Source organism: Hoplias malabaricus, chromosome 6 (genome assembly GCF_029633855.1).
Source record: "Hoplias malabaricus isolate fHopMal1 chromosome 6, fHopMal1.hap1, whole genome shotgun sequence".
NCBI lineage: Eukaryota > Metazoa > Chordata > Actinopteri > Characiformes > Erythrinidae > Hoplias > Hoplias malabaricus.
In genome coordinates this window covers 43106119-43178207 of record NC_089805.1, presented here as the reverse complement: position 1 = coordinate 43178207, position 72089 = coordinate 43106119, and the positions used below count along the sequence as shown (strand labels likewise).

At 38.7% G+C, this 72089-nt stretch overlaps 3 protein-coding genes across 3 annotated transcripts; all 3 read right to left on the bottom strand.

Annotated features, from left to right (window-relative positions):
• Positions 1-344: 344 nt before the first annotated feature.
• Positions 345-13646, bottom strand: LOC136700222 (CD209 antigen-like protein C). Its single transcript, XM_066675506.1, has 7 exons — positions 13619-13646; positions 12726-12863; positions 12114-12203; positions 9864-9935; positions 6571-6728; positions 6276-6388; positions 345-1361 (listed from the first exon to the last, which is right to left on the bottom strand). Exons 1-7 carry the CDS (start codon positions 13644-13646, stop codon positions 1208-1210), a joined length of 753 nt encoding a protein of 250 aa, XP_066531603.1. The 3' UTR covers positions 345-1207.
• A 7912-nt stretch (positions 13647-21558) lies between these two features.
• Positions 21559-25117, bottom strand: LOC136700221 (CD209 antigen-like protein C). Its single transcript, XM_066675505.1, has 6 exons — positions 24970-25117; positions 24505-24594; positions 23994-24065; positions 23583-23737; positions 22726-22838; positions 21559-21724 (listed from the first exon to the last, which is right to left on the bottom strand). The coding sequence occupies exons 1-6, from the start codon at positions 25115-25117 to the stop codon at positions 21559-21561; spliced, it is 744 nt and encodes a 247-aa protein (XP_066531602.1).
• Positions 25118-47341: 22224 nt separating this feature from the next.
• LOC136700220 (CD209 antigen-like protein C) lies at positions 47342-57062 on the bottom strand. The gene is made up of 6 exons (XM_066675504.1): positions 57044-57062; positions 56327-56416; positions 54414-54485; positions 49504-49661; positions 49206-49318; positions 47342-47755 (listed from the first exon to the last, which is right to left on the bottom strand). Exons 1-6 carry the CDS (start codon positions 57060-57062, stop codon positions 47602-47604), a joined length of 606 nt encoding a protein of 201 aa, XP_066531601.1. The 3' UTR covers positions 47342-47601.
• Between the last annotated feature and the right edge of the window lie 15027 nt (positions 57063-72089).

Sequence of the window (72089 nt, the reverse complement as noted above, 5' to 3'; positions counted from 1 at the left end):
GCATCTGTTCCTTTTTACTTTTACTTCATTGTTCCCTTTTATTTCCTTCATTTCCATTTTTCTATTACTGTAGTTTAAAAATTTAGAACAGAGAAACTTTATCCAACACCATCATCAACACAATACTGCATACACTAATGAGTCTAATAGGTGCAACCCTTTTAGCAACAGACAGCTCAAACAACCAACCAGCACTCAAATTTATGGAAAATCTCACCTTCTAAAAAACCGTCTGAATGCAGGAACCGTCAGAAGCTGAAAGGCCACAACTGTAGTAGGATATGTGTTTTTATGAATCACAAAATAAAGCCATAATTATTTGTTTATTGGGTGTTTAAAACAGAGACATTTAAACATCCTCTGTTCTAATCTCGGTTTTGTGACATCATAATATCTCAGACTGATGAATGACCTTTATTTCCATTTGTGGACTGTACAGTCAGTCAAAACATGCCGTCTTTTACTGTACAAAAAAAAAAAAAAACAGTTTCCCGTACATTTAAACACACTCCAGACCCCAAGGAAACACACTTGTTAATCATACAAATATTCATTAGAGACATAGTCCAGATGTCACAGCTGTATTTTAATAAACATTTGAAAAACTGGTCAACAATAACATGCCACCCTCTAGTGGCAGAGGTCTGGCAAGTGCCTCAACTTCAGAACCTCTCCCACTTTGAACCTAAAGGACTGTACACAGAAAGGCTTAAAAATCTTTATGAATATATTACATATTATAAATTCTTGCATTATTTTTGTTAGAATACATTTCAAACATGTCTTTTCATCTGCATCATTTTTACAGGAACATTGTGTCCAAAAGTGTGTAAACAACAGCATTCAGCCATGAGAGCAGTAGTGAGGTCAGGTTCTGAGTGGACGGTTGATTGATGGATCTGTTGGGTGATTAACTATGGATCACAAATATCACTCCAGCTCACCCTCAATGTACTGAATGGGGTTCCATCTGTTCAGGGAATAGTTCCACAGTCCAGTGCAGAGGTGCTTTATATTTGCACAGCCCTTGCTTGGCATGTGCAACTGTTCCAAAGCATTCATTTCTATTGTTCAGTGGTGTTTTTAAATATTATTCAGTGGTTTGATTATAGCTGTGAAGCTTTACATAGCTGAATTCACGGGGTGTCTACAAACTTTCGGACACATCGCAGAATGAGCTCAATGGTTTTATTTAAGGAAGAGTATTTTATTTCTCACAGATGTATTTTTTCCTTTGACGGCAGGGTGCATCGCACCATGCTGCATATTCACTTAACAGCAAAGCACAGTTCTCTCCTGAAGGATCCTCCAGTCTAAAGTTGTCAGGTTCATCAATGTCGTTCGGTCTCTTAAGCCAGAATCTACACAAATTAGAAAACAACAATATCACTCACTAATGCTGAGTACAGAACAGAGAATGGAGCAGTGTGTTTACTGTGAGTGAGTGAGTGCATGTAAGAGTGAGAGTGATTAGAGGGGCAAGAGTGTGTAAATGAGTGAGCCAATAGGTAGATGACTGATAAGAAGCTTTTAATTGAACTACAACTGCTCATTGTTTTACACTCACTGTACCCCCGACATCATAGAGTTGTGAGAGAAGATGAAATGAGGATTAATTCTGCAATACATTCATTGTCTGTAACCCTTATCCAGTTGAGGGTCACAGTGGGTCCGGAGTCTACCCAAAATCATTGGGCACAAAGCAGGAACACACCCTGGACGGGGCGTCAGTCCTTCTCAGGGCAACACACTTACACGTGTTTTTGGACCGTGGGAGGAAACCCACGCGCGGACACAGGGAGAACACACCAAACTCCTCACAAAAAGTCACCCGGAGTGGGACGTGAACCCACAACCTCCAGGTCCCTGGAGCTGTGTGACTATATATGTGATATATGGTTTGAGCTGGCGGCATGCGCATCAACACACGTGCAGCGGCCGCTCCGGGACCAAGCGGGTTTTTGTTTGTTTAAAAAACTTTTTTTTTTTTTCATTTTATTTATAATATATGGACGCAGGAACACCTGCAGTACGTATATATCACCGCCAGACACTGCTTCAATATAGCAAACAGGAAATATACAGTATCAGTGATGACCTCCAGGAGACGCTGTGGAACCTTATTAAGCCTCGACGTTTTCTGATGCCAGCGGCCCTGGAAGGAGATGACGCAAGCGGTGTGAGAGCAGACAGAAGCACGGCAAGCAAGGGGGGATCCATGCTAGGCTAAGAGCTAACCCGAGCTGGCAGGCTATCCCTTCTCCCTTTCTCTCTAATGTCTGCTCGCTGGATAATAAACTGGACTATATCAAACTTCAGCAAGCTACACGGAGAGAATACAGACTGCTGTGTTTTTGTTTTTACAGAGACATGGCTCAGCGACAGTATTCCCAATGCTGCCATTCAGCTAGATGGGCTAGCCGCATTTCGAGCCGACAGAGAGCCAGCGCTATGCGGCAAGACTCGCGGTGGTGGATTATGTGTCTATATCAACACTGAATGGTGTAAGAACTCTGTGCTGGTCTCTGCTTATTGTTCATCGTTAGTGGAGTTTGTGGCTGTGAGATGTAGACCTTTTTATTTACCTCGAGAATTCTCTGTTATTTACATAATCACAATCTATATTCCTCCCGATGCAAACACAAAACAAGCGCTGTGGGAGCGCTACTCTTCAGGACTGTTTCGAGTGCATTGACTGGGACATGTTCAGAGAGGCTGCAACTTACAGCAACACAATCAACCTGGAGGAGTACGCATCATCAGTGACCAGCTACATAGAGAAGTGCATCGATGATGTGACCATCTCCAAGACCATCACCATCCGCTCCAACCAGAAGCCGTGGATGAATGCAGAGGTGCGTGCGCTGCTGAAGGCTAGAGACGTTGCTTTTAAATCAGGCGATAAGGCGGCCCTGAGAACAGCGAGGACCAAATGCTCCAGAGCTATCAGAGAGGCAAAGCGTGCACACGGCCAGATCATTCATAGCCACTTCCAGAGCAGTAGAGACACTCGGAGCATGTGGCAGGGCATCCAGAGCATCACCAGCTACAAGACTACACCACCTGCTTGTGGTGACGGAGATGCTTCCCTACCAGACGTGCTGAACCATTTCTACACACGGTTTGAGGCACAGAACAACGTAACGGCGTTCTCCCAGCGACCAGGTTCTTTTACTGCAGCCAACGTGAGGAAAACTCTATGCAGAGTTGACCCGCGGAAAGCTGCTGGACCAGACAACATTCCTGGCAGAGTGCTCAGAGAATGTGCAGACCAGCTTGCTGATGTCTTCACTGATGTCTTCAACATCTCTCTTAGCAGCGCCGTTGTTCCAACATGCTTCAAGAACACCACCATAATCCCGGTGCCTAAGAATTCTTCTGTGTCCTGCCTCAATGACTATCGTCCAGTTGCACTCACACCTGCCATCACATAGTGCTTCAAGAGGCTCGTCATGAGGCACATCAAAACCGTACTTACCCCCACACTGGACCCTCTACAGTTCGCGTATCGTCCTAACCGTTCAACGGACGATGCCATATCCACTACGCTCCACCTGGCACTCACCCACCTGGACAAGAAAGACACATATGCCCAAATGCTGTTCATAGATTTCAGCTCAGCATTCAACATCATCATTCCTCAGCACCTGATCGGGAAGCTGAATATACTGGGCCTCAACACTTCTCTCTGCAACTGGATCCTGGACTTCCTGACTGGGAGACCTCAGTCAGTCCGGATCGGTAGGAACACCTCCAGCACCATCACACTGAACACTGGAGCCCCCCAGGGCTACGTGCTCAGTCCACTGCTGTTCACACTGCTGAGCCATGACTGTGCAGCGATGCACAGCTCAAATCATATCATCAAGACACGACTGCGGTGGGTCTCATCAGGAAGAACGACGAGTCAGCATACAGAGAGGAGGTGCAGCGGCTGACTGACTGGTGTGAAGTCAACAACCTGTCTCTGAACGTGGACAAAACCAAAGAGATGGTTGTAGACTTACCGCTGAACATCGACAACTCTGCTGTGTTCACCTAGCGGATGATCTCACCTGGTCCACTAATACCAGTAACATCAAAAAGAAAGCCCAGCAACGCCTCTACTTTCTGCGAAGGCTGAAGAAGGCTCATCACCCCCCTCCAATCCTCACCACTTTCTACAGAGGAGTCATCGAGAGCATCATGACCAGCTGCATTACTGTCTGGTTTGGAAACTGCACTGTGGCAGTTCGCAAGTCCCTCCAGCGGATCGTGAGGACAGCTGAGAAGATTATCGGTGTGTCTCTTCCGTCCATCACAGACATCTACACCACTCGCTGCACCCACAAAGCACTCAGCCTTGTGGGAGATCACACACACCCTTCACACACACTCTTCAACCTACTGCCATCTGGAAAAAGGTATCGAAGCATTCGAGCCCTCACATCCAGACTCCGTAACAGCTACTTCCCACATGCTGTCAGACTCCTGAACACCTAGAGACTGAGACTGGACTGAAGGAGCACACACACACACACACACACACACACACACACTTCTTCACGCAAACACTGGTCTGTTGGACTGAAAATGAGTGTACTGTCTACACATATCCTGTTTATATCATGGTTACATCCAGTTACCGTTTACAGCACAAATACACTTTAAATTGCAGTGTCTCTCTCCCACACCCCCTCCGTACTTATGGTTTTGCATTGTATTGGATTGCACTGTATGGACAGTATGTATCGACACCCTGAATATCGCCCTGAATTTTTAATAGGCACTAAAAATTTCCCAATGATGTAGTTGTTGCATGAAATGTGCAAATGGAGTGTTTTAACAATTAGTTTACGAAAGATTACAACATTAAATATGTAACGTAAGATTGCTTCTGCTGACTTGAACCATCCATTATTCCAATGTCAGTGATTATAGCATCACCACAAACCAGATGGAGATAAGGACCACACAGAGGAAAAGACACAGACAAACCTTTTACTTGCTGTATGTCTGCGGGTTTTTTGTTTTAAATTAAAACGTGGTAAATAAGTGCATGGTAAAATATAATATAAATAAACTGTATGCCTTGAACAGAAGTATGCAGACTTAGCAGCTGAGGTGAGGGAATGTGGATGGCAGGCACAGGTAAGACTAATGGGAATAAGTCAATAGGCCAAGTCTGCCACATCCCTGCTTGTGCAGTTCGGGATCAGGGGCTGAAAACTCTAGTCAGTGGTTGTGGATAAGAAGAGTACAGAGTAGCTGTGGAAACATACAGTAAATGTGTTATAGGTATGAGGAGGACAAGACAGGTGAGTCAGGTGCTGCGTCGTGTTATTGAGGCTGTAGGTGATATATTACATAAAGTTCACATGGAACTGGTGGCACTGATCATGCATTAACGGTGCTAGTGGGGCTAGGTATAGCCTTAGTTACCAGTGAGGCCAGTGTGGATTTACAGTTGTTGAAGAATGGCTGAGCCTTCTGGAGTTGTTGTGGGCTTAATTCAGCAAAACACTGACTAGAAAAGATGCCTAACTGATGACCCCTGTGAAGTGCTAGTGATGCAGTGACTTTGGGTACACAAGGGCTGGGTTCAGTGAGTAAGTGTTGGTGTAGCTGGTTGCTGAATGAATCATAGACAGCAACCCCAATGGTTTGGGTTAGGACTTAAATAGCCAAAGGTAGATGATGCAGGAATGTTGTGACTGCAGGTTGGAAGAGAATGGGACGGGCCTTATGTGAAGCTGTAATGGACTGGCATAGGATATTTTACATCTTACTTTATGTATGATTATTATTGTGTGTGAAATATAAATGTGATTAAAATATGTCCTGACCGGATGTGATATTGTAATGTACTGGTTTTAATAGCAGACTTCTACACATGCAAACTAAGTTTATTTTGCTCTTTCCTCTGTCCAATCTGAATACACAGGGTTTATGTTAGTCATTAAGATTAGGGCTGCCATGATATTAGTGTTAGAATATTGATCTGAACTGATATATTAATATTTCTTCACTTCCTTCTAAATGTATCAGAAATCACAGGATATATTTCATACTGAGAACTGTACAAGTTTAAAAACCTGTTATAAAAAAGTACATGCATTTTTAAATATTTCTCTGATAACTGTGCTAAGGATTTAATTTGAGACTTTTTTCATCACCGTAAAACAGGTAAACACACAGCACTCCAGTCTGCAGATATTCATTTACTGGGATGTGAAATACTAATCCGTATGCTTTATGGAAATGATATGAGAGGTGTGTGACAACACAGTTCTTACGATACTCCAGTCTCAGCGAGGGACTGGTTGTTCACCCACATCCACTGTCCCTCCGTCTCCAAATCATTCAGCCCAATCCAGCGTGAGTCTCCAGACTTTGAAGACAGAAAATCCTAAGGTGTAAAGAAGCACAGAGAGGCATCATTTCAGGTTTTTACTACACTCCACTGTGCTGGAGTCCTCTGACATGCTCTGGGTGCAGTGATTTATATTTTAATGTTCTATAAACAAGCTTCTACAGGACAAGACACATGTATTAATATATATATATATATAAGTCAGGACCCAGACTCACCTGCTCCTCATTGCTGGTGATTATAACCAGATGTCCTCCTTTCTTAGTGCAATCATCCCGACTCATCTCCCAGTTCAGTATATTATTGGAGAAGTAGTAAGACTTTACCCCAAATGACAGCCATCTTTCTTCTAACTGTGCACATTCCTGACAAGTTTCTGGTGAAATGATTTTAACAACAAAATATTAACCATCAAAGTATATTGATGGTTGTCCGATAAAAGGTGTCCGATTATGGTTTTTTAAACAATGTACTTCAATTAATCATATCTGTCCATGATGTTAATCACAACATTTAGTTTATTCATATGTAACCCTACAGTGTGCAGGATAAATGGTGCAGGACTTGAACACATGACCTCCAGGTCCCTGGAGCTGTGTGACTATGACACTAGTTGCTCTGCCACAATACTGCCCTTTATTCATTTATTTTTTTTAATTACAAGAAAAGAAAGAGTTAAAAGGAAAGCGAGAGAAACCCTTAGAGGCAAGCTCAATGGGAAAGGACTGAGGGAGAACCTAAAGGCAAAGAGAAGGGGGACCCAGGAGAAAACTCAAGGGGCTTTACCAGATAGACCTCTGTAGCACTCTGAAAGAGAAACCCAAGACTGAGCATTGTTGTTAGTTTCCTTTAAAAAGGAGTGGCTCAGGTGGAGCTGATTGCCTCAAATTAAGGAATAGTGTTTCTATGTCTCCCTCTAGTGGTTGCGTGGTTTAGCAGGCAACCTTACTCCAGCCCCAGCCCCAGCCCCAGCCCGAGCCTTTTACACATCTGCCTCTTAAAATGACATTTGATAAGGAAGGGTAACACTGATAAGGAAGATAACCTCAGCCTCTTCTAGTGAAACATTTAAGGTGGAAATGGAAAGTCAAATATGAAAATTGTAAACTTTGGAAGCTTTTTCACTTTTTTGCCTTTCACTAGCATATATTTTAGTGAATTGATGCCCACTTTTCTGTGTAAATAGGTTGCTTATGATACATTCTTTTTCTCTCCATTGTTCAGACTGTAGTACCCATTTTAAATGCTTGCTGTCCTTATTATAGATTTCTCCTTAAATACTGTGGCACATGATGGGTGAGTCACATGCCAGGTTTTAAACTCTGCTTTTTAAGGAAGTACAGGTGCTGGGCATAAAATTAGAATATCATGAAAAAGTTGATTAATTTCAATAATTCCATTCAGAAAGTGAAACTTGTATATTATACCCATTCATTACACACAGACTGACATATTTCAAGTTTTTATTTCTTGTCATGCCCTGGTCCTGTCATGTCTGTGTTCCCCACCATGTGCTGTTGCACATGGTTCTGTTCATTTTGGTTCTTGTGTCCCCATCTGTGTCTCATTTTTAATCCTGCCTTCTCATTATCGGTCTCCGGTGTCTTAGTGTGTATATAAGTCCCTTTGTGTCTGTGCTTGTTTGTTGGACATTTGTTTTGCTCACTCCAGTCTGTCTGTCTTGTTTGTTGCTTGATCATCCCATTCCTCGGTTCGTCTAGTTTTCTAATTGTCTGTCACAAGTCTGTTTGTCTCGTCTGTTCCTCACTTTGATTTGCTTCCCTTTGAATGTTAGTCTGGTCTGTCTGTTCCTTCCTTGTGCTTCATGTACTTGTTTGGTTTAGCTCTCTCTGTTTAGGTCTCTTTTCAGGTCCCTCTGTCTAGGTTTGTCTGTTTAGTTCTCCTTGTCCCGGTCTCTGTTTAGCTCTCGCTATATGGTAACTTTGTCCAAGTCTCTCTCTCTGTCTTTCTTTGTTTAAGTATCTTGTTGTGTCTGTCTGTTTGTCTTTTGTTATCAATAAAATCTTTTGTGTTATTACATGTGTGTCTGCCTACTTCAGTCCTGACACTGCTTTTAAATTGATGATTATAACTGACAACTAATGAAAACCCCAAATTCAGTATCTCAGAAAATTTGTATATTACTTAAGACCAATAGAAAAAATGCTTTTTAGAAATGCTAGCCAACGTAAAAGTATCAACATGAAAAGTGTTAACATGTACAACACTCAATACTAAGTTGGGGCTCCTTTTGCCTGAATTACTGCAGCAATGCAGCGTGGCATGGAGCGGAGCAGTCTTTGGCACTGCTCAGGTGTTATGAGAACCCAGGTTGCTCTGATAGTGGCCCTCAGCTCTTCTGCATTGTTGGGTCTAGTGTATTGCATCTTTGTCCTCACAATACCTCATAGGTTTTCTATGAGGTTAAGGTCAGGGGGGTTGCTGGCCAATTAAGAACAGGGAGACCATGATCCTTAAACCAGGTACTGGTAGCTTTGGCACTGTGTGCAGGTGCCAAGGCCAGCTGGAAAATGAAATCTGCATCTCCATAAAGTTGGTCAGCAGCAGGAAGCATGAAGTGCTCTAAAACTTCCTGGTAGACGGCTGCGTTGACCTTGGACCTCAGAAAACACAGTGGACCAACACCAGCAGATGACTTGGCACCCCAAACCATCACTTACTGTGGAAACTTTACACTGGACCTCATGCAATGTGGGTTCTGTGCCTCTCCTCTCTTCCTCCAGACTCTGGGATGTTGATTTCCAAAGGAAACGCAAAATTTACTTTCATCAGAGAACATAGTGAGACGCTTCTGACACTGTCTCTTGTTCAAGAGTGGCTTGACAAAAGGAATGCGATGCTGAAACCCATCTCTGGCATACGTCTGTGTGTTGGTGGTTCTTGAAGCACTGATCCCAGCTGCAGTCCAGTCTTTGTGAATCTCCCCCACATTTTTGAATGGGTTTTGTTTCACAATCCTCTCCAGGTTATCCCTATTGCTTGTACACATTTCTACCACATTTTTTCCTTCCCTTCTCCTCTCTATTAATGTGCTTGGACACAGAGCTCTGTGAACAGCCAGCCTCTTTACAATGATCTTTTGTGTCTTGCCCTGCTTGTGTAAGGAGCCAGTTGTCGTCTTTTGGACAACTGTCAAGTCAGCAGTCTTCCCCATGATGGTGTAGCCTACAGAACTAGACTGAGAGACAATTTAAAGGCCTTTGCAGGTTTTTTGAGTTAATGAACTGATTAGAGTGTGGCACCAGGTGTCTTCAATATTGAACCTTTTTACAATATTATAATTTTCTGAGATACTGAACTTGGGGTTTTCATAAGTTGCCAGATATAATCACACACAACACACAAAAATGAATATAAACAACAGACATATGAATGTCTCTTTTTACCCCCAAATGGTCCCACAGACCAGGGAGCACAGTGATGCCACAATACAGTGTCAACTGAAATATGTTTGAATTGTTTAAAGTGGAGGCGTGTTTGTGCATCTCACCATTGCACTGAGAAAGAAGTCCCTCCACCCTGCGGTGATCAGCCTTCAGCTCTTCATACTTCCTTTCTGTTTCTAATGAAAAAAAGACCTTCAATGTTTCTTTTTCCTGGAAATAAAGCGTCAGCAGGTATTTACTGTTCCTGGATCTATTTTCTCATTTTGAGGTTTTGAAATAATGACTAGTTTCCCAAGCTGTTGATTTATAATCTGAAAATAGTACCATTTGTAAGGGTTCTGATTCTATGTTTTGATATGAATATTTACTTTTAATTTACTTATAATTCATTATAATTCCTTTATCTTACTTCTTAATTCTATAATTCAATAATAAAAAATTCAAAAAAGTGTATCCCAGTATCCTAGATTTTACACATTTATATAGCATCAAAAGACTCAGTGTGAAGATGTGGTGCAGTTACAGCGTCCTGAGCAGAGAAAGAAGCCACACTTTGCTCTGTTTTGCTGTTCTCAAGACCTTGTTCTCACTTATGGGAGAACAGATAGTCCCACCCTCAGGAAACTTGGACCCTCCCTAATTAGTTTTTCCTTCCCCAGTGAGATGGACACTGTCCACAAAACTTTCTCTGAGCAAGATGGTGGAGTCCACTACCAAACATTCAGGACAACACAACAATTCACATGTTCCTCCACTGAAATAAACAACATGTTTAGCCAAAAAACCTCTAAGAAAGAGTGAGAATCAACACCACACTCATTCATTCTTTCATTATCTGTAACCGCTTATCCAATTCAGGTTCGGGGTGGGTCCAGAGCATTGGGCGCAAGGCAGGAATACACACTGGAGGGGGCGTCAGTCCTTCCCAGGGCAACACAGACACACATTCACACACTTTTTGAGTCACCAATCCACCTACCAACGTGTGCTTGTGGACTGTGGGAGGAAACCGGAGCACCCGGAGGAAACCCATGCAGACACAGGGAGAACACACCCGGACAGTCACCCAGAGCGGGAATCGAACCCACAACCTCCAGGCCCCTGGAGCTATGTGACTGCGACAATACCTGTTGCGCCACCCCTCAACACCAGACTGACATTTCCAATATGGAGAATACTAAGTTCTGCTGAAAGGTTCCAAGGGTACTCTAAACTCACAGTTAACCTCCTCAAAGTGCTCTGCTGGGTCAGTGAGTTTAGTTCTTTATTTACTTACACAATATTCCCTGTATAACACTATATCAGTTACACTATATAAGTTGGAGCAGGAAATTCAAAACAGAAGCTAACTATTACAAAGAGGGACAGCCTGAGTTCACTGCCACTCTGCTCGCCTCGGCTCACACAGTCACTTTTTCATGACATATTTTAGTCTTATGTTTTAAAAAAATGTAGTAATTTTTTTAGACATTACTATTTATACATTTCAACTGAAATACATGTGAATCGTTCATGAGATATATTTGTGTAGGTTTGTAATTATAAAACATATGTAATAATACATTTTATTTATAAAGCACTTCTCAAAAGCCCAAAGCATTGACAAAATTAGCACACAGAACAAAGAACATCAAAGGACAAACAGAGCAATACAAAGAGCATAAAAAAACAAACAAACAAAAATAAAAACAAAATTGAAACCAACAAAAATGGGTCCCAAGATTGACAATCATTATAAATAACAGCAGCTTTAGCATGTCTGTATTTGGAAATGGACCACAGGGTCAACAAAGCAGCAGAGTCCACAGGTCGAGAGTCACAGTCAGTGGATATTAAGGACATTGTCAGAAAACCACTAAACAGTGAAAAACAACTGCATTTAGAAACAAGTTATTGAGCCCTGAAATGCTCTAACTTCATTGGCCTTTGGTGTGTTCTCAGCACAAGAACATATTTTTTACTAATTTAGGAACACTAGGTAAGATTTGGGTTTCTTTTTTTTTGTACTCCTGGGGCTCCCCCTTGTACAATTAAGTTTACAGCACTGCACTAAAATACCAATACCAATAGCATTATATCCTATACCATTGTGAACGTTTATACTTGTGCGTTACCATCTGCATCGCTTTGCAATTACACCGCCAAACCTCTAGAGCTGAATTTCAAACATCATCTTCAACCCAATCCTATGTAGTACACAACTTCTGGAGAGGTGCCCATCAGACTACAGCATAGCTTCACTCTCACTACTTTCACATCCCTGTGCACAAAATTCTGTCCATGTTTAATACCCTATTAAACCCATGAACAAACAGGAAAACATAAAACAGGAAGTAAAGACTCTTCAGACGTACCTTTGGCATTGTGTTCCTGCTCTGAGAATCTTTTTGCAACTCTGGAAATATCCTTCTTCAGTGCTTCCAACGAAACTCCTTTATTGAAATCTGTTCATTAAAGAAAAAAACACCAGAGGAAAATCACACAATGAGACAAAACATGGGATTAACAGTGCTGTGAAAAAAAAATTTGTTCAACCCCCACCAAAATATTATTAATTTTGAATGCTAATTTTCCCCTGCTGGACCATTATGTGATGAGAGGAATTAGAATTAGAAAGCTTGAATCAGTGCTGGTTAATTAAGTACCCAAGAGTGAATGATGTGGTGTGTGGAACTGCAAAATCCACTCCATCCATCCATCCATTCATCCATCCATCCATCCATTATTTATTTATTTATTTATTTATTTGTTAGTTTGTTTGTTTTTTACTTTTGACTTTTTGTTACATAGACTTTTAGAGGTTTATTTTTCTGTTTTGTTTAGTTCTTCTAAAGTTCTTTCTTTACATCTTAATTTTTCACTTGTAGTATTCAGGGTTTTTTTTTTTTAACAGACAGTGCTGCGAATATTTAAAACACAGAAGAGAGAGTGTTAGAGCGTTAGAGGGTGAAACTCTGAATACTCACACAGGACCCCCACAGCACAGAGACCCACCAAAGCACAGAGCAGAAGGAGAGAGAGCACAGGTACGACACACTTCAGAAGGCCCCTAGAGCAAAGAGAACTCCTCTCTCTCACTGACCAGTAAGTGTGGTCCCCACCATCTGAGAAAAATCACACTGTCACTTCAAACTCCCAAAAATTATATGAACCCTTTGTTCTAGAGGAAATTTAAAAGAAAACTGCTTCTTTATCTTTTAAATTCTAATCAAAAACTGATAAAGTTAATGACATATCAGAATTAAAAAGTAGAAAATATATTTAACAGAAAATGACACAAGTCTTAGTTTTCTGGTTTTGTTTCTTCCTTTTTCTTTTCTATCTGTACATCTGCATTGTCAGCATGCTACAGGATGTAATTTACTTCCTTTAGATAATGATAAACCATGATCAGATGATCAGATAAATGATCATATATATTTTTATCATTTTCAAAAAGATGGAATATTTTGTAAAATTCAACAAAAAAAAAAACACAATCTGATTCACCCAAACTTTCATTTAACAGACAAAAACACAAATAATTTTGTTTATTACATATTAACACTTTTACAAATTGATGCCTGCAAGACACTTAAAACAAACAAACAATAAAATACTGGAACAGAATTCATGTATCATTCGCTCTTTTATATTCAATTGTGAACCCAAAAGCAGAAAATGAAAAACCATTTTCTTATTGTTTTATTTGTTTATGAATCCAAACAAACAAATAACTGTTTGTGTATAAGCTTTTGATTTTATGCTCCAGTCAAAAACACAAAATGAGAAAAACATTTGTTAAAATTAATTTAATTCTTTAAATGAGTGAGAATGTTTAATATATTTTAAGTTAGAATCACTCAATCCAGTTAATTACTTTGAACATTAGGGTTTAGAGTGACCATGGCAGTTTCTCAAAAAATGCTTGATGTTCACACAGACAGCAGTGATTCCTGAATCTTTTCATTACATTCTGAATGGTAGATGATGAAAAATCTTTTCACTGAACAAGACCTGTTACCTGTTCAACTTTTAATATTAAAACTTTCCTCAATAGTGTTATTTGTATAATCTTTTTAGTTTAAATTACTTCTGTCCAAACATTTTTTGAGTATGTTGCAGGCATCACATGCTTTTGTTTTTATATTTACCAAATACAACTATTTTTGTCAGTGAAAACACTGAAAACTTTTCTTCGTATGTTGTTCACTTAAATAAAAGTTTTTGATTGTATTGCATTTTTTAAGAAACTGTCCCAAGTTTTCTGTAAATGTAGCTTGTACAACATACAGTCACAGTCCAATTTAAAACATATATCTCCATTTTTTTCCATTTTTAGTTTACTATGTCAGTTAAACACAGCAACTGATCTTTACATTTTGTGAAAATTTCATGATGAATGGTCCAATAGAAATGCTTCAAAATATTTTGGAGTAAAATCTTTTTACCTTGACTTCCACTGAAAGTTAAGAAGGTTTATACCTCCTCCCATAAAGTTGCTGTTTTTAATTGGACAGCGATGATATACACTAATGCACAGCTAATCATAAACATTCAAATAATTCAAATTGCTAAACCACACAAATCTAAATCAGAGGGGATAGACTATAGCTCAGTCACATCTCAGTTTCAGCCAAACCATGGAACAGCCCGGAGCATCTAAACTGAATTTGGGACCTGGAAGATGCAAGATGAAATGTATCTTCTCCAAATCCTGAGAAGTGTGAAATTACTAAAGTTTCAGATGCAATTCATTAATTTTGACAAACAACCAGCATAATTTACCCTTAAATTTAAAGTCAGGATCATACCCACACCAGGGTTTTTGAACTGAGGTTTCACATATTCTGACTGTACACAAAGATATTTTAGTCAGCTGTCAAATGACATGGAAGGATGAAAAGGTTTTCAAAGAGATAATCCCAAAACCAACAAGTAAGGAGACTCTACCTGAGGAACTATGACATCCATCAGTTCTGGGAGTGTGGGGTGGCTGAAAAACAGCATTTCCATGGATGTGCTCCATTTAATCAGCTCCACCTCACACCACAACCTCAAAGCAATTCATATCAGGAAACTGTGAGGCACATACATTTATACAGATACAGACAGGAAACGTGCTACTGTAGAACCTGAATTCATGCATTGATGAATTTTACCTAATTCAGCTTTTGAAGAACTTATAATACATTCATAACAGTAAAATATTTTACTTTAATGTGAGCAATATTATCATTATAAATTTGATTTTCAGTGCAAACACTGAGTCAATGGGCAAGACTCCTAATACTGCAATTAGCTGCAACTGTAATGTGATTAAACTGCATACCAGCCTCGATAAAAGTGTCTGTCATATACAATGATTTTGTGGTTGTATTATCTGTATAAAAATTTGCTACATTCCTATATTTCATGGCCTAGAATCATTTAAACTTCCTGAGCACTGGGCTGTGGAGCAGAGGAACTGTGGGGTATGTGTGTGAGCCCAGATATGGACTGGTACTCTGTCCTGGGTGAAACCCTACTGCCTGATGCAGTCCTCCAGTTGGACGGTCGCTCCTGGTTGAGAGTACGCTGTGTGCATTTGGCTGCCACTTTTCACCAATGTGTATGTGGGTTGATTGAATAAATAAATAAACTGTTGTTTGGATCGTTGAAGCTCGGCTCAGTACCTCTGGGATCATGTGAATGGTGTTTTTATCCAGAAGTAATTATCCAACACCAGCATAGGACCTCACTAATGATTGGTCTAAGAAACTGGTCTCTTCACAGAACTGTTCCAATATGTAGTGTAAATTATTATTATTATTATTATTATTATTATTATTATTATTATTATTATTATTATTACCTATGTATCTAAGTATTTAGCAAGATTACACAAAACTCATTTTTTTATGAGTTCTCCATGTACTTTTTTATATTTGCACTTTTTTAAAAGGATTATTTCTGCCTTTATTTTATTTTTCTGTTGGTGAAGTTAAACAACTTCAGTGAGTGAAAACACTTCTTCAGAACTTCACACGTACACATGCCACACGCACAGAAGCTGAATAAGCAGGGTAACCACATAACATGTCTTTACAGATCCAATTTCCTCCTGAGCTGGTTTGAAAGGACTTGTATCATTAAGTTACAGTTGAAATCTAAATTATTTAAGGAACATATACTATATTTTAACATCTGTATTTCTCTAGAAATAAAGGTATGTTTTTGTTGCATAATGAAAATTTCATACTCTGTTTACAATATAATCACCTGCAAAATCTATAAATTGGCCAGCATATTATTGTCATTTTTAGGGTAAATTAATTTTGATATTTTGTATTAATTTACTAAACCCTTGTTAATTCCAATTACATTTAGTGTTTTCTACTTGACAGTAAATATTGAATTTAGGGTAACTCCATGCAGCTGCTAAGGTAATATACTCTTTCTCAGTTGTTTTACCATAGTTTCTAGACAATTTAAGTGTGTAATTCCGTAATTCATCCACAGCAATGAATATATAATCAGTAGTTTTACAAATTTTTCCTTGAATATTAATGGGCAATGTGTGAATGACATGGATGACAGGAGCTGATTGATGGGTTGATGTCAGTGATAAATCATAGTTATGGATCAGAAATTGACCTCCAGAGATTAGGTAATGCAAATGTAAAATGTGCATAAAAATGCATATTAAAAAAAAAAACACACACATAAAAAATATGCACATAAAAATGCATGTTATAAAAAGTCCATAAAAGCAGAGTACAGACTTTATCATATTATGTACAAATCAGTTATGAAATGATTCTAATGTATGTTTTTAAAGTCCAGAAACTCCATAATCCTTCATTTGTAATTTATTGAATGTATAATATTTGTATGTAGTTGGAAATCTAAATCTTATATGCTTGAACTTAAACACACATTATTTTTTTCCCATAAATGGTTATGGTTCAAAATCTATCATCTGTTCAGAATGTCATAATGTTTGTGTCTCTGTTAATAATAATAATAATAATAATAATAAGAAGAAGAAGAAACTAAATGTTACATCTGCTATTTACATAAAATTAACTGTTCACTAGGACAACAAAAACGATATCACTCCCAATTTAAAAAATGTAAAAGTGACCTGCCAATATTGCAGCATATAATTACACACCCCTATTGCAACTTAGGTGTATTTGAAAAAATAAATTACAAATATTCAGCAATAAAGCATATATAACAATTGTAAAATGTAGCTTATTAAAATTCAATTCGGCACGGTGGCGCAGCAGGTAGTGTCGCAGTCACACAGCTCCAGGGACCTGGAGGTTGTGGGTTTGATTCCCGCTCTGGGTGACTGTCTGTGAGGAGTTGGTGTGTTCTCCCTGTGTCTGCGTGGGTTTCCTCTGGGTGACTGTCTGTGTGGTGTGTTCTCCCTGGGTCTGCGTGGGTTTCCTCTGGGTGCTCCGATTCCCTCCCACAGTCCAAAAACACACGTTGGTAGGTGGATTGACGACTCTAAAGTGTCAATGAGTGAATGTGTGTGTGTCTGTGTTGCCCTGTGAAGGACTGGCACCCCCTGCAGGGTGTATTCCTGGGGTTACAGATAATGAATGAATCTAATTAATTTGAAAAAAAATCTGAAACTGAAAGTTCAAATCTTGAGTTTGAACTTTGAAATATTTTCAGTTTAAATAGAAATTTTGATTCAATTATTTATTTTTTTTAGAATAAATAAATTATTTTCATTTTTCACTTCGCTATATATTTTGATATTTGAAGTCTTAATTTTTTCAATTGCAGATTTTATGTCTTAAGATTCAGATCTTATTTTATTTTAGTTTCGTATTTTTTTTTTCAGTCACAGATTGACTTTTTTGTCACTTTCGGATCCTTGGTTTTCAGTTTCAGACTTCTGGCCCTTTTTTGTGTGGGAGGTGGGACATCAGCAGATAGGGGCGTGGTCTAATGAGGAGGAGCTTCCTCAGTGTCGACTATGAGAAATATCACTGAATACTGAGCCCTTTTAGACAACATTTGGTACCTATCGCATTAAAAGACCTATAAACTCTGACAGAGTGTGTAGTTCCACAGCCTCACTTTAGTTTCCCAGCACTTTGCTGGCGATGGTGTCCGCTCTGTCAGGACAAATCTGCAGTGAGCCGGTAACGAGTCTGAATAAGCTCTGAATAAGGATTCTTAATCTGATGTTCCGTTTCACCTTAAATTGTGGTATATTTTAAACTGGTCTTCTGTTTGCAAACATAGTGCATATACAGACACCAGCTTCTGGCAGAATTCCACAGCATTCTTAGCCCCTTTTAATGAGCCATGTCCTCCAATTTACTAATAATATTAACGGCTTTCTGAGCTGTAACCTTGGTCTTCAAATACTGCCAAAGGTTTCCTATTAAATGCTGCAGTAGCAACTACTGCATTACTTAATGGGGAAGCAAATATTTTACAATAACACTTTAGCTTCTTGGCTAACTCGCCATTCAGTATTCATATTTTAAAAAGTATATAAGCATGTAGTAGGATGGAGGCCATTTATGGTAAGGGGTGAATACTGTTTTGGGTGTGTGTTTCTGTGGACAGGTAAAACACACAGGCTTCAGTATAAAATTGTGTTAACAGCAGAGAAATATGTATTACAGTCAACCATAGAGGTAATGATGTAATTAATGTAGGTATTAAATAGTACAGGCCCAGGAATGAGCTGAACACATTGCTATCTATCAGAGATTAAATTACTGAACCAGTCTGTGGTGTTCTAACTAAAATAATTTTTTAAGAGAATGATCAATTGAAGATAAACAGGGGTTTGTTATATCAGCAAATCCAGTGTGAGTCTCACTGATATATCCACTATATTTCCACTACAATTCCAGTGTGCTGTGTTCTATTAGAAAGTCTGTCCACACCATGGCCATCTACATAACACTGCAGGAGTTACTTTTACTCCGGACTAGGCTCCTCTCTCTTTTAACGGGGTGAGACCCAAAATTAAATGCCACAAGAATGTCTTAAAACATTTTTAAATTATGACAAACTTCACAGTTTGTAGCATAAACAATTGTTCACAGTGGGGACAGCTGCATTTTAGTTCTGAAAGGTGGGTGGTCCCAAAAACTTTGTGAACACACTTCATTTGATAATAATGTTATAACTGGCTAAGATCAGAGTAATTTATTACACCATGGATTAGACATTAACAAACACACCCAAAAAATAATGAACTAAATGTGATTTCCCTGCTAAACTTTGACTTAATTTCTGATAGTTTTGAAAAGCTGGGAATCAACATTTCCATGAAGAGACACATTTTAATCAGCTCAACCACACACTGTCTGAAAGAAACTCAAATCAGGAAACTTGAACAATCTTATTTATAGATACAGACAGGAAATATGCTGCTGTAGACCCCAACCTTTACCCACAAATTTCAACATCAGCAGAGTTCAATCATTTGCATAATGCAATAGTTAAGTTAAAAGTATTTTCCTTCATCTACTACTACTACTACTACTAGTACTTATTATTATTATTATTATTATTATTATTAAAACATAAGTAATATCTTACTCAGGCTATAGATTAAACAAATAAAAAACTCATTTTTGTTTTTTACTATAAATATATGCAACACTGCTACTTACACTTAAAAGTTATTTTTCTGCTCATTATATTTGATTTTATTGAGTTGCCCTATTTGGCTGCTGCGCTCAGCACTTATACCTTCCATTTGTGTGTTCATGTATTCTTCTTAACAGGTGCATGTGTATGTTCCTGTAAATGTGTGTTAAAGGTCAGGTTGGGATGTCTGTTACTGTGAATTGTCTGTTGTCTGATTGTGTGCACTGTGAGCTACAAAGAAACCAAAGACAAATATCTTTTATGTCCAAACACACTTGAACAGTAATACCTGATGCTGATTCTTACCAAAATGGCAGATTTATCCATTAAAAACACACAATAGACTTTAAAAATGTCTTGGAAGTCACTCAAATCTCATAAATGCTGGGTTTTAAAATGCTGTTGAACTGGCAGCTTCTGTGTTACAGTGCCACTGTCTTTGAGAGATGGAGATACTTCAGTAAACCAGACTGAACCTGCAGGTAATGTCCAGTATGTTTTACAATGTAGTGTATATATATATATATATATAAAATGGTTGTTCACCCTCAAATAAATTTTAATGGAGAAAATTAGATCAGTGTGGCTCGTGGCTCAAACATGGAGGGATTAAGAGACTAGGAGAGACGAAAGAGGAGCTGTGTGGGTGAGAGAGAGAAAGTAAGTTGTGATTATATTTAATACATATTTCCGATTAATAAAATTAAATCTATCTTCTGAACTCAGAAGTAGGGAAGCTGTGTCACTAAATAAAACAACTAATGCGTGTGAATTATGGGAGGGAGTTGTGGCCAAACTTGGTAAAACAATAAATTAGGGTAAAATACCCACCTATGTTTATATATCTTGAGGTCCTAGGTAGGATCTTTCCATGAGTCACTCTCTGTGAAGGGTCAGTTTTGTTCTACCTCCGTCTGTATGAATGACTTGGGTGAGTCTATAAACTATGACTGGGTGAGTGTGTGATGCCCTGTGATGGACTGGTGCTTTTTCCAGGTTGTGTTTCTGTCTTGTGCCCAGTGATTCTCTGTGGGCTCTAGAACCACTGTGACCTTCATGAGGATGAAGCAGTGGCAGATTATGAATAATGATGTAATGTGTGTGAGTGTATGTTTTGATTATGCTGTCAATAAGCTCTTTCAGTCCAATAATAGTACTGTAGTGAATCTGTTTTGTTTATTACTGAGGAGAGAATGCTGAAGTACTAAATGTCTATAACCAATAAAACTGCATTTGATTAATATCATTGAACCAGCAGGAAGTATCCAGTGTGTGTTTCTATTAGTATTACACAACATTACCGATGTGGTATAGGGGGAAAAAAAGCTACATAAATCATGCATAACAGCAGTACTTCAGAAAGTGTTTATTCAGTTCCTGGCTATTGTTGCATCTCCTGGTTTTGTGTGTAATCTGTCAGTGTGAACCCTAAGTGAACCAGAACTAAAATAACACTGAATACTTTTTTTTTGTTTTTATGACAGTTTTAAGTCAAACATATACTAATTATAATGAATAAATAAAATATGTCCTGTGTGAGTGTGAATTTGACCCTGAACAGATGGCGATGTCTAATGTCTGACACTTGGTGCAGAAACAGCATACACACACTTGCTGTTTCCTAACTACAGCTAAAACATAGGCTGAGAGCAAACACCGAATACAACACTGAACACACTGTCAACCCATGGAACATTTACTAAATTACTAATAAACTGCATATAACATGGACAGACACCTGTGTCTGACATAAAATACAAATTTATTAATATACACATTCAGAAATAGTTACATTTGGGATATTGGAGCATTTGTAAATAGTTGCATGATGCTGGAACTGATGATTCAAATATGGTTATTAAGCTCCATGTACGTTTTTATTGATAAGAAAACAGCACACATTTGAATTTTTCTTTTTTAAATGGGACACCTAAGCTCAGCATTATTAGATATATACTTATAGACAGATAGAGCTTGACTTATGTCTCAGAGGAAGCTTATGCTACTCTTCACCTTCCCAGCTTGGTATCATCATGTCACTGGGAGATAACTAGCTGAAAGTGGAATTGGCTGTGACTAAGGTCTGAGAAACCCACTGGGCAAAATATATTAATATAATATATCAATATATTTATATAAAATATAAATATTTATATCTGACTTTTTTACTTTGATACAGCACCAATGAACAGCAGGTGCTGTCTAAATAGACCTAGGTTTTTTTTCACAGATATATTTTTTTGGAATACGACAGGAACCATCCAACCATAAGTTTGAGGTACCAAGTTCAGCACAGTTCTCTCCTGAAGGGTCATGTATTTTCCAGTTATCAGGCTCACTCTGCTGCCCAGTCCTCTGGAACCAGAACCTGTGGAGGTAAAAAGTTTTTTGTTCTGTTTGAAACACCTCTATCTGAATTAAGCATTGCATTACACCAGGGGTGCCCAACTCCAGTCCTGGAGGGCCAGTATCTAGCAAATTTTGGTCATACGTCTGCTCACACACACCTGAGTCAACTCATCTGTTAATAGCCAGGTTTAAGGGGTGTGTTTTAGCAGAGCAATCACCAAATCACCTTTGCTGGATAACGGCCCTCCAGGACTGGAGTTGGGCACCCCTGCATTACACAAATTAGAATTTGATGCCTTCAACTATCACCAAAAATAAATAAATAACTCTGTTAAATATACTTAGCGTTCAATCCGTCAGATGGCACTGCATGAGAAACTGTTACGCTAATGGAATAACTATAGCTTCATGTTCTCAGAAGTACTTCAGAAATCTCTCTTGAAACTTGAAAGTGTTACACAAAGACAAATCCATGTTCTCAAGACCTATACTTATCTCAGATGGTCAAAACAAATGTGTGCTGTGGTCATAGCAGTCTTTTTTTTGTCACAGACTAAATGGACAAACCAGACTGATACATGCATTAGGTGATAAACCCAACATCTTTCATGGTATTGGGATGCATCAGTGGATGTTATGGGATATTTTTTAAATGCTGGTATATATTTTAGAGACGTGTATGCTGAACTAAAGGCAATGTATTTTCCCAGGAAGTCCATGGTTATTTCAGCAAGACAATATCAGGCCTTATTCAGACAAAACTGACCAAAGACTGTTAAAATGCTGAAGTCTGGTTTCAAGTATTTACTGGTCTCGTGTGTGTGTACACAGTACTGTGCAGATGTCTTAGGCGCGTAATTTATATATATATATATATGTATGTGTGTGTGTGTGTGTGTGTGTGTGTGTGTGCCTAAGACATCTGCACAGTACTGTATACACACACACACAATGTAAGTACTAGGTGTAGTTCTGACAGTGAAAATACAAAGCACATTTCTTAAAAAATAAATTTCTTACGTTACTCCCGTCTCGTTGAGGGACCGGTTGTTCACCCACATCCACTCTCCCTCCTTCTCCAAATCATTCAGCCCAATCCAGTATTTCTCTACACTTTGTGAAGTTACAAAATCCTGATTCAGAATGATGGAGAAGATTTAAGGACATTAATAAGTAGCTTCATCTGTATCTGTGTATCAACAAATAACCACATCCCAGTCCGAGGAGGAGCGAGCAGGAGCTGCTAACCTTACAATACATTCATGCCAGAAAATTTTCCTAAATATTTAGCATGTAAGTAAGATTTATTTATAGAGTTCATTTAATATATAAGATGTGACACAAATAATATAGCCAAGATAGGACAGAGGAAGAAACCCAACTGGCAATTGCAAGTTTCCCTCTCAAACTGGGATCTTGGGTTCAAGTTTGATCTGGGTGGAGATATCCATTTTCTCCCTGTATCTGCATGGATTTTCTCCGGGGGCTACTACTAAAAACTGTCCTGGTGTGTGTGAATGAGTGCGAGACTGAATGTCTGTATGTGTTTATGCCCAGATATGGATGGTCTCTCTTTCCTTGGTTAACCCCTTAGTGTCCGATTCAGTCTTCCAAGTGTGTGTGTGTGTAGAATGAATGTTAAATGGAATGACGTTCTGTGAAGTTCTGTCAGTACAACGTTCTTGGTGGTCTAGAAAGGTACTATATAAATATTAATTGAAAACAAAATGTGCTGAAACAAATAGGTGACACACTAAAGCAGAACATCAGCAAAAAAGAGGAAAAAAAGTAGATTTAATATTTTTGAGGCCTAATGCTGCATGGTAAGTTTCTTCATTTCTAAATAAATATTTAACAGAAGACTTTTTCAGACTCACCTGTTCCTCTTTGCTGGTGATTATAACCAGATGTCCTCCTTTTTCAGTGCAGTCATCACGACTGTTTGTCCAGTTCAGTTTATCAGTGGAGAAGTAGTAACACTTTACTCCAAACATTGTCCAGCTGTCTCCACACAGCACACATTTCTTACACACTTACAACAGGAAGAGGAAAAACAAAAGACCTGTGACATTTTATTCTGGTGTTTTTGCTCCCTATTTTGCATTGCACCCCCCAAGCATTTGGCAATTGTTCATATCTGCCATGCCAGCTAACAGATAGGAAGCTTTTTGAGCTCTGTGGAACTACAGATGTTTCAATGTGTCACACATTTCTAAAATATATGCAGTTTTGTTTGTGGTCAGAAGTGTAACATTGCTACACCAGGCTTAAAAGGAAACTCTTCTTACCACTGCACTGAGAGACCATTTCATGAGCCTTGAGATACTTGAGCCTCAGCTTCTCATTCTTCCTTTGTGTTTCTAAAGCAAATAGAAATGGAGTTCTTTATTTGATCTTATCTTGATTTTAAATTTTATTTTTTTCCACTTGAACCAGACCCAAATGGGACTGTAACACTTCAGGAAGAAACAGATTTAGATAAAAAAAATTACTACAAAAATCAGTATAAATTTAAACTAATGTAAGGAGACCTGATGAATATTAGCAGCACATTTTCTGGTCACATAAAGCTAAGATGAGTGAGATGGGGTTCAGCAAACATCACACCAAAGATGAAGAAGTAAAGTATGTTATGAATTGCAGAAAATCAATTTCTCAACATGGGAAACATTTGGGAGGTGGTGTGATATTTCAGGGCTGTACAAATTGAAATTAACCAGTGATGTAGTTGCCCACAACAAAGCAATACATACTTTATTTAATTTTTGAACCACAAGATTGAAAATGCATCAGCCGTACCACTGAAGTTGTGTTCCTGCACTGAGAGTCTCTCTAGAGCTCTGGAATAATCCTCACTTAGTGCTTCATAAGAGATGCCTTTATTCAAATCTGTTCAATAAAGAGAAAACACCAGAGGGATATTCACACAATGAGGAATAAACATTAGTGTATTAGTGTAAGATGTTCTATTACGACATGTCCAGAGCGGTTTAACTGTGTAATCTTGATAGACTGTTAGCTGAAGAGCTGAAACATAAAACTCAGTGGGACAAGAGCTGCTGATTTCTTGTGATAGAGGAAATCAGAAAGTGCAAATACATCTTTCACACAGTAATTTGCCCTGTTCTGTGAGGATTGTAGGGTGTGGTTTCGTCACTTGAGTGTGTTCTGTGACCAAAGTGGTCCGCTGAGTCTTGGTTTCTATTTAAAAGACTGATGAGGATCAATGAACTGTGTTAGAAACTGAAGCTGAGTGATACTCACACAAGACCCCCACAGCACAGAGACCCCCCACAGCACAGAACAGTAGGAGAGACACAGCAGCCAGAGCACACTTCAGATTTTCTGTAGAGAAAGGAGTCCTCCCTCTCGCTGTGTCAGTGTGGTCCCCAGCATCTGAGAACAATGACATGGTCACTTCAAACTCACACCAGACTCACGTGGACACTGCTCTACAGACTGGAGGGAATTTCCAGACTGTTTTTCATTTACAAACCAATTTTCAGAATATTGTAAAATACATTGAAAACATGTGTCTGCAGTGTGTTATACTGAATTATTAAGAACAAATGGACACACAAAAATCCAATGTTCTATCTGACAAACTTGATTTTATATTTTGCACTGCATTAATTTGCACATTCAGATGCACATTATGCACTTTGATCCACATCTGTACACCGTACACACAGCTCACTTTTTATACATTTTTTATACTTTTTATACATTATTTTGTTCTTTTTGTCTTTGTTGTACAGTTTTAGCTTTCATTCCTTTTAATTTAATATTATTTATTTTGAGAATGTCTATATCCATCCATCCATTATCCACCGCTTATCCGGGTCTGGGTCGTGGAGGAAGCAGCCGGAGCAAAGAAACCCAGACCTCCCTCTCCCCAGCCACTGCCTCCAGCTCCTCCGGGGTTATACCGAGGCATTCCCAGACCAGTTGAGACATGTAGTGTTTTTGGTCTGCCCCGGGGCCTCCTCCCATTGGACATGCCCGGAACACCTCACCTCCGAACCAGATGCCTGAACCACCTCAACTGGCTCCTCTCAACGTGTAGGGGCAGCGGCTCCACTCCGAGTCTCTCCTGGATGTCCGAGCTCCTAACCCTGTCTCTACGGGAGAGTCCAGACACCCTGCGGAGAAAACTCATTTCAGCCGCTTGTACCCGCGATCTTGTTCTTTCGGTCACTACCCAAAGCTCGTGACCATAGGTGAGGGTTGGGACGTAGATTGAACGGTAAATCGGGAGCTTTGCTTTTCTGCTCAGCTCTCTCTTTACCACAACGAACTGGTACAGAGCCCGCATTACTGCTGATGCTGCACCGATCCGCCTATCAATCTCACGCTCCATCTTTCCCTCACTCGTGAACAAGACCCTGAGGTATTTAAACTCCTCCACTTGAGGCAGGATCTGACTTCCAACCTGGAGAGAGCACTCCACCCTTTTCCGACTGAGTACCATGGACTCGGACTTGGAGGTGCTGATCCTCATCTCTACCGCTTCACACTCGGCTGCAAACTGGTCCAGCAAGAGCTGGAGGTTCTGGCTCAATGAAGCCAAAAAGACCACATCATCCGCAAAAAGCAGACATGGAATCCTGAGACCACCAAATCGGACACCTTTCGCCACTTGGCTACGCTGAGAAATTCTGTCCATAAAAGTTATGAACAGAACCGGTGACAACGGTGTCGTTGCCATGACGTGTTAATCTTATATCTAATCTAACTATAATACTTGAAAGAATAAGTTCAAATAAAAGTTTCTAGTTCTTTTAAAAAAATACTTGAAAGATGAAGACAACTTTATTGGAAGATCAGCAGGTTCTTTATTTGGAGAGCAATCACAGAAGGCCTCCTGCAGAATCACTCACAAAGACACACGGAAAACCACAGTTTACATACACTTTTTGGGGTGCGGTCATCTCGCCCCTCCTGTAAGTTTGCATTCCATAAGACCCCAATTAAAATGGTACCCTTATCTCCTTAAGGATGCAGTATATCATAGGAGCCCAATTAAAAAGGTATCCTTATCTTCTAAGGATGTCGTATATCATACTGTACCAGACAATCTCATGCTACACCATTCTCCTTTTTTCTACAGAGTTCAGGCCTGAGTTATAAACTCAAGTATCCCTTTGACCATTTCAATACTTTTTGCCATAAAACTCATTTGTTTAAAATAATTCTCATGTCTCTACATTATTTGTTTATTACAGTCACATGTTTCTATATTCTTACTTCTGGGGAAATGTCCCATGCCTGATCTATGAATAAGTGGATTCATATATTTTTCATATGCTCACTTTTTTTCTAATTCTTCATCAACGGGCAGCCCTGACGGAGTCCAACTCCGACTGGAAACCAGTCGGACTTACTGCCATTCATACGAACCAGACTCCTGCTCTGTTTACACAGGGACTGGATGGCTCGTAGCAAAGAGCCGAGTACCCCATACGCCCAAGGACCCCCCACAGAATACCCTGAGGGACATGGTCGAAAGCCTTCTCCAGATCCACAAAACACATGTAGACTGGTTGAACAAACTCCCATGCACCCTCCAGGATCTTAGTGAGGGTAATGAGCTGGTCCTGTGTTCCACGACCAGGGCAGAATCTGCACTGTTCCTCCTGGATCCGGGGTTCAGCTATCAGTCGGACTCTCTTCTCCAGTACCCCCACATAGACCTTACAGGGAAGGCTGAGGAGTGTGATCCCCCTATAGTTGGAATACACCCTCAGATCCCCCTTTTAAAAAGGGGAACCACCACCCAAGTCTGCCAGTTCAGAGGCACTGCCCCCAATGTCCACATGATGTTGCAAAGACGTGTCAGCTAGGACAGCTCCACAACATCCAGAGCCTTGAGGAACCCGGGGCGAACTTCATTCACCCCCGGGACCCTACCGCCAAGGAGTTTCCCTACCACCTCAGCCCCAGTGATAGACGAGCCCCCCCCCCCCCCCCCCCCTCCCTCCGGGGTCCCCACACTCTGCTTCCTCTGCGGAAGACATGCTGGTGGGATTGAGAAGATCCCCGAAGTATTCCTTCCACCGCCTAATGACGTCCCCAGTCGTCATATACAGTGTTGGTGGAAAACCGCTTTCCCCTCCTGAGTTGCCTGATGGTTTGCCAGAAACTTCTCGGAGCCAACTGAAAGTCTTTTTCCATGTTCTCACCGAACTCCTCCCACACCTGAGTTTTTGCATCAGCGACAGCCGAATCCGCGAGCCACTTGGCTCCACGGTACCTGTCAGCTGCCTCCGGAGTCCCCCAAGCCAACCAGGCTTGATAGGACTCTTTCTTCAGCAGCCCCCCTCACCCGGGGTGTCCACCACCGAGTGTGAGGATTGCCACCCCGACAGGCACCGACAACCTTGCAGCCACAGCTCCGTTCAGCCACCTCAACAATGGAGGTCCGGAACATGGCCAACTTGGATTCAATGTCACCAGCCTCCCCCAGGATGCAGTCAAAGCTCTGTCAGTTGTGGGAGTTGAAGATCTTTCTGACAGGTTTCTCTGCCAAACATTCCCAGCAAAGCCTCAGCACACGCTTGGGCCTGCCAGGTCTGTCCGGCATCCTCCCCCACCATTTGATCCAACTCACCACAAGGTGATGATGAATTGACAGCTCAGTGCCTCTCTTAACCTGAGTGGCCAGAACATGTGGCCTCAGGTCCAATGGTACCACTATAAAGTCGATCATCGAAATGCGGCCTAGGGTATCCTGATGCAAGGTGTACTTGTGGGCACCCTTATGCTCGAACATGGTGTTCATAATAGACAAACTGTGATGGGCACAGAAATCCAATAACTGAACACCACTCTGGTTCGGATCAGCTGGGCTGTTCCTCCCAATCACTCCCCTCCAGGTCTCACTGTCATTACCCACGTGAGTGTTGAAGTCCCCCAGCAGAACAATGGAGTCCCCAGAATGAGTGTTCACCAGCACCCCCTCTAGGCATGGTACTCTGAACTGCTGTTTGGTGCATAAGCACAAACAACAGTCAGAGCCCTTTCCCGAACCTGAAGGCGCAGGGAAATTACCCTCTTGTCCACTGGGGTAAACCCCAACGTACAGGCGCTAAGCCGGGGGGCTATGAGTAAACCCACTCCTGCCTTATGCCTCTCACCCTGGGCAACTCCAGAGTGAAAGAGCATCCAGCCCCTCTCAAGGAGATTGGTTCCAGAGCCCATACAGTGTGTCGAGGTGAGCCCAACTATATCTAGTCTCTCAACCTCTCAAACTCGCGCACCAGATCAGGCTTTTTTCCCACCAGAGAGGTTACGTTCCATGTTCCAAAATCCAGTTTCAGTAACCGAGGATCAGAATGCCAGGGCCCCAGACCCCGGCTGCCACCCGATCCACAATGCACCAGACCCGGATTACTACCTCTCCCACAGGTGGTGGGCCCATGGGAGAAGAATGTCTATATAATATCTTTTAATTTGTTTCCTTTATCCTTAACTTTTATTTTGTTAAACCTGTCGGACAGTCGTCAAAGCATTCTACTGCAAGTTGTACTGTGTATAACTATGTATGTGACAAATAAACTTTGATTTGATTTGACAATCCGTTCTCAAAAAAAAGTAAGAGTTGGGCACTTGATTTAGCAACACACATTTAAGTCACATACAAATAGACACCAGACTCAACTTTTGACTTCCAACTCAACTCATTAAAAAAAAAAAGAAAATAGAAAAGTGTCTTTCCATCACCATCTAGGTGCGGTGCGTGGCACTTGATTCTCTCACTTTGTTGAACACACACACACACACACACACTCCTTCTTGTTTCTACATTCACTCTGCGTTCTCTCTGCTCCTCAGCTCCACTGACCATACAATAGCACTTTGTAGTTCTACGATTACAGAATGTAGTTCATCTGTTGTTGTGCATACTTTGTTTATTCCCTTTCATCCTGTTGTTCAATGGTCAGGACCCCCACAGGGCAGGTATGACACTTGTAGATCTACAAAGTGCTCTTGTATGGTCAGTGGAGCTGAGACAGTGGACAGTGAGTGTAGAAATAAGATGGTGCTTATAGTGTTACAAGTGATGTGTGTGTGTGTGTGTGTGTGTGTATACAGGTGCTGGTCATAAATTTAGAATATCATAAAAAAAGTTGATTTATTCCAGTAATTCCATTCAAAAAGTGTATATTATACTCATTCATTACACACAGACTGATATATTTCAAATGTTTATTTCTTATAGTTTGATGATTATAACTGACAACTAATGAAAACCCCAAATTCAGTGTCTCAGAAAATTAGAATATTGTGAAATGGTTAAATATTGAAGACACCTGGTGCCGCACTCTAATCAGCTAATTAACTCAAAACACCTACAAAGGCCTTTAAATGGTCTCTCAGTCTAGTTCTGTAGGCTACACCATCATGGGGAAGACTGCTGACTTGACAGTTGTCTAAAAAACGACCGTTGACACCTTACACAAGCAGGGCAAGACACATAAGGTCATTGTAAAGAGGCTGGCTGTTCACAGAGCTCTGTGTCCAAGCACATTAATAGAGCGGTGAAGGGAAGGAAAAGGTGTGGTAGAAAAAAAGTGCACAAACAATAGGGATAACTGCACCCTGGAGAGGATTGTGAAACAAAACCCATTCAAAAATATGGGTGAGATTGAAAAAGACTAGACTGCAGTTGGAGTCAGTGCTTCAAGAACCACCACCACACAGACGTATGTAAGACATGTGTTTCAGCTGTCGCATTTCTTATGTCAAGCGACTCTTGAACAAGAGACGTCAGAAGTGTCTCGCTTCCATAAAGGACTGGACTGCCACTGAGTGGTCCAAAGTTATGTTCTCTAATCAAAGTAAATTTTACGTTTCCTTTGGAAATGAAGGTCTCAGCGTCTGAAGAGAGGAGAGGCACAGAATCCACGTTGCTTGAGGTCCAGTGTAAAGTTTCCACATTCAGTGATGGTTAGGGGTGCCATGTCATCTGCTGGTGTTGGTCCACTGTGTTTTATGAGGTCCAAGGTCAACGCAGCTGTCCTTTAGCTTCCTACTGCTGACCAACTTTATGGAGATGCAGATTTCATTTTCCAACAGGATTTGGCACCTGTACACAGTGCCAAAGCTACCAGTACCTGGTTTATGGACCATGGTATCCCTGTTCTTAATTTGCCAGCAAACTCACCTGACCTTAACCCCATAGAAAATCTATGGGATATTGTGAAGAGAAAGATGCAATACACCAGACCCAACAATGCAGAAGAGCTGAAGGCCACTATCAGAAGCACTCTGGGGTCTCATAACACCTGAGCAGTGCCACAGACTGATCCACTCCATGCCATGCCACATTGCTGCAGTAATTCAGGCAAAAGGAGCCCCAACTAAGTATTGAGTGCCGTACATGCTCATACTTTTCAGTTGGCCAGCGTTTCTAAAAATATATATATTTTTTGTATTGGTCTTAAGGAATATTCTAATTTTCTGAGATACTGAATTTGAGGTTTTCATTAGTTGTCAGTTATAATCATCAAATTAAAAGAAATAAACACTTGAAATATATCAGTCTGTGTGTAATGAATAAGTATAATATACAAATTTCAATTTTTGAATGGAATTACTTTACTGGATTTGACTGTCCAACTAAAAACATGTATCTCCATTCTTGTGGATTTTTAGTTTACTACATTATTTAAACAATGCACCTGTCCGTCACACTGTAGCAAAACTTTGTAATGCTTCATAATTATTTGGAATAAAATCTTTTTACACTGACTGTGAGCTGAAAGTTAAGAAGGTTTCCTTCTGTAAAGGAGATCTATGTTTTTAATTGGACAACATATATATGTATTATATGTAACATATAATATTAAAACACTGACAACATTGGAAATGTTTTCTTTGTGCTTTTAAAATGTTTTTTTTTTTTGTGCAATTTAAAAAAAGCTTCAGGAGGATTAACACATCAACGTTTTTTGTTATTATTACATTTTACAAAACATCCCAACTGTCCTGGTAATGAGGTTGTGAAATGTAAAAAAAAAGACATTTCCAAACAAAACCAACAAACAAGCAACAAAAGAGACTCTACCTGCTAATGTGCAATATTCATCATTTCTTGGAGTTTGAGAGAGGTGAAAATCAACATTTTCATAAATGTTCTCCATTCAATCAGCTCCACCACACACCACCAACACCACCTGAAAGAAACTCATATCAGGAAATGTGAAGGTGCCTTTCTTATACAGACAGGAAATGTGACACCACATATGTGATAAAACCCAGGTAGGAAATCTATTTTATTCTATTGTAAAATGTCTGCTGTATATATATTTTCCTAATTCTTAATAAGCTAAAGCAATGAGAAAAGACAACTTTATAGGAATATAAGCCACATCTGCAGCAGATACATTAAGCACAGGAAGCACCCTATAGTTCAAGGTAATGCTGGAGGCAGGCATCACCACAGAATCAACTTAAACAAATAACACATAATCAAAAATTATATCCTGGTTATTTTGGAAAGGGGTGGTCTACTAGGGATGGGCAGTATCACATTTTTAATAATATAAATCCGTCTCAAAATATTATCATGGTATAGAGTATTACCCTGGGGTTGAAATAGGGGGAGCACTGTTGGGCTGTGTGAGCCTCATATCTGTGTGTGTGGGTTGAATGAAAGGTTTTCGGTGTTGTGCAGTTCAGCTCAACACAGCTCTATAGTGCACACTGACACATGTTGACAATAAAAAGACTCTGAGAGAGAAAAGTTAGAAAATAATATTTAAATTTGTACATATAATATGTAAATTAGTCAATATTTAAAATGTCTCTACACTGTTTAGAAGCACAGTTTGCCAGCTAAGGGTCATTTGTGCTTTAGCACACCACAGCAAATGATTTTCCAAGGAACTGCTCATATCACACACATTTAGAGATAAAGCCTTATAGCTGTGAGCACAAAGATGAGTGAAGGATCATTGGAGTATTTTTGGCTGTTCTTCTTTTTTTTTAACACAGACTTGGCGCTAAACTCAACTGCCGTGTGCTACTCGGCTATTTTAAATATTTTTTCTGAAGAGTAAAAAGAGTGACGAGGCAGGCATGAAGTGAATGCATACATATTGGCAAGTCACAGATAGCTGTCTGCAAAATGTGAGCACTAAGTCAAGATTATGACCTTGAAAAGATTTGTTCATCCTCTCACTGGATATCTGTCTTGACTTTGGGGAGTAGTGAATGTGTCGCCCTGTGAAGGAATGGCGCCCCCTCCAGGGTATGATCCCGCATTGCGCCCAGTGATTCAGTGGGAATGGATTGTTAAATTGAGGGAAAGGATTGTTAAATTGAGGGAACTGATTACTAAATTGAGGGAACGGATTACTAATTTGAGGGAACGGATTACTAAATTGAGGGAACGGATTGTTAAATTGAGGGAACAGATTATTACATTGAGGAAACAGATTACTAAATTGAGGGAACTGATTATTACATTGAGGGAACTCATTATTAAATTAACTCAAACCCACAACCTCCAGGTCCCTGAAGCTGTGACAGAGACACTACCTGCTGCACCACAGTGCTGCCCCTATTTCTTTCCTACATTTTTAAAAATTATTTCTGTATATTACAAAAACGTTTCCCACATTTGTGAATTTAAATTACATTTTATTATTGTTGTTGTTATTTTAAATTTGAACATTCCGATACATTTGTGGATTTGACGTGTATGTAGTTACTCAAACGTAGTTACAAATTCCATTACATCTGTGTGTATTGTTTTACAAGCTCAAGATTTTTGGACCATTTTTTGACTCCTTAAATATCATCTGCATATTTTAGGAGATAAATATTTTCCTAACTACAGAAAATTTCATTTATATAAACTGAAAAATAGAACAGGGGATAGAACACATCCTTGTGGAAACCCTGTATTTAAAACCTTCAACAACCACATGTTGCTGTCTGTTGTGCAAAATGTTCTTAATCCATAAAATCGCTGTTGGCCAGATCTGTATATTTCCAAGATGACTAAGGAGGGTTGATGTGCTTATTGTTTTAAAAGCAGATGTTAAATCCAAGTTTAGTCCAATTCCAAGCTTCAGTGTAAAACAATGTGTTAAAGCACACAGCTCTTTATTACAATTAAAATATAATGAACCCATCCTAGTTTAAAAATACAAAGGTGATCAAAGTTGTGCATGGTCATATCTGATTGTAACATGAGCACAGGCATATTTTACTGATCATTCAGATCTTCATGTTTGGTGATTCTCTACGATCAAACCTATACCTGATGCAAGTAAATAAAAATGTAACTTTAAACAAATGTAGCTCTGCGATTTAATCTGTCTGCCATGTCATAGGGGTGAGATGGTTAATATAATAAAATGTTTTCTTCTCTTTATAACTGCAGTGATTTTTTCCATGTCTGTGTTTAGCTTTCCAATGATGCGCACTAACTGTGAAGTTATGACTGATCGGGATCTCAAGGTTCCGCTGGTGAGGAGAACAGGAGTTGGAACGAGTTCTGCACGAAACATCATTTTGGGCAGAAATGAGTTTCCCTCAGGTTCCAGAATATCCTAAATAACTGACACATGCTCAAAACAAAGTACTGCTGTCGCAAACTGGAGCATTCATGTGATTGACAGCCCTAATTTCTTTCACTCTAAGCTATCAAAGAAAGATCTCATTGTGGAACTAGAGAAAGGTGTGAAGTCATCTTTTCCAGGGCTTCATGCCTTCCTTCTGGTTTTCACAATGGATACTTTCACTGAGCAAGAAGAAGACATTGTGACACTGTTTACACAGTGTTGAGGAAGCCCTGAGACACACAGTTGTTCTCTTTACACATGGAGACGAGCTGAGTGGCTCCAAAATTAAAGACCAGATTTAAAAAACAGAAGACTGTCAAAATTAGTTGAGGAATGTGGTGGTAGGTATCACGTTCTTAACAATAAAGATCCAGCAAACAGACTTCAGGTTACTCAGCTACTAGAGAAAATAGACAGCATGGTGGATGCTAATGGAAACAGCTGCTAAACACTACAGATGTTTCACTATGCTCAATCAAACATATCACGTTTCAAAAAGCAATAGTGAGCCTTTATTCACAAAAGACATTTCTTTGTGTAATCAGTGCAGTTGGTATAATCATTGGTGGAATTCAGGTAAAGAACAACAGGTCTATAGACTTTTGCACATTTAGTTATGGATTCCTGGTAGGATTTTCATCATCAGTAGTAGGAGCTGTCACAGGGAAAGCTTTAAAACACGGGCTGCAGCATCAAACCACCGTGAAAATTCTGAAAAAGGTTTTGCTGCTGGTGTGGCCATGGGAAAGTGAACAGTTCCAGGGCAAATCCTGTTTTCAATGTTTGCAGGAATAGCTGGAATTATTGGGGTCATTGTCACCACTCACAGTCTGCGTTAAGACCAGAGTACTCTATACTCATCCAGGATAGAGTCACACTAAGGCTTGTAATGCGTGTATATAAGCAATAAAGCCAGTCATATATGAATATTGTCTGAAAGTTGTTATACAAAACTCAATAAGACAGTAATCAGTCATTTTCATCTTCAAAAACTTTTTCAAAGTTTATTAATGTGAGTATTTATAATTTCTACATTTTGTTTCTTGGAAGTAAAGTTCACCTGAATTGAAGAATTACCTCCCTTCGTCTGGACAAATATCCCTGTGATTGTTTCATTATATTAAATGTGCCACTTTTTATAATTTTCTGTTACGTGTAGTCACTGAATGAACCTGTTTATGCTTCATATAGTGGGTCTCACACATGGAGGCAGCAGTGTTTAAAATGTTTAGTTCAGAATTTCTGACATGTCCAGGCCACCAGGTGTCTCTATAACAAGAATTTTATAGAGGTTCAGTAAAGAACGTGACTGTTTGCTCCTTTAAATTCATTTTGAAACCTTTATTTTTCCACATATTCCACATTTTCTTTTGTACTGAACAATTGTATAATATAGATAAAAAAGATTTATGCAATGTACCCAGGCTCACAGCTTTGTTATTCCAAGGCTTGTGTAATGCCCAGCTCTGCCCCTAAGTCTGTATTCACCTGCAGTGTATCTTCAACCCTTCCACTGAGACAGGTGCTTCTTATCCTGTTGTTTCTTGCATCTTGTAGTCCTGACTTTCCTCACCTTTAGCACCTTTAGTCCACAAGGTCTTGCTGTTGTCACTCAATAGCCTTTTGACACAAAAGTTAAATATTAGCAACAGTACAACAAGTTTATTAGATACACTCCTTAGAATCCTGGAGTCCTTGTATGGTTAAACGACCCCACCACAGCTAGACATAAGCTTGCCCCTAACTGGAAAGGTCCATTTGAGTTTCTGGAGTGCCTTGGTTCTGATGATGGCGGTACTGGAATGACATACAAGATCCATTATCTCTTGAACAAGTCTTATAACTCTCAAATTGTCCATTACAATCAGCTGAAACCTTACCTCTCTTCTGATCCTTCTAAAGGGTGTGACGCAGCACCATGTGGTTTACCCAAGCAAACTCAACTCCCACCCTTGAACACATTATCAGGTGCCCTGCTCTTCACACATTCAAATTCATCAGGACCCTTGATGTATCTGTTGATAGTCAGGCTCCTTCATCTTCAGAGACTTGTACTCCCCAAGTTCAAGCACTTCAATCCCAAGTTTTAGCTGCTGACTCCTGTGACCTTCTGGTAGTCACTTAGTCACCTGCCTCCCCTCTAGATACTATGAGCCAAAGTTCATATTCTTCAACTCGCCCATCAAGTGAAGTGGTCCAGTTACTTAATAATAATAATATTTTATTTATATAGCGCTTTTCAGGATACTCAAAGACACTTCACAAACAAAGCAATACAAGGTACAATCAATTTATAAAATAAATGATAAGCATATGAAGGAATAAATGTGGAGGAGAGTGGAAACCAAAGAGCAGGAATACAAACACTACATATAAAAATAAAATAAACAAATAATAACATGACTATTTAAAACCAGATCTGAAGAGGTGGGTTTTGAGAAGTGACATAAAATGGACAGATCAGAACAGTCTCTTATGGGTTTAGGAAGAGAGTTCCATAGGGAGGGTGCAGCTGTGGAGAAGGCTCTATCACCCCAGGTCTGGTGTCTAGTCCTAATGGGAATGGACAAAAGATTGGTGTCAGAAGAGCAAAGGCTACGAGAAGGTGTGTGATGATGGAGCAGGTCAGTGAGGTAGGACGGGGCCTGATTATGGAGAGCTTTGAGAGTGAATAGAAGAATTTTAAACAGAATGTGTTGGGGAACAGGAAGCCAATTGAGTTTTTGAAGAACAGGTGTTATACGATCGCGTGAGCTAGTGTGAGTGAGGAGACAAGCAGCCGAGTTCTGAATATACTGAACTTTATTTAGGATTTTGTTAGATGTATCATAGAGAATGCTACTGCAGTAGTCAATTTTGAATGTAATGAACACATGGATCAAAGTTTCGGCAGCAATAAAAGAGAGTGATTAATGGATGTTTTTTAAATGAAAGAAGGCAATTCTGGTGATTTGGTTTGCATGATGTTCAAACGAGAGATTGCTATCAAAAATCATACCAAGATTTCTGATGTTTGAGGATGGAAGCAGCTTGTCATTCCCTGGTGGAGCACATGGAGCACAAACATCAGAGCTGGATATTTTGTTTGCCAGTTATAATTTTTATGTTTGAGATTAATTTCTGTGCGATTCATTCTGGCACAAATCTGATTCCGTAGAGGAGCGCTTTGTTATTGTTTTATTCACACCCATTTTCTGACAAAGACATGCCCTCCTGTGATGGGATTGGACAGCGTTCCTTACTACAAACCAATTAACATAGATCAGGCAGGGCTTAATTTTCTTCAACTCTCAAGTGACTTCACCAATCAGCCATAATTTTAAAATTACCTAACATACTATGCCCTTCTTTTGCTCTGCATACTTTGTTGGCTCCATTTCACCAGATGTGGGTGGTGGATCATTCTTAGCGCTGAAGTGATACTGACGTGGTAGTAGTGTGATAGTGTGTGTTTTCAGCACTAAGCAGTTTAAAACCTTGGTTGATCCACTTGTACCAGCACAACACACACTAACACACCACCACCACACCAGTGTCAATTTGAACTCTTTACTAAACAAAAATGTTAAGATTAAAAGATAAATATTTTAAAGATTAAAAAAAGATTAATATTTTTACAATTAAAATTCTAAAAATATAGTTCCTTCAAAGACATTCAGCTTTGCTTTTCTACAGGGGAATTTGTTAAGTCATTGCAGTGGTTAGAAATAGGTGTAATGGCTAAATGTACAATCTTACCATTAGCGTTTATGATGGGGATGGAAGTAATAATGGATGATGGTACTTGCCTTCCCCCAATCAGGAGTTACATGGACAACATAATAGCCCTGATGACTACTGTGCCTTGCACACAGCGATTGCTGGGGAAGTTAAATGATAATCTAAGGTTCGCTAAGCTTAAAGTTAAACCGAGAAGTCTGTTGTTTGAAAAAAAAAATGGAAAAAGGATTCCTACAGTACTGTGAAGACCAGTAAAGAGTTTAGGTAAATGGTATAGTGAAGCACTAAATGATACCAACCAAGTCGTGGGAATAAAGACTGAATTGGTGAAGGCTATTAACACTTTGGGGTCTAAGGACATTTTCTCAATATTCTGAAATTCGTCTTTAAAATACTTATATTATAATATATTGCCCACAAGTTTGATACCAAAATGTTCAGAACAATCTCAGCTCTCTTGTTAAGAGAGGCCCATCTGGCCTAGAGCATTTTATGAAGAGATAATCTGTCTCTAACCCTGAAGACTTAAATCCAATTTTAGAAAATCTTTATATCTCTTGTGAATACATCCCTTTAATCATGTGGAATTGTTTTGGTGATTGAAATACTTTTATCACCCTGTGAAGGACTGGCACCCCCTCCAGGGTGTATCCCTGCTTTGCGCCCAGTGATTCCAGGTTGGCTCTGGACCCACCACGACCCTGAACTGGATAAGCAGTTACAGATAATGAATGAATGAATGAATTTAGTTTTATCAGAGTCTTAAAAACAAGCAAATCCACCAGTTAGACATGGCAAGTGGCAGAGGAGGCGTGTCTCAAGCTTATTCATAGGCTCATAACTCAGGATGTACAGTATCACATACAGTCGCGATAACATGCAATCAAAAAAGTAGTTTCTGCACATTCACAGAGTGTTTGAACTGTATTTCCGTGCTGTGCTATCGCTAAGATATTAATAGAAACATCACGAATGGTCGTTGATACGCCGGAATATTCTTCGACCTCAGAGGATTAATAGCACTGATAAATCATGTCTGCCAGGGAAGTTGAAATTGTGCTGTCTACAGTTTGGCTTAATGCCTCGTATTAGGTGGCTGTTGACAGTTTATGATGTTTTTATCACAGAAGAAAGGATGGAAAGGGTTATGAACAAGGCTATAAGGAAGTGGCTAGGGGTGTCACAGTGTTTAAGTAGTGTGGCATGGTATGGGAGAGACGTACAGGATCTACCACTCACAAGATTAGTTGAGAAATTTAAATGGGCTAAGGGATGTGTTTGGCTAAGTACAAAGCGGGAGAGCGGGCCTTGGGTCAGGTGATTCATGGGAAGCATTTAGAAGACCACATCACCAGAAAGAAGGCAAATGACGACAAGATTTATTCATGATCAGGCATAAGAGCTGCATCTCAGGCAAAACATGGCCAGTGGCTTTGCTGGGAGAATATAGAGAAGTGGAAGTTCAATTGGCAAGAATTGTGGGTGATGGAGGCAAGTTGTATTAAGTTTTTGCTTGGAGCAACATATGATGACCTTCCAACTGTCCACAAAATCCACAAAATCTTGGACAGTGGGTAGGTGACGACCCAAGTTGTAGATTATGTACAGAGGTTGGCACGATGAAGCATATTCTATCAGCTTGCAAGGATAGTTTGTTGCAGGGCAGGTACACATGGATACATAATCAGGTGCTAAGGGTTTTAGCCTGTTTGTTGGATACCAAACCCTTGGAGGTAAATGCATTGATGAGTGGTTATAATAATAAAGTGAATAGATTTGTGTGTGAAGGGAAACATATTCAAGAGCATGTACAGGCTATAAATATTGGTAGATGAGGTGACACGCAAGATTGGAAATTGCTGGTGGACGTAAGTAAAAAACTGCAGGTCCCAGAGTCCATTGCGTTAACTACACTGAGGCCAGACATGGTGCTGTACTCTGAAAGTAAACCACAAGTCAACCACATCCCTGATTGTGCAGTTCAGCGTCAGGGGCTGGAAAATAAGGGGAGCTGTGAATGAGTTATCAGAAAAATCTGAAAGGTCTACTCAGTGGTTGTGGATAAGGGGGACACAGATCAGTTGGGGAAATGCACTGTAGAGGTGCTGTTGTGGTGGTTGGTGATGTAGCATGTTAAGATCACATGGGCCTGGTGGCACTGAGCCTACATTAATAGTGCCAGTGGGGCTAGGTCTGCCACAGGAAGGTCAGTGTGGATTTACAGTTGTTGATGGTAAAGGGTAAGGTAGGACTGGAAAGCTGGCTTGGAGGGGGTAGGTCGGGGACACCATACTTCACTGTTGAGCCTTCTGGAGGTGTCGTGGGCTTAATTCAGTGAAACACAGAGGAGGGGAGGTGCCTACGTGATGACCCCTGTGAAGAACTAGTGATGAAGTGGGTGGTTTGGGTACTCATGTGATAGGCTCAATAAGTAACCATAGATGTTAAGAGTAGCTGGTTGCTGATCAAATCATAAATGGCCACAGCCACCTTGGGGTGTAGCTGTAGGATTGGAACGATAGAAATTGTTTGGCTGCCAGTAGGAAGAGGGTGGGGTGGGCCCTATGTGAAGCTCTAATGGATTGGCATAGGATATTTTACATTATAATTACTTCAAAATATATAGGAGATTGGTATGGTTCCATGAAGACTGTTGCGCTTAGACCCTCTACGTTACTCACACAGCTTACTGCTTCAGCAGAGTGACATCATACATGAATTAATATCATTAAGCAAAAATAAACATAACAATTAACATTACTAAAGAAACAACAGTTAGTCCTATGAAATATTCATTCATTCACTTATTTCCTTTATGGCTCTAACATGCCCAACCCTAATTGTATAGGCATGGGGACTACATCAATTACTTAAATGAAATAGAGCCATTCACTTTCTTAATCAAACAATAAACATATATTCTAAATTTCCAAATTTAACCATGAATAATAATACTAACGGTCTTTTATGTTCGTTTACACTGCTTCCTGTAACAAGTATAACTTGGTTACAGGTCTTTCCAGGATTCTGCTCTTTGTCTACACTTGCACACTCCGAACATTGCCTCTGGGATCTGGCATAGTCTTGATAATGCGGCCCATCATCCATGAGTTTTGGGGACATGTAGGATCCACAATCAGGAAAATGTCGTTAACTGCAAAGTTTCTTTTCAGCCTGGACCAGCACTGACATTCTTGCAGCAGGGGTAAGTATTCTGTGGTCCATATGCCCCAGAACAGATCCAACATGTGTTCTTTTCAAAACCCCCTGGTGGTATTGTAGGCTTCGTTTTCATCAGTAATAGATTATTTGGAGTGAGTGCTTTGAGATCATTTGAATGTTCTGACATCCTTGTTAAAGGTCTGCTATTGATTATGGACTCCACTTAACACAACAGTGTGTGCAAGCCATCATCAACCTTCCTCCAACTCTCAATGCTCCTTCATCAAGGTACCGATCCAACTTGTATATATGGCTACTCCTTCTAACTTGGTTCTTTCCCTGTAACAGAGTCTTGAAATTAAGTTCAGTATTTGTCAAATTTGCCATACAAATTGAAAGGTCTTTCAGGCTTTCTCTGTATTTCTTCATTTCCTTAGCTATGGCACTATGCTGTCCATCCTGTTTGCCATTTGATGCACTGATTGTCTTTTGCAGCTCTGCTCTTTTGTGGCTCAAGTTCAGCAAGATCCTTCTGAGTTGAGTGAACCATACTACTGCCTCCTTTAAGCAATGCCAAGCAGAATAATATGCAATAAGTTTGCCCAAAGCATCTTTGTTTTCTTCAGCTCTGATGACACAAGACACAGCGTGTGTTTTAATCTCTGGATCTTCTTCTAACAATGAACTTGATTGGTCTTGAACACCACAGGAGAAATGCTAGCACAGGCTTCTAGTATCTGTAGTTTCAGGTGCTGCACATCTTGTATCTTCACAGCATAGACAATTGCCTTCAGACAACCCAAAGATAAAAGTCTAAAAGACTGGTGGCCATTTAACTGGCCCACGACGACCAATCCACTTTCCAGAAAACTGTTCATCTAGGAATGCTCGGACCTGACACCCATAATGTGGTGGTGCACCACCTTGCTGGAAAAACTCAGGGAATGTGCCAGCTTCAGTGCATAAAGAAGGAAACACATCATCATGTAGCAAATTCACATATCCAGTGGCCTTGAGGTTTCCATTGATGAAGAATAGCCCCACTACGGTCATTATTTTGACCATCCGATTTTGCGGACGGTCATGCTGTCCGTTCAAAACAATGACTCCTCCAACTGCATGTCCAGTTTCTGTCTTAACATTTGATCCATTTTGACTGCCACAGTTGCAGCTGTAAGTTCCATTTTGGGTACAGTTATCTGTTTGAGTGGTACCACTCTGGACTTGGCCATTACAAATGAACAGGACATCTGATCATGCCTATTGGTCAACGCAAGGTAGGTCAGAGTCCCATAACTGTCCTCGCAGGCATCCGAAAAACTAGGCAACTGTGCTGTCTTGACAGGTCCAAAGCTTGTAGGACTAAAATATCTCTTGACTTTAAAACTGGAAAGCTTATGTATATCAACTATTAATTGTATTCATCGTTTCATGTGGTTCTCTGTGATGTCCTCTTCCCATCCAGTATGATCTTTACAAAGGTCTCTCAGGATCAGTTTCGTTGATAAGATTCCTCTTCTTGTAGGGGTTTTGTTTTGCCCATTGATGTTGAAAGAGAATGTGTCAGTTTTAGTACACCAAGTAAACCCTAAGGCTCTTTCTACAGACAACTACCTGCTGTCCAAGTCTAGAGTCTTGACTTCTGTGGCTCGCGCTTGCTCAGGAACAGATGATAGAAAGGCTCTTGAATTACTCATCCACTTCATCAAGTGAAATCCACCCTTTTTACAGAGAAATTTCAGGTCCTTGGCCAGAATGATTGTTTCTTGTTTTGTTTCTACTGAAGTCAAGCAATCATCTGCATAAAAACTAGTCAGGAGTGTCTGAGCTGCCTTATCTGTTGTCTCATCCTGTTGATCCGCCACTATTCTTCAAAGGGCAAAGCATGAGCAGCTTGGCAACTGCCTCGAGAGCCATCCAGTCCCTGTATAAACAGAGCAAGAGTCTGGTTCATATGGCTGGCAGTAAGTCCGACTGGTTTCCAGTTGGAGTTGGACTCCGTCAGGGCTGCCCGTTGTCAGAGAGAGCTGAGCAGAAAAGCAAAGCTCTCGATTTATCATTCAATCTACGTCCCAACCCTCACCTATGGTCACGAGCTTTGGGTAGTGACGGAAGAACGAGATCGTGGGTACAAGCGGCTGAAATGAGTTTTCTCCGCAGGGTTTCTGGACTCTCCCTTAGAGACAGGGTTAGGAGCTCGGACATCCGGGAGAGACTCGGAGTGGAGCAGCTGCTCCTCCATGTCAAGAGGAGCCAGTTGAGGTGGTTCATGCATCTGGTCTGGATGCCTCATGGACACCTTCCTGGTGAGGTGTTCCGGGCATGTCCAACAGGGAGGCCCTGGGGTGGACCAAGAACACGCTGGAGAGACTACATGTCTCAACTGGCCTAGGAACGCCTCGGTATACCCCCAGAGAAGCTGGAAGCAGTGGCTGGGGAGAGGGAGGTCTAGGTTTCTTTACTCGGACTGCTTCCCCCGCCACCCCGGACCCGGATAAGCGGTGGAAAATGGATGGATGGATGGATGGATGGATAAACGTAACAATTAAGATTACTATATAAGCAACAGTCAGTCCTATCAGATATTCAAACAAACATAAAACAGTACAAATTTAAATAATAATTTAAATGTCACCATACTCTATCAGTAATGGGAAACACACAGAGGGAATCAATTGCTCCATTGAAGCCTGAGGAGTTTTTCATGTCGCCACTGTGATTAGACCCAGGAGTGCAGGGCTTTAATGAAGCCGCAGCAGACGGACTGATGCAAGCAGGTGGAAATGTCCTCATTATTTTACAGTCACTGATCTCCCGTCCAGTGGTGGCGCTGTTTATTAAATCCACACTAACTGTCTGTAATAAACCTGAAGAATAGCCACAGGAACAGTGTTGTAAATTAATGTTTCTAAACTTTACAAACTTACTGTTAGGTTTAGGCTTGGTGTCAGGTTTAGTGTTAGGTTCATCTTTTGAAACTTAGAGTTTAGTTTTATGTTTAGGGTTGGGATTAGACTTAAGGCCGATTTATACTTCTGTGTCTACACAAGAGCTCTACGCCGTTGTGAATATTTATACTTCTGCGTTGGTGTCTGCATCACTTTCACAGCATCACTGGCCAAGAAGGCTCACCAATGGCTCTACTTTCTCCACAAGCTAAGAAACCCCCATCATGATCACCTTCTACAGTGGGGCCATCGAGAGTATCCTGACTAGCTGTTTCACTGCGTGGTACAGGGCCTGCACAGCATCCTGCCGCAGAACCCTCCAGCGTATTGTGAGAACTGCTGAGAAGATCATTGGTACCTCTCGCCTCTGCCTTCAGGACTTATACAGCTCCCTTCTCTTACGAAAAGCCCTCTGCTTGACAGGTGATCCCACCCACCCGCTACACAGCTTGCTACCATCAGGGCAGAGACTGCGTAGTCTCAGGGCTAGGACCAGCAGACTGAGGGATAGCTCCATCCATCAGACTGTGAGAATGCTGAACTCTCTCCCTGCTCTGCCCCCCCTCCCACTTATGCCCCCTACACACACTACTCAGCAACCTCATCAATTACCATCAATTACCCAACTGTGACTTTGAAAATCAGGCAGGCACTCAATCACTTTAACCAGCCTCCAGGTTTCATATCCCTGTATTTGCACTACTGACACTGGGTCTGTTTATATTGGTACTGTCACTTAAGCTCCTCATCAGTCCTAACTGCAACTTTTTCAAAAGGTATGCACTTGTTCACTTTATTTAGTTGTTATACGATTATCTTGCACTATTGTTTACTCTGCCTTGTACATCCAGTATCCTACCTCCTCCTATTACAATTATTTTGCACTACTGTTTACTCTGCCCTGTACATACAGTATCCCACCTCCTTCTATTATGATTATCTTGCACTATTGTTTACACTGCCTTGTACATCCAGTATCCTACCTCCAAATCAGGTTACTGTCTTCAGTCAGTGTTCCATTGACTCATGTATGTCTATCAGTGAGCTGCTGGTATCGTATGTCCTACACTTGTCTTCTGTTTGTTCACTTTCATATATTTATATACTTAGCTTAGTTGAATTTAGTCTATTTTTTGTTAAATGTTACCGCATCTTGGAGAGGAGAGTAACATAATTTCAATCCTTTGTATGTCCTATACATATGCAGAATTAATAATAAAACTCTCTTGACTCTTGACTCTGCAATTACACCACCTCACCACTGAATGTCAAACATCTTCCACTATACTATGCAGTACATGAGGTGCCAGGAAAGAAAAAAATACAAAGCCGGCATGTTTTACCCATATACTCCAGCTTATTTTTTTCCGGAGAGGTCCTTTTTTCTCTGTTCAACATTTTTATTCATCCCTGGCGTCCACACCATGTCTGAGGAAATCTCTCGACATGCATTTGCTGCTGTCTGTGTCTCTGTGTGGAGAAGAGGAGTTAATGTTCCTGTACTTCTTCAGTTCAACATAAACAATGTCCGTCTGACTACTGATCAATCACAGTCGTTGTGGTCTGTGTCAATGTGATGCGCAGTTTTAAAGACAGCTGTGGGTCAGGAGCTGCTCTGAACAGCTGAAAGAAGCTGAGACTTTTACACAAACACATGGATAAGCTTTATTTATAGTACACTCTCAGCTGAACACTATTTATAACAACATCTGTGTGTTTATCATTCATTAACAAATCCATGAACACTGAGGACACTGGGTTTCCTTTTTTAATGGACAAAAAAAAAAATACTGGAACACAATGTGGGCAAAAGGTGTATACATACACTTGTGACATATTGTGACAAACACACACACACACACAGTGAAAAGAGAAAATTGTTAGTTTTGTCTGTGATGAAGGATAATATCTGAATAACAGAATCAGCACATAACTGCTTTTTAAAAGATTCTCTGCATCAGCTGAAGCTTTATTTTTGCTGATTTTTCAAACAATAATTGCTGATGCATTTATATATTTGCTGCTCTTCAATGAAAAAAGTGTATCTACATGTTTGTGAAATTTTAGTGTACTACATCATTTGAACACAGCAGCTGTTTTTTTTTTTTCAAACTGTGTGAATGGACCAATAAAAAGGCACCGAACCTACGTTAAGAAGGTCATTTCTTTTCTTTCTCTTGTAAAGTTACTATTTTGGGAGGTACATATTTTTAATTGGTTAGTGACATTATACTCTTAGGTCGTACACTGACTTTGCTACAGCAGTACAACCATAATGTCTGCAGATGTTTAAAGCTGTGATTTCTCTCTGTGAGGAGCAGTTAGCTAATGAAATGTAGCTAAGAATGGCCCAGGATACACTTTTCATTTTACTGTTTGCATAGAGTCATTTAAAAGCTAAAAATTTAATAAATGTTACTTATGTCTATAATGTTAATCTGGGGAATATTGTTTTTCTGTATTTTATAAATATGTATATTGACATCAGCAGATATTTACATGTATAATATCAAATTTCAGCATCAGCCCAGAATTCCCATATCAGTACATCCCAATTCATCACAACTCATACCTCCATCACTTTACTGCAGGATGAGTTATATATCCTTATATATTTTCTCTTCACTATTAGGATATGTGTTTTTATGAATCACAAAATAAAGTCATAATTATTTGTTTATTGGGTGTTTAAAACAGAGACATTTAAACATCCTCTGTTCTAACCTCGGTTTTGTGACATATCATCTCAGAATGATGAATGACCTTCATTTCCATTTGTGGACTGTACAGTCAGTCAAAACATGCAGTCCTTTATTGTACAAAAAAAAAAAAACAGTGGAGGGTTTCCCGTACATTTAAACACACTCCAGACCCCAAGGAAACACACTTGTTAATCATACAAATATTCATTAGAGGCATAGTCCAGATGTCACAGCTGTATTTTAATAAACATTTGAAAAACTGGTCAACAATAACAAGCCACCCTCTAGTGGCAGAGGTCTGGCAAGTGCCTCAAATTCAGAACCTCTCCCACTTTGAACCTAAAGGACTGTACCTAGAAAGGCTTGAAAAAATCTGTATAAATACATTTTTGTACAAAATTATTTTTGTTAGAATACATTTCTTTCATTTCAAACATGTCTTTTCATCTGCATCATTTTTACAGAAACATTGTGTCCAAAAGTGTGTATACAACAGCATTCAGCCATGAGAGCATTAGTGAGGTCAGGTTCTGAGTTGACGGTTGATTGATGGATCTGTTGGGTGATTAACTGTGGATCACAAATATCACTCCAGCTCACCCTCAATGTACTGAATGGGGTTCCATCTGTTCAGGGAATAGTTCCACAGTCCAGTGCGGAGGTGCTTTATATTTGCACAGCCCTTGCTTGGCATGTGCAAGTGTTCCAAAGCATTCATTTCTATTGTTCAGTGGTGTTTTTAAATATTATTCAGAATGAGCTCAATGGTTTTATTTAAGGAAGAGTATTTTACTTCTCACAGATGTATTTATTCATTTCACGGCAGGACACATCGTTCCATGCTGCATATTCACTCAACAGCAAAGCACAGTTCTCTCCTGAAAAATCCACCAGTCTAAAGTTGTTAGGTTCATCAAATCCGTTCGGTCTCTTAAGCCAGAAGCTGCACAAATTAGAAAACATCACTCACTAATGCTGAGAGCAGAACAGAGAATGGAGCAGTGTGTTTACTGTGAGTGAATGAGTGAGTGAGTGAATGAGTGAGTGAGTGCATGTAAGAGTGAGAGTGATTAGAGGGGCAAGAGTGTGTAAATGAGTGAGCCAATAGGTAGATGACTGATAAGGAGCTTTTAATTGAACTACAACTGCTCATTGTTTTACACTCACTGTCCCCCCGACATCATAGAGTTGTGAGAGAAGGTGAAATGAGGATTAATTCTCCAATACATTCATTGTCTGTAACCCTTATCCAGCTGAGGGTCAAAGTGGGTCTGGAGTCTACCCGGAATCATTGGGCGCAAGGCAGGAACACACCCTTTACGGGGTGTCAGTCCTTCTCAGGGCGACACACTCACACATTCACTCACACACGGACACTTGAGTTGCCAATCCACCTATCAATGTGTGTTTTTGGACCGTGGTAGGAAACCCATGCGCGCTATAGGTGGCTATAGGTGATATATTAAAAAAAGTTCACATGGAACTGGTGGCACTGATCATGCATTAACGGTGCTAGTGGGGCTAGGTATAGCCTTAGTCACCAGTGAGGCCAGTGTGGATTTACAGTTGTTGAAGGATGGTTGAGCCTTCTGGAGTTGTCGTGGGCTTAATTCAGCAAAACACTGACTAGAAAAGATGCCTAACTGATGACCCCTGTGAAGTGCTAGTGATGCAGTGACTTTGGGTACACAAGTTGGGTACACAAGGGCTGGGTTCAGTGAGTTAGTGGTGGTGTAGCTGGTTGCTGAATTAATCATAGACAGCAACCCCAATGGTTTGGGTTAGGACTTAAATAGCCAAAGGTAGATGATGCAGGAATGTTGTGACTGCAGGTAGGAAGAGAATGGGGCAGGCCTTATGTGAAGCTGTAATGGACTGGCATAGGATATTTTACATCTTACTTTATGTATGATTATTATTGTGTGTGGAATATAAATGTGATTAAAATATGTCCTGACCGGATGTGATATTGTAATGTACTGGTTTTAATAGCAGACTTCTACACATGCAAACTAAGTTTATTTTTGCTTTCTTCTGTCCAGTGTGAAATCACAGGGTTTAATTTAGTCATTAAGATTAGGGCTGCCATGATATTAGTGTTAGAATATCGATCTGAACTGATGTATTAACCTTCTTCACCTCCCTCTAAATGTATCAGAAATCACAGGATATATTTCATACTGAGGACTGTACAAGTTTAAATAATGCATTTTTAAATATTTCTCTGGTAATTGTGCTAAGGATTTAATTTTTATTGAGACTTTTTTCATCACTGTAAAACAGGTAAACACACAGCACTTCAGTCTGCAGATGTTCATTTACTGGGATGTGAAATACTAATCCGAATGCTTTATGGAAATGATATGAGAGGTGTGTGACAACACAGTTCTTACGATACTCCCGTCTCAGCGAGGGGCTGGTTGTTCACCCACATCCACTGTCCCTCCGTCTCCAAATCATTCAGCCCAATCCAGCATGAGTCTCCAGACTTTGAAGACAGAAAATCCTAAGGTGTAAAGAAGCACAGAGAGGCATCATTTCAGGTTTTTACTACACTCCACTGTGCTGGAGTCCTCTGACATGCTCTGGGTGCAGTGATTTATATTTTAATGTTCTATAAACAGGCTTCGACAGACATGTGCAAGACACTTGTATTAAAATATATAAAAAAAAGTCAGGACACAGACTCACCTGCTCCTCATTGCTGGTGATTATAACCAGATGTCCTCCTTTCTTAGTGCAATCATCCCGACTCATCTCCCAGTTCAGTAGATTACTGGAGAAGTAGTAAGACTTTACCCCAAATGACAGCCATCTTTCTTCTAACTGTGCACATTCCTGACAAGTTTCTGGTGAAATGATTTTAACAACAAAATATTAATCATCAAAGAATATTGATGGTTGTCCGATAAAAGGTGTCCGATTATGGTTTTTTAAACAATGTACTTCAATTAATCATATCTGTCCATAATGTTAATCACAACATTTAGTTTATTCATATGTAACCCTACAGTGTGCAGGATAAATGGTGCAGGACTTGAACACATGACCTCCAGGTCCCTGGAGCTGTGTGACTGCGACATTACTTGCTCTGCCACAATACTGCCGTTTATTCATTTATTTTTTAATTAAAAGAAAAGGAAAAAGTTAAAACCCTTAGAGGCAAGCTCAAATGGAAAGGACTGGGGGAGAACCTAAAAGCAGAGAGAAGGGAGACCCAGGAGAAAACTCAAGGGGCATTGCTAGGTTGCCCTCTGTAGCATTCTGAAAAAGAAACCCAAGACTGAGCATTGTTGTGGGGGTTAGTTTCATTTAAAAAGGAGTGGCCCAGGTGGAGCTGATAGCCTGAAATTAAGGAATAGTGTTTCTATGTCGTCTGTGTTGCCCTGTGAAGGACTGGCGCCCCCTCCAGGGTGTATTCCTGCCTTGCGCCCAATGATTGCAGGTAGGCTCTGGACACACCGCGACCCTGAAGTGGATAAGCGGTTACAGATAATGAATGAATGAATGTTTCTATGTCTCCCTCTACTGGCAACCTTAGCAGGCAGGCAACCTAAGGTTTAGCAGGCAACCTTACCCCAGGCCCAGCCCCAGCCCCAGCCACAGCCTTTTACACATCTGCCTGTTAAAATGACATTTGATAAGGAAGATAACATCTGCCTCTTCTAGTGAAACATTTAAGGTGGAAATGGAAAGGCAAATATGAAAATGGTAAACTCTGGAAGCTGTTTCACTTTTTTGCCTTTCACTAGCATAGATTTTAATGAAGTGATGCCCACTTTTCTGTGTAAATAGGTTGTTTATGGTACATTCTTTTTCTCTCAGTTGTTCAGACTGTAGTACCCATTTTAAATGCTTGCTGTCCTTATTATAGATTGCTCCTTAAATACTGTGGCACATGATGTGTGAGTCACATGCCATCTTTTAAACTTTTGCTTTTTAAGGAAGTACAGGTGCTGGTCATAAAATTAGAATATCATGAAAAAGTTGATTTATTTCAATAATTCCATTCAGAAAGTGAAACTTGTATATTATACCCATTCATTACACACAGACTGATATATTTCAAGTTTTTATTTCTTGTCATGCCCTGGTCCTGTCATGTCTGTGTTCCCCAAGAGCACATGGTTCTGTTTATTTTGGGTCGTTTCTGCCATAGTCCCGCCTTAGCTCCACCCTCTCGTCAGTTTCCCCATTTGTGTCTCATTTGTAATCCTGCCCTCTCATTATCAGTCTCCGGTGTCCTAGTGTGTATAAAAGTCCCTTTGTGTCTGTGCTTGTTTGTTGGACATTTGTTTTGCTCACTCCAGTCTGTCTGTCTTGTTTGTTGCTTGATCCCTTTCCTCGGTTCGTCTAGTTTTCACTTCACCTTTGCCTGTCTGTCACAAGTCTGTTTGTCTCGTCTGTTCCTCGCTTCGATTTGCTTCCCTTTGAATGTCAGTCTGGTTTGTCTGTTCCTTCCTTGTGCTTCATGTACTTCTTTGGTTTAGCGCTCTCTGTTTAGGTCTCTTTTCAGGTCCCTCTGTCTAAGTTTGTCTGTTTAGTTCTCCTTGTCCAGATCTCTGTTTAGCTCTCCCTGTACGGTAACTCTGTCCAAGTCTCTCTCTCTGTCTTTCTTTGTTTAAGTATCCTGTCGCATTATCCAAGTCTGTCTGTCTCTGTTTTGTTATCTTTTGTTATCAATAAAGTCTTTTCTGTTATTACAAGTGCGTCCGCCTATGTCAGTCCTGACACTGCTTTTAATTTGATGATTATAATTGACAACTAATGAAAACCCCAAATTCAGTATCTCAGAAAATTAGAATATTACTTAAGACCAATAGAAAAAAAGGATTTTTAAAAATCCTCAACTTAAAAGTATGAACATGAAAAGTATGAACATGTACAGCACTCAATACTTAGTTGGGGCTTCTTTTGCCTGAATTAATGCAGCGTGGCATGGAGTGGATCAGTCTGTGGCACTGCTCAGGTGTTATAAGATCCCAGGTTGCTCTGATAGTGGCCTTCAGCTCTTCTGCATTGTTGGGTCTAGTGTATTGCATCTTTGTCTTCACAATACCCCATAGATTTTCTATGGGGTTAAGGTCAGGGGGGTTGCTGGCCAATTAAGAACAGGGAGACCATGCTCCTTAAACCAGGTACTGGTAGCTTTGGCACTGTGTGCAGGTGCCAAGGCCAGCTGGAAAATGAAATCTGCATCTCTATAAAGTTGGTCAGCCGCAGGAAGCATGAAGTGCTCTAAAAGTGCTACCAGGAAGTGCTCTTCCTGGTAGACGACTGCGTTGACCTTGAACCTCAGAAAACACAGTGGACCAACACCAGCAGATGACTTGGCACCCCAAACCATCACTTACTGTGGAATCTTTACATTGGACCTCAAGCAACGTGGATTCTGTTCCTCTCCTCTTTTCCTCCAGACTCTGGGACCTTGATTTCCAAAGGAAATGCAAAATTTACTTTCATCAGAGAACATAGTGAGACGCTTCTGACACTGTCTCTTGTTCAAGAGTGGCTTGACAAAAGGAATGTGATGCTGAAACCCATCTCTGGCATACGTCTGTGTGTTGGTGGTTCTTGAAGCACTGACCCCAGCTGCAGTCCAGTCTTTGTGAATCTCCCCCACATTTTTGAATGGGTTTTGTTTCACAATCCTCTCCAGGTTATCCCTATTGCTTGTACACTTTTCTACCACATTTTTTCCTTCCCTTCTCCTCTCTATCAATTGTGCTTGGACACAGAGCTCTGTGAACAGCCAGCCTCTTCACAATGACCTTTTGTGTCTTGCCCTGCTTGTGTAAGGAGTCAGTTGTTGCCTTTTGGACAACTGTCAAATCAGCAGTCTTCCCCATGATTGTGGAGCCTACAGAACTAGACTGAGAGACCATTTAAAGGTCTTTGCAGGTGTTTTGAGTTAATGAGCTGATTATGAGTGTGGCACCAGGTGTCTTCAATATTGAACCTTTTTACAATATTCTAATTTTCTGAGATACTGAATTTGGGGTTTTCATAAGTTGTCAGTTATAATCATCAAATTAACAGAAATAAACATTTGAAATATATCTGTCTGTGTGTGTGTAAGGAATGAGTAAAATATACAAGTTTCACGTTCTGAATGGAATTACTGAAATAAATAAACTTTTTCATGATATTCTAATTTTATGACCAGCACCTGTACAGGCTCCAGAGAAACTTTACAAAGTAGATCACCCAGTAGCTCACTGCTTCCCAAAAAACCCAAGTGTTCACTAACATCAATAGAATGCATAAAGATACACACACACACACACACACAAAAATGAATGTAAACAACAGACACATGAATGTCTCTTTTACCCCCAAATGGTCCCACAGACCAGGGAGCACGGTGATGCCACAATACACAGTTTCAACCCGAACCCCGCAATTTGCGGGGTGAAAAACACACCTTATATAACTAAATATATAATAGCTTTGTAAGTCTTGAATGTCTGAATGTGTCTGTGAGCTCCGTATACTGTACGAAAGCGCAGATCCTACCGTTTCTAAAAATAGCGCTCTCATCGCAGTGCTGTAAAGCCTCTGGGAGTAATCCAGTGTGAAAAACCACCTAAAAATCAAGGCGTTCCTTCAAAATTTTTGTCTTATGTCCTTGTCATGAAAGATTCTAATGATATTCACTACAATCATAAATGTAGACGCTGCAAAGGGACAAGAACAACGGTGTTTACTTTCAGTTTCGTTTTGACTCACATAACGTCAACAAACGCTCTCTCTGGGTAGAAAAATATGAATCATCAGCAAAAACATATTCCTATTATTGATTTATAGTTTTTCAAGGTTTTTGTAGGTTTCACATCAAATAATACTGCATTAGATCAACAAATATAAACTAAAAAGCTTAAATAATTCTTTATTGTGTGTATTCTAAATAAACACGTATTATTTCATCATATTTTTAAAAGATTATAATAATAATAATAATAATAATAATAATAATAATAATAATAATTGTAAATATTATCAGCATCTGAGAAAACTGCCAAAGTACCAAAATGTTTTTTATTTGTTGGGATATTGTCCATATTTGCCCTGAACTAAATTCCTGAAAATCTGGGCCTGCTGTGACTGTCAGAACTTTATCAGTCATACATCCCAGAGCTTAGAATATCAAGAATAATATGTTCGTCTGATGCTACAAATTTATTTTGTCACAGTAATATGACATGTAATAAATTAGTATCAAAAATGCTTATGTTTTCAACTAAAAGACACCTCACACTAACAATCTGTGTCAAGATATCTGATGTGGGAATATGATTTCAAGGCTATACATTGAGAAATATGAAAAAAAAAAAGCAGGCACTAGGTACAATTTTTGGTCAAAACATGACAAATTTATAGAAAAATTGATTTATCGGTCAGCATGAAATCCTCAAGTGATTACATATTAGCAAAGTAGCAAAGGTTCTTTAGAAAATAAAACAACATATTGAATATGGCTATGTCACATAATTACTGTTTAAATGCAACTGAAAGAGGCACTGACAAAAAAACGGAATAGCAAAATAGCTATATAAATAGGGTCCATCGGGTTAAAGTTGAGGTGTGTTTGTGCATCTCACCATTGCACTGAGAAAGAAGTCCCTCCACCCTGCGGTGATCAGCCTTCAACTCTTCATACTTCCTTTCTGTTTCTAATGAAAAAAAGACCTTCAATGTTTCTTTTTCCTGGAAATAGAGCGTCAGCAGGTATTTACTGTTCCTGGATCTATTTTCTCATTTTGAATTTTTGAAATAATCACTAGTTTCCCAAGCTGTTGATTTATAATATGAAAGTAGTACCATTTGTAAGGGTTCTGATTCTATGTTTTGATATAAATATTTACTTTTAATTTACTTATAATTCATTATAATAATTCATTTATCTTACTTCTTAATTCTATAATTCAATAATAATTCAAAAAATTGTATCCCATTATCCTAGATTTTACACATTTATATAGCATCAAAAGACTCAGTGTGAAGATGTGGTGGAGTTACAGCGTCCTGAGCAGAGAAAGAAGCCACACTTTGCTCTGTTTTGCTATTCTCAAGACCTTGTTCTCACTTATGGGAGAACAGATAGTTCCACCCTCAGGAAAACTGGACCTTCCCCTACTTAGTTTTTCCTTCCCCAGTGAGATGGACATTGTCCACAAAGCTTTCTCTGAGCAAGATGGTGGAGTCCACTACCAAACATTCAGGACAACACAACAATTCACATGTTCCTCCACTGAAATAAAGAACATGTTTAGCCAAAAAGCCTCTAAGAAAGAGTGAGAATCAACACCAGACTGACATTTCCAATATGGAGAATACTAAGTTCTGCTGAAAGGCTCCAAGGGTACTCTAAACTCACAGTTAACCTCCTCAAAGTGCTCTGCTGGGTCAGTGAGTTTAGTTCTTTATTTACTTACACAATATTCCCTAAATAACACTATATAAGTTACACTATATAAGTTGGGGCAGGAAATTCAAAACAGAAGCTAACTATTACAAAGAGGGAAAGCCTGAGTTCACTGCCACTCTGCTCGCCACGGCTCACACAGTCACTTTTTCATGACATATTTTAGTCTTATGTTTTAAAAAATGTAGTAAATTTTTTAAACATTACTATTTTTACATTTCAACTGAAATATATGTGAATCGTTCATGAGATATATTTGTGTAGGTGTGTAATTATAAAACATATGTAATAATACATTTTATTTATAAAGCACTTTTAAAAAACCCAAAGCATTAACAAAATTAGCACAGAACAAAGAACATCAAAGGACAAACAGAGCAATACAAAGAACATAAAAAAAAAACAAACAAACCAAAATAAAAACAAAATTTAGAGTACATGGAGGGGTTAAAATGGGTCCCAAGATTGACAATCATTATAAATAACAGCAGATTTAGCATGTCTGTATTTGGAAATAGACCACAGGGTCAACCAAGCAGCAGAGTCCACAGGTCGAGAGTCACAGTCAGTGGATATTGAGGACATTGCCAGAAAACCACTAAACAGTGAAAACAACTGCATTCAGAAACAAGTTATTGAGCCCTGAAATGCTTTAACTTCATTGGCCTTTAGTGTGTCTCTGCACAAGAACATATTTTTTACTAATTTAGGAACACTAGGTAAGATTTGGGTTTCTTTTTTTTCTGCTCCTGGGGCTCCCCCTAGTACAATTAAGTTTACAGCAGTGTACTGAAATATGAATACCAATACCGTTACATCCTATACCATTGTGAACGTTTATACTTGTGCATTAGCATTTGCATCGCTTTGCAATTACACCGCCAAACCTCTAGAGCTGAATTTCAAACATCATCTTCAACCCTATGTAGTACACAACTTCTGGAGAGGTGCGCATCCGACTACGGCATAGCTTCACTCTCACTACTTTCACATCCCTGTGCACAAAATTCTGTCCATGTTTAATACCCTATTAAACCCACGAACAAACAGGAAAACATAAAACAGGAAGTAAAGACTCTTCAGACGTACCTTTGGCGTTATGTTCCTGCTCTGAGAATCTTTTTACAAATCTGGAATAATCCTTCTTCAGTGCTTCCAACGAAACTCCTTTATTGAAATCTGTTCATTAAAGAAAAAAACACCAGAGGAAAATCACACAATGAGACAAAACATGGGATTAACAGTGCTGTGAAAAAAAATATTTTTTAAAACCCCACCAAAAAAAATATTCATTTTGAATGCTAATTTTCCCCTGCACCATTATGTAATGAGAGGAATTAGAATTAGAAAGCTTGAAAGGGTGCTGGTTAATTAAGTACCCAAGAGTGAATGATGTGGTGTGTGGAACTGCAAAATCCACTCCATCCATCCATCCATTATTTATTTATTTATTTGTTTGTTTGTTTGTTTATTTTTTATTTTTGACTTTTTGTTACATAGACTTTTAGAGGTTTATTTTTTTATTTTTATTGTTTAGTTCTTCTAAAGTTCTTTCTTTACTTCTTAACTTTTCACTTGTATTATTCAGGGATTTTTTTTTTTTTAACAGACAGTGCTGCAAAGATCTAAAACATAGACGATATTCAACATTCAGTGTGCTGCACTAGAGAGTGAAACTCTGAATACTCACAGAGGATCCCCACAGCACAGAGACCCACTAAAGCACAGAGCAGAAGGAGAGAGAGCACAGGTACGACACACTTCAGACGTCCTCTAGAGCAAAGAGAACTCTTCTCTCTCACTGACCAGTAAGTGTGGTCCCCATCATCTGAAAAAAATCACACTGCCACTTCAAACTCCCAAATAATTATATGAACCCTTTGTTCTAGAGGAAATTTAAAAGAAAACTGCTTCTTTATCTTTTAAATTCTAATCAAAAACTGATAAAGTTTATGACATATCAGAATTTAAAAGTAGAAAATATATTTAATAGAAAATGACACAAGTCTTTGTTTTCTGGTTTTGTTTCTTCCTTTATCCTTTCTATCTGTACATCTGCATTGTCAGCATGCTACAGGATGTAATCTACTTCCTTTATATAGATAGATAGATAGATAGATAGATAGATATGATCAGATATATTTTTATAATTTTCAAAAAGATGGGATATTTTAATTCAACAACAAAAGAAACACAATCTGATTTACCCAAACTTTCATTTAACAGACAAAAAGACAAATAATTTTGTTTATTACATATTAACACTTAAAAAAATTGATGCCTGCAAGACACTTAAAACAAACAAACAATAAAATACTGGAACAGAATCCATGTATGATTCGTTCTTTTTAAATTCAATTGTGAACCCAAAAGCAGAAAATGAAAAACCATTTTCTTATTTTCTTATTTTGTTTATGAATCCAAAAAAAACAAATAACTGTTGGTTTTTAAACTTTTGATTTTACGCTCCAGTCAAAAACACAAAATGAGAAAAACATTTGTTGAAATTAATTTAATTCTTTAATTGAGTGAGAATTTTCCATATATTTTAAGTTAGAATCACTCAATCCAGTTAATTACTTTGAACATTAGGGTTTAGAGTGACCATGGCAGTTTCTCAAAAAATGCTTGATGTTCACACAGACAGCAGTGATTCCTGAATCTTTTCATTACATTCTGAATGGTAGATGGTGAAAAATCTTTTCACTGAACAACACTTTTTTTTTTTTTTTGAGTGAGTGAATTTTCTCATGATTTCGGGACAAATTTGTAAACCAAAACCCATCTTTGCTGGGTGCTCCTTTTATATGCAGTCTTGATGATCTCACCTGTTACCAGTTCAACTTTTAATATTAAAACTTACAAAATGTTATTTGTATAATCTTTTCAGTTTAAATTACTTATGTTCGAACATTTTTTGAGTATATTGCAGGCATCACATGCTTTTGTTTTTATATTTACCAAATACAACTATTTTTGTCAGTGAAAACACTGAAAATCTTTCTTTGTATGTTGTTCATTTAAATAAAGGATCTAACAATTTAAGAAATTACAGTTTTTGGATTGTATTGCATTTTTAGAAACTGTCCCAAGTTTTCTGTAAATGTAGCTTGTACAACATACAGTCACAGTCCAATTTAAAACATATATCTCCATTTTTTTCCATTTTTAGTTTACTATATCAGTTAAACACAGCAGCTGACCTTTACATTGTGTGAAAATTTCATGATGAATGGTCCAATAGAAATGCTTCAAAATATTTTGGAGTAAAATCTTTTTACCTTGACTTCCACTGAAAGTTAAGAAGGTTTATACCTCCTCCCATAAAGTTACTGTTTAGGGAGATACGTGTTTTTAATTGGACAGTGATAATATACACTAATGCACAGCTAATCATAAACATTCAAATAATTCAAATTGCTAAACCACACAAATCTAAATCAGAGGGGATAGACTATATCTCAGTCACATCTCAGTTTCAGCCAAACCATGGAACAGCCCGGAGCATCTAAACTGAAGTTGGGACCTGGAAGATGCAAGATGAAATGTATCTTCTCCAAATCCTGAGAAGTATGAAATTACTAAAGTTTCAGATGCATTTCATTAATTTTGACAAACAACCAGCATAATTTACCCTTAAATTTAAAGTCAGGATCATACCCACACCAGGGTTTTTGAACTGAGGTTTCACATATTCTGACTGTACACAAAGATATTTTAGTCAGCTGTCAAATGACATGGAAGGATGAAAAGGTTTTCAAAGAGATAATCCCAAAACCAACAAGTAAGGAGACTCTACCTGAGGAACTATGACATCCATCAGTTCTGGGAGTGTGGGGTGGCTGAAAATCAGCATTTCCATGGATGTGCGCCATTTAATCAGCTCCACCTCACACCACAACCTCAAAGCAATTCATATCAGGAAACTGTGAGGCACATACATTTATACAGATACAGACAGGAAACGTGCTACTGTAGAACCTGAATTCATGCATTGATGAATTTTACCTAATTCAGCTTTTGAAGAACTTATAATACATTAATAACAGTAAAATACTTTACTTTAATGTGAGCAATATTATCATTATAAATTTGATTTTCAGTGCAGGCACTGAGTCAATGGGCAAGACTCCTAATACTGCAATTAGCTGCAACTGTAATGTGATTAAACTGCATACCAGCCTCGATAAAAGTGTCTGTCATATACAATGATTTTGTAGTTGTATTATCTGTATAAAAATTTGCTACATTCCTATATTTCATGGCCTAGAATCATATTAACTTCCCGAGCACTGGGCTGTGGAGCAGGGGAACTGTGGGGTATGTGTGGTATGTGTGTGAGCCCAGATATGGACTGGCGCTCTGTCCTGGGTGAAACCATACTGCCTGATGCAGTCCTCCAGTTGGACGGTCGCTCCTGGTTGAGAGTATGCTGTGTGCATTTGGCTGCCAGTTTTCGCCAATGTGTATGTGGATTGAATGATGAATAAATAAATAAACTGTTGTTTGGATCGTTGAAGCTCGGCTCAGTACCTCTGGGATCATGTGAATGGTGTTTTTATCCAGAAGTAATTATCCAACACCAGCATAGGACCTCACTAATGATTGTGTGGCATCATCTCTTCACAGAACTATTTCAATATCTAGTATAAATTATTATTATTATTATTATTATTATTATTATTATTATTATTATTATTATTATTATTACCTATGTATCTAATTATTTAGCAAGATTACACAAAACAAGCCAGGTGGCATCTAATCATATATATATAATTTATCATTAATTTTTTTATGAGTTCTCCATGTACTTTTTTATATTTGCACTATTTTAAAAGGAGTATTTCTGCCTTTATTTTCTTTTTCTGTTGGTGAAGTGAAACAACTTCAGTGAGTGAAAACACTTCTTCAGAACTTCACACGTACACATGCCACACGCACAGAAGCTGAATAAGCAGGTTAACCACATAACATTTCTTTACAGATCCAATTTCCTCCTGAGCTGGTTTGAAGGGACTTGTATCATTAAGTTACAGTTGAAATATAAATTATTTAAGGAACATATACCATATTTTAACATCTGTATTTCTCTAGAAATAAAGGTATGTTTTTGTTGCATGATGAACATTTCATACTCTGTTTACAATATACTCACCTGCAAAATCTATAAATTGGCCAACATATTATTGTCATTTTTAGGGTAAATTAATTTTGATATTTTGTATTAATTTACTAAACCCTTGTTAATTCCAATTACATTTAGTGTTTTCTACTTGACAGTAAATATTGAATTTAGGGTAACTAAATGTAGTTGCTAAGGTAATATACTCTTTCTCAGTTGTTTTACCATAGTTTCTAGACAATTTAAGTGTGTAATTCCGTAATTCATCCATAACAATGAATATATAATCAGCAGTTTCACAGTTTTTAGTCGAATATTAATGGGCAATGTGTGAATGACATGGATGACAGGAGCTGATTGACAGGTTGATGTCAGTGATACATAGTTATGGATCAGAAATTGACCTCCAGAGATTAGGTAATGCACATGTAAAATGTGCACATAAAAATGCATAATAAAAAAAATAAAACACACATTAAAAATATGCACATAAAAATGCATGTTATAAAAAGTCCATAAAAGCAGAGTACAGACTTTATTATATTATGTACAAATTAATTATGAAATGATTCTAATATATGTTTTTCATTTGTAATTTATTGAATGTATAATATTTGTATGTAGTTGGAAATCTAAATCTTATACGCTTGAACTTAAACACACATTATTTTTTTCCCCATAAATGGTTATGGTTCAGAATCTATCATCTGGTCAGAATGTCATAATGTTTGTGTCTCTGTTAATATAAATTATAATAATAATTTTAATAATAAATAATAAATAATAATAAATTAAATGTCACATCTGCTATTTACATAAAATTAACTGTTTACTGGGACAGCAAAATGATATCACTCTCAATTTAAAAAATATAAATGTGACCTGGCAATATTGCAGCATATAATTACACACCTCTATTGCAACTTAGGTTTATTTGAAAAAGTTTTACAAACATTCAGCAATACAGCATATATAACAATTGTAACATGTAGTTTATTAAAATTCAAAACAAAATTCCAATTCTAATTACTACTGCATTGTCAGCATTATTGAAGTCTTTCTTTACAGGTGTCTTCTATGGAGCTATATTAAGGTCAAACGTTTTGTATATTTGAAAAAAAAATCTGAAACTGAAAGTTCAAATCTTGAGATTGAACTTTGAACTATTTTCAGTTTAAATAAAATTTTTGATTAAATTATTTATTTTTTTTGGAATAAATAATTTATTTTCATTTTTCACTTCGCTATATATTTTGATATTTGAAGTCTTAATTTTTTCAATTGCAGATTTTATGTTTTCAGATTCAGATCTTATTTTTTTTTAGTTTCATATATTTTTTTTCAGTCACAGATCCTTTTTTTTTCACTTTCGGATCCTTGTTTTTCAGTTTCAGACTTCTGGCCCTTTTTTTGTGTGGGCGGGTGGGACATCAGCAGATAGGGGCGTGGTCTAATGAGGAGGCGCTTTCTCAGTGTCGACTATGAGAAATATCACTGAATACTGAGCCCTTTTAGACAAAATTTGGTACCTATCACACATTTGGACAAAGCTGCAGTGAGCCAGTAACGAGTCTGAATAAGCTCCTTATTCCCCGGATTCTTAGTCTGATGTTCTGTTTCACCTTAAATTGTGGTGTATTTTAAACTGGTCTTGTGTTTGCAAACATATATATACATGCATATACAGACAACAGCTTCTTGCAGAATTCCACAGCAATCTTAGCCCCTTTTTAATGAACCATGTCCTCCAATTTAGTAATAATATTAACGGCTTTCTGTGCTGTAACCTTGGTCTTCAAATACTGCCAAAGGTTTCCTATTAAATGCTGCAATAGCAACTACTGCATTACTTAATGTGGAAGCAAATATTTTACAATAACACTTTAGCTTCTTGGCTAACTCGCCATTCAGTATTCATATTTTACAAAGTATATAAGCATGTAGTAGGATGGAGGCCATTTATGGTAAGGAGTGAATACTGTTTTGGGTGTGTATTTCTGTGGACAGGTAAAACACACAGGCTTCAGTATAAAATTGTGTTAACAACATAGAAATATGTATTACAGTCAACCATAGAGGTAATGATGTAATTAATGTAGGTATTAAATAGTACAGGCCCAGGAATGAGCTGAACACATTGCTATCTATCAGAGATGAAATTACTGAACCAGTCTGTGGTGTTCTAACTAAAATAATTTTTTAAGAGAATGATCAATTGAAGATAAACAGGGGTTTGTTATATCAGCAAATCCAGTGTGAGACTCGCCGAGATATCCACTATATTTCCACTACAATTCCAGTGTGCTGTGTTCTATTAGAAAGTCTGTCCACATAATGGCCATCTACATAACACTGCAGGAGTTACTTTTACTCCAGACTAGGTTCCTCTCTCTTTTAACGGGGTGAGACCCAAAATTAAATGCCACAAGAATGTCTTAAAACATTTTTAAATTATGACAAACTTCACAGTTTGTAGCATAAACAATTGTTCACAATGGGGAAAGCTGAATTTTAGTTCTGAAAGGTGGGTGGTCTCAAAAACTTTGTGAACACACTTCATTTGATAATAATGTTATAACTGGCTAAGATCAGAGTAATTTATTACACCATGGATTAGACATTAACAAACACACCCAAAAAATAATGAACTAAATGTTATTTCCCAGCTAAACTTTGACTTAATTTCGGGTAGTTTTGAGAAGCTGAGAATCAATATTTCCATGAAGACACGCCTTTTAATCAGCTCAACCACACACTGCCTGAAAGAAACTCAAATCAGTAAACTTGAATCTTATTTATAGATACAGACAGGAAATGTGCTGCTGTAGACCCCAACCTTTACCCACAAATTTCAACATCAGCAGAGCTCAATCATTTGCATATTGCAATCAGCATAATGCAATAGTTAAGTTAAAAATATTCTCCTTCATCTACTAATTATTATTATTAATATTATTAAAACATAAGTAATGATATCTTACTCAGGCTATAGATTAAACAAATAAAAAGCTAATTTTTGTTTGCACTATAAATATATGCAACACTGCTACAAACACTTAAAAGTTATTTTCTGCTCATTATATTAGATTTTATTGAGTTGCCCTATTTGGCTGCTGCGCTCAGCACTTATACCTTCCATGTGTGTGTTCATATATTCTTGTTGACAGGTGCACGTGTGTGTTCCTGTAAATGTGTGTTAAAGGTCAGGTTGGGATGTCTGTTACTGTGAATTGTTTGTTGTCTGATTGTGTGCACTGTGAGCTACAGTGAAACCAAAGACAAATATCTTTTGTGTACAAACACACTTGAACAGTAATACCTGATGCTGATTCTTACCAAAATGGAAGATTTATAAAATAATGCCTTTAAAAGTCACTCATATCTCATATATGCTGGGTTTAAAATGCTGTTGTTCACCGTCTTTGACAGATGGAGACACGTCAGTAAACCAGACTGAACCTGCAGGTATTGTCTTGTGTGTTTCTCTACATTTCATATCACTAAGGTGGATTCAGTATTTATGTGTTGAGATTTCTGTGTGTTTTTTGTCGTATATAAATTGTACTTAATATTCTGACAAGTAAACTGTTCTCTGACTTTTACACAGTGCTGTATATGTATACTATTATCTCCACATGCACTAATCACCTTCACCTAAAGTGTAAATATTTGAGAAGAGGAAGGCGACTCGTCTGTTATTTGGGTGCTGGAAGGTGACTCCTCGATTTGCCATTTGAATCGCGTTTCAACTTCGATGCCACTCAAAAAGCTAGAGGCTGGAACAGTACAACACGGTAATTGTGCTCTCTACCGGCCAGAGAAGGTAATGCACGTACGTTTTCCCCATTTTTGCCTGGGAAATTACCAGAGTATATTTTTGATTAATTATACTGATATAAATAAGTAAAAATCGCAAGTCATTTCACTGACACTTCACACCTATAACTTTTTCACGTTTTAATGTATTATTGTTTTTATTAATTGATCATTTGAAATATTTGAAAAGGGTTTTTTTTTTTTTTTTTTTTCTGACACTTAAGATTCATTATATGACACAATAATAACCAAACATCATTCAGCCCAGTAGTCTCCAAACTTTGGAGGCAGAAAATCCTAAGGTGTAAAGTAGCCGAGAGACGGGCAGGAATACACCCTGGAGGGGGCGCCAGTCAGTTTTAGAAACAGTATATATATATATATATATATATATATATATGACTTGACACTTTGTTTCTACAAACAGCTGTAATTCTAAGCTGCTAAAGATAAAAGCATCAGTCAGATGTGCAAATGTGTTTTACTTCTGACATGAATTCATCTTAAAACATATGTTTGTGTACATTAATTAATTAAAATAATTAAATACTGTACAAAGTATAAATGTGCTAAAGATATTACTATTTACTTGTGTAATAAGTACCATCACTAGAGGACGCACTGTGTATGTTTTTGTATGCATATGAGTCAGTTTAACTCCTCTTAACCATAAAGTTATGCATAAACTTTCCCCATATTGTAGTGTTTGTTATATATTAAAAATAACTGCGATCCCTAACCCTTTCAGACTAGTTTTGATGAGCGACATCTTTGCATTTATTAATTCCTTGTTCTGCAACATCAATCCACAGCTATGAAAATGAATCACAAAATAAAATAGACATTCTTGCTGGAAATATACCCTCACAGCTGGTTATATAGGGACTACATGCAACAATTAAGAGTAGAATAACATTCAACCCAACACTTGAGCTATTACTGAGAACTGAAGTCAATTAACACTTGATGAGGCTGTGGAATTTTAGTCACACATCTGCACACATGTTTTATTACCATTATCAACATGACCAAGTTCAAACACTTCTCACCACCTGCTATAACTACTATGGAATGAGATGGAAACTTACCTACAGTCTCCCATGTGAAGGCTGGTGGTTCAAGAAAAGGCACAAAGCACTCGAGGCATGGATAGGTTTTTGACACTTGCTGTCATGTAGGGAGAGGCTGGTTCTGACTGGGTCCATCATGTAGAGAATAACTTATCCACTCTTGGATTTGTAGGCGAACATCAGGGTTTTAAATGTATGCAGTTTTTGGAAGCCAGTGAATGGAACGCAGCTGTGTCTTGTCTGAATTCAAGAAACTGGGTTAGTATATTTTTGTTTTATATTCCCTAGCTCAGAATATTTTTGTATTATAACACAGTTATTTTTGACCTCCCATAGTGTCTGACAGAGGTTCCATGAGTGCAAATATTGCATGATAATGGCACTCTGATAAAAATTTATGAAATGGCCATTTCACAAATGGTGAAAAGGTGGAACATTGGTGAACCTTCCCAGGAGTGGCCGGCCGGCCAAAATTACCCCAAGAACGCAGCGAGGACTCATCCAAGAGGTCACAAAAGACCCCACAACAACATCCAAAGAACTGTAGGCCTCACTTGCCTCAGTTAAGGTCAGTGTTCATAACTCCATCGTAAGAAAGAGACTGGGTAAAAATGGGCTACGTGGCAGAGTGCCAAGATGAAAACCACTGCTGAGCAAAAAGAACATTAAGGCTTGTCACAATCTTGCCAGAAAACATCTTGATGATCCCCAAGCCTTTTGGGAAAATACTCTGGATTGATGAGACAAAAGTTGAATATTTGTAAGGTGTGTTTCCCATTACATCTGGCGTAAAAGTAACACAGCATTTCAGAACAAGAATATCATACCTACAGTAAAATATGGTAGTGGTAGTGTGATGGTCTGTGGCTGTTTTGCTGCTTCAGGACCTTGAAGACTTGTTGTGATAAATGGAACCATGAATTCCATTACCTACCAAAAATTCCTGAAGGAGAATGTCCGGCCATCTGTTCATGACCTCAAGCTGAAACAAAATTAGGTTCTGCAGCAGGACAATGATCCAAAACACACCAGCAAGTCCACCTCTGAAAAGCTGATGAAAAACAAAGTAAAGACTTTGGAGTGGCCTAGTCAAAGTCCTGACCTGAATCCTATTGAGATGCTGTGGCATGACATTAAAAAGGCGGTTCATGCTCGAAAACCCTCCAATGTGGCTGAATTACAACAATTCTGCAAAGATGAGTGGGCCAAAATTCCTCCACAGCTCTGTGAAAGACTCACTGCAAGTTTCTGCAAACTCTTGATTGCAGCCGTTGATGCTCAGTGCAGCCTAAACAGTTATTAGCTTTAGGGGCAAACACTTTTTCACACAGGGCCATGGAGGTTTGGATTTTTCTCCCTTAATTATAAAAACCTTTATTTAAAAACTGCATTTTATGTTTACTTGTGTTGTCTTTGACCAATATTTAAATGTGTTTGATCATCTGAAACATTTAAGAGTGACAAACATGCAAAAAATTTTGAAATCATGAAGGGGGCAAACACTTTTTCACACCACTGTATTCAGATAAAGGCATATTTTTTTTATAATTGCTGCTCTAAGGCATATTGTTGTGCTTTCATCAGTCACTATCTTGTTCACATATGCCGGTATTTTTTTTCTGATTGCAACAATTTAATTATTTTAATGTTAATTTGGGGTGGCATGGTGGCTCAGCATGTAGTGTTGCAGTCAGACAGCTCCAGGGTCCTGGGGTTGTGGGTTTGAGTCCTACCTGGTGGCCAGTGTGCATGAGAACAACCTGGATGGAAAGTGCCCTTTAGGTGATCGCTGGTCAAGCCAGCAGGGCAGTGACCCCAAACGACCCAATGGTGATGGAACTTGGACTACCACTGCAACATTTGGCACCGCAGAGGGTGCTACTAGAGATAATTAAAAGGTAACTTAATTAAGCCCGGAAATTCACCTTCACAATAAGTTTAAGCTCTTTAGTATCAATTAGTATCAATGGCAGTTTTGGGTGTTATTTATTAATGTTGCCAGTTACTCAATATTGTGGGTCCAAACTCTTAAAAATATAGGTTGTGTGTTTTCACACACTTTAAACCCTAATGTTCAAAGTAATTAAGTGATTCTAAATTCAAATATATTGAAATTGCACTCAATTTAACAATTATTTTTCAACAATTATTTCTTTTTGAAATATGTTCAAATACAGTTTGTGAATACAGAATACAGTTTGTGAAACTGTAAAACTTTGATTTAGCAGAGTCCTGTAAGTAAAAATAGCTGGATATGAGAGATGTAACTGAACTAAAATGTTATGAGTTTATGCAGCATGACGTCCGAAGTCACAGACATACGACCAGTGCAGCCATTTTCAGCCAAAATGGTGGATGGTCTGGGGTTCACTGCTTTTAGAGAATGTGGACAGGTTCATGTGTTTATTTCAGTGCAAGGGGCGGTGATGTAACAGGTAGAATCACTGACACATAGCTCCAGAGTCCTGGGGAGTTTGGTGTGTTCCCCCACAGTGAAAAAACACACATTGGTAGGTGGACTGGCCGTGCAGGAGTGTCCATAGGTGTGAGTGTGTGATGGACTGGTTACAGACAATTAATGAATATAATGTTAAATTAGTTAATAATACTTAATAGTACCAGAAATGCATATGTTTTTGTTTTTGTCAAGCAGTAAATGAAGTTGTAGACACTTAAAATAAAAATGTAAGCATACTACTGACATTTTAGTATATGAACTTAAAATGTTATGGCAACTGATTGCCTTAATTTTTGTTGAGTACTGTGCCTATTCAGATTTATAGTGCAGCTTGACTCTTACCTCAGCACATTATATTTGCCTCACAGAATCCTGGTTACTATGACATCATCTCGAGTAGCTATGCTGAAACGTAAATGTAAGTTCTCGGATGAATTAAAAAAGAAATCCCCATGTTTTCCCATGTGTAGCAAATAAAGGTGTAAAGGACCTAAAAGCACACATAGGTTCAGCTAAACATACAACGGCAGCGAGGGGCGAGACGTGTCCTCTTTTTCACCAGCTCAGATCTGGTCACCCTAATATATATACACAAACACAATTCAATACACACAAAACATATATATATATATATATATATATATATATATATATATATATATATATATATATACTTCACTTTTTTTTACCTTGAACATTAATCTGGTTTCAAGTAAAAGTAACAGATTTCATTAAGTCAAGCCTCAACAGAAAATCTAAACCAACCTAAGTACAATCAGCTTAGTGTAACTGGGCAAATTGTTAACAATTAAAGTATTTCATAATCTAAAGAGGATTAACAAAATAAAATATACTTAACTTACTTACATTAGTTTAAAAAAAACATATACAATAATTCTCTCTTTTTTAGTAGTCTGACATTTTTAAATCTTGTCTTTGAAAAACAGTCTAATTTTTATGACTACAACATAAATACTGTTTATTTTAAGGAGGACTACAACCTCCTTTTAATGGAAAAATCACCATACAAAATGTTGTGAAGTCTAGGACTAGGCTTAATCCCTGTCTGGGCAACCATCCCTAAAAGCTTTCTGTGTAATCTGGTTCTGTGTTTTTTTCAGTATTGTATAGGTGGAGGGGGACACTTCCCAGAATATACTCCTCATCAGTGTGAGCACTTCACTGCTTTTGATGGGGATGGAAAAGAAAGTGGAAAACGTGCTTCCAAGAAAATAATAGAGGCATCAGTTCTAATCTTTTACCATTTAAAGTGTTTTTATTTAGAACGGAAATGCAATCTTAAAATGTCAAAATAAAATTTACAAACATTTACCAATAAACAGCTTTATAAAGGCATGCATTCTATTTTGTTATATGTTTATTCCTCTAAAGTAGTTATGCCAATGGATTGTGGAAGCTTATGCAAAATACTCTGATTAGATTGTACTGTATTGCTGACAGCAAAAGCCATTTAAAACATTTAGATATCCTACAAAGATAGAAAACATAGATAGAAACTGTGTAATGTGGCAGCTCACTCAGGGGTGGATGAGAACCTCAAACCCTTGGTTTGGGAGGATACTGTAAAGAGGTTGAACTACCAACTGAATTACTCAAAAATAGGACACAAGTGCAGAGACTCAAGACACAAAACAACCCCTCTGCAGAAAAAGGTAGGAGAAGATAGGATTCTATTGGGTTACGTTACATGGTTTAAATACAAAACAAAAGAAAAATATTTAATCCCAAGGAGGGAAGCCAGGGAAACTCTTAGAGGTAAGCTCAAAGGGAAAGGTCTGATAGAGAATTTAAGGTAGAGCATGGCTGCCACTAGAGATAAATGATTAGGGAGGGTCTAGGGGTAATTGCCTCATAACAGCAAATTTCTTTGACGAGGTACAGATTAAGCAAAGCCACATTAAGCTGCTGCCTTTAAAAAATACAAAAATTCAAATACCCATCTACAGGTAGGAAAAAAAAAGTTATGAACAACTATTAACTGATTATATACAGGTATCTAAATATTGCATAAACATCAGTTCAGTCTGCCCTCAATACTGCAGTGTTTAATGCAGGTACATTTTAGCTGGCTTTTTTAGCAGATTTTACTTTACATTCATCAATAATCAGGTTTCCTCTGCTGCATGATGATATTTCAAATAGTGCATCAGAGGCTTTCCAGTTTGGTCAATTAAAGATTGTAGCAGGCATTCAGTTAATGTATTTGTCTGACCTGCATCTGCACCTGCTATATGTCAGCCTGATGACGACAGAGCTTAATGCTCATTGCCTAGAGGTTCAACAGAAACCTCTTAATTTCTGTCTTTGTCAGACGAAATGTCTGTTTCGTTTAGTTCTAAAATGTAAATCACAATTATCGCTCTTAAAGATATTATGTGTACAATAATAATGCCATGATCTCCCTTATAGTTAGTTTATTTCTATAATTTTTAAATACTGTTTTTACTTTTTTTATTTTCTGTACCTTGCAGTTAGCATTGGCTTTTTGCTACCAGGGGCAGGCCGGCTCACCTAGCCGGTGTGCAAGCTGCTCTTCCGCCTTTTAGTGAGGATTTAATGAGCAGTTACAGCATATAGGACTGCTTAGCACCAGCACCTGAACTAAATACTGAGCTCAATGCCAGGGCTATACAACGAGTCACACACATTACTCCACCGTCAGGATGAACTGAACGTGCAATTTGATTTGCATAAAATGATGCTATAATTATAGCTATTTTTAATGAACAGGATATGCCACTGATCATAAAGCATAATTACCCTGCTCTAGTGAAACTTACTGCTGTGTTGTTGTGAACTGTTTTAGCTCTGTACTGAGAGAGCAGTCGAGCTATTTGTTGACTCAGTGTGTTAGTTCAACGTTCATTTGTTCAAGATAACAGGGCTTTAAGTGAATTAAATAAATGTGTGAAGAAGTCTTTTCATATTAGAATTAGTTGTAGCACCACCATGCCACCCCTAATAATAATTATAATAATAATAATTACTATAATAATTATTATTATTCTGCGGGCGGCACGGTGGTGTAGCAGGTAGTGTCGCTGTTACACAGCTTCAGGTACCTGGAGGTTGTGAGTTTGAGCCCCACTCCAGGTGACTGTCTGTAAGGAGTGTGGTGTGTTCTCCCTGTGTCTGTGTGGATTTCCTCCAGTTGACTGTCTGTGAGCAGTTTGGTGTGTTCTCCCTGTGTCCGCGTGGGTTTCCTCCGGGTGACTGTCTGTGAGGGGTTTGGTGTGTTCTCCCTGTGTCCTCGTGGGTTTCCTCCGGGTGATCCAGTTTCTTCCCACAGTTAAAAAACACACATTGGTAGGTGGATTGGTGACTTAAAAGTGTCCATAGGTGTGTGTGTGTGTGTGTGTGTGTGTGTGTGTCACTGTGTGTTGCCCTGTGAAGGGGTGGTGCCCCTTCCAGGGTGTATTCCCGCCTTGTGCCCAGTGATTCCAGGTTGGGACTGGACCCACCGAGACCCTGAACTGGATAAGGGTTACAGATAATGAATGCATAAATTAATTATTATTTTACTATAATAATAATAATAATAATAATAATAATAAATTAATTATTATAATTAAAAATAGTAAACATCAGGTTGGGAAAAGAAAACAGTTGAAACATGTAGTATGATCTTTACTGTCTTTATTACTAATATTTAGATCAGTGGTCTCAATTTCTGAGAGAGTACACTACTACTATGTTGTTTGTCTTCCCCAAGCATCTCAGTATCTTGATCAGTTTCCAACTTCGCTTTTCGTAAGGGAGAGGGATGACTAGTTGGCAGCTATATAAGGTGGGGCTTTCTGGCTGCCATGAAAACATACACTCAGCTGTCAGACACAACAATACTCTTACTTAGATTCTGGACTTAATCCAGATGTACTTGATCAGTTATGACATGTTGTTTGGTGTCCAACATCTGCTTCAATAATTCAATCGATGTGTTTCACATGAAATCAAAAGCTACTCAAATGATTATCTTCACTACGAGCACTAAAACTGTCAATTCCAATGGTGAGAGATGCACCAATTTTAAATTAAATATACAAAATGTGGACATGTCTTGACTGATTGACCTACCTCCAGGCAAAGTGGGAGACTTATTTAATTTGGAACCGTCTGGGTGTGTAGATCTTTTACAGAAAAACACATTGAAAGATGACTGATCAGGTGTAAAATATTGACATACTCTTTACATAAACACAGCTGCTGCATGTTAATCGGTTAAAAGGGAAAATATCTATCTATAATAGTTCCTATCCTCACTCTCCGTGAGTGGGATGAGTGAGGACAGTTATGTCCTGTTAACAGGTGACTGTGCCATCATCAGGGAGTAATTAGATGATGGTAACAATATTATACTTAGGT

Coding starts and splice junctions, on each gene's coding strand:
- LOC136700220 (XM_066675504.1), bottom strand. Junction 49,662..54,413: donor ACTTCTTTCTCAGTGCAATG/GTGAGATGCACA, acceptor TCATTTCACCAG/AAACTTGTCAGGAATGTGCA. Junction 47,756..49,205: donor CTCGCTGAGACGGGAGTATC/GTAAGAACTGTG, acceptor TAATTTGTGCAG/CTTCTGGCTTAAGAGACCGA.
- LOC136700221 (XM_066675505.1), bottom strand. CDS start 25,117: ATGTCATTGTTCTCAGATGCTGGGGACCACACTGACACAGCGAGAGGG. Junction 23,738..23,993: donor AATGGTCTCTCAGTGCAGTG/GTAAGAAGAGTT, acceptor TCCTGTTGTAAG/TGTGTAAGAAATGTGTGCTG. Junction 22,839..23,582: donor TCACCAGCAAAGAGGAACAG/GTGAGTCTGAAA, acceptor ATTCTGAATCAG/GATTTTGTAACTTCACAAAG.
- LOC136700222 (XM_066675506.1), bottom strand. CDS start 13,646: ATGGTCACTCTAAACCCTAATGTTCAAA. Junction 12,864..13,618: donor TCTAAACCCTAATGTTCAAA/GTAATTAACTGG, acceptor GATTTTTCTCAG/ATGGTGGGGACCACACTTAC. Junction 12,204..12,725: donor CTGTGCTGTGGGGGTCCTGT/GTGAGTATTCAG, acceptor TTTAATGAACAG/ATTTCAATAAAGGAGTTTCG.